The 72,089-nt window shown below is 42.8% G+C and overlaps 1 protein-coding gene across 3 annotated transcripts; it reads left to right on the top strand.

Annotated features, from left to right (window-relative positions):
- Positions 1-23,122: 23,122 nt before the first annotated feature.
- Positions 23,123-46,348, top strand: FOXF2 (forkhead box F2). Of its 3 annotated transcripts, none has more exons than XR_006202205.1 (4): positions 23,123-24,697; positions 28,273-28,538; positions 44,178-44,292; positions 46,174-46,348. XR_006202205.1 is itself a non-coding variant. In XM_042937250.1 (2 exons), exons 1-2 carry the CDS (start codon positions 23,512-23,514, stop codon positions 28,437-28,439), a joined length of 1,353 nt encoding a protein of 450 aa, XP_042793184.1. In that variant the 5' UTR covers positions 23,123-23,511; the 3' UTR covers positions 28,440-29,148. The 3 variants fall into 3 exon arrangements, 1 of the variants encoding a protein (XP_042793184.1); XR_006202204.1 differs by having other exon boundaries at positions 46,090-46,348; XM_042937250.1 differs by lacking the exons at positions 44,178-44,292; positions 46,174-46,348 and having other exon boundaries at positions 28,273-29,148.
- The last annotated feature ends 25,741 nt before the right edge of the window (positions 46,349-72,089 follow it).

Raw genomic sequence — 72,089 nt, 5'->3', positions numbered from 1 at the left:
AAATATATTTTAAATGACAAACACTATCAAGTTGTATAGGAGAAGAAAGGGGAATTTATGCTCACTTCACAATAAACCAGTGTGTATATTCTAAGTGGTTTACATGTAATTACAGGGAGTTTCGTGATCAATACCCTGTAGATATCAATAAGACTCACTTTTATAAACTCCAACTCATCATTCCAACTCTCTCCATCCATTTGCCAGCGGGCATCTACAGTTGGAAAGCCAAGCTTGATGGTAGAAAATCTGATGACTTCAGCTCCCTGTGTGTTTTCATTATTGTTGGTTCTAAGAGAGTTTCTCCACTCATGGGTAAGTTATTAGTTTTCAGTCCTAGTTTCTTTGAAACTTTTTCAACCTCATATCCTCCACTTATCTTTCAACTTATATTTTCTTCACTCATTCAACTAAAATTTCCAAAATGTGAGAGGTTCTAGGTTGGGGACAAATAGCAAGTGAGAAATAGAGGTCATCAGGCTTTGTCAGAGACCTAAGAAACTAGCTCTTGTTCTGTCACTGTCTTAGATTAGGAATACACAGCCTCTTCTAAAAACTGCTTTGCCCCACAGCCAAATTGGAAGACATGCATATGCACCAGATTTTGTGTGAAATATCCTAATAATCCTTAGGGCATAGCGGAGGAAATTACTTGCACCATGAAAAAAGTGGCCTCACTGAAGACAGAGGAAAGGCCAGGGAACATTTTATAGTAAGGTTTATAACAGAACGTTTGAGTGGTGAAGGGCTATTTGTGCAGCCTCAGGGTGTACTGCTAATAAAAGTGTTGGCTAAGCTGCTGTTCTTAAGTTCCATAGACCTATGATGTCAGAATTCATTATGCACACAAGGACTATTTACAGCCTCATAAACTTGTAGACAAGGAAATTGTTGGTGAAAAAATGGTTTCCAAAGCTAAAGTGTAGTCATTCATTCATCAGCTCCCTGAGGACCACCAAATCTATCTCCAAAGACGTCTCCTGCTTAAAGTAAAATCTTGTGTCCGGAGTAGTAAAAGCCTTCCTGCTCTGGTTTCATTTTGAATATTTATGCAATATCTGACCAACAGTTGGGTCAGGATGTGTGTCTCTAGGGGAAAGATGCCCATCCATGTCCCAGTGTCTACAGCCAGCAGACACACAACATGGCTAAAGTGAGAAATGGGGGAGGGAGGAAAGATGAAGGGAAGAGTGGAAGGGGACCAGAGACAGAACCCTCATATCTTAGGTCCTACTGGCATGAGGAATGCAGATAGCCCCACATCAAAGTGAACTCTAACCCTAACCCTAACCCTAACCCTAACCCTAACCCTAACTGAGAACAAACTGAGGGTTGATGGGGGGTGGAGGGTGGGGGGGTGGGTGATGGTATTGAGGAGGGCACCTGTTGGGATGAGCACTGGGTGTTGTATGGAAACCAATTTGACAATAAATATCATATTAAAAAAAAACTTGGCTTAGACTGACAATACAAGTTACAGAACCCAAAACTCTGCCTGGCACATAGTAGGCACTCAAAAACTATTTCCTGAATGAATCATAAGCAAGATAGATACCTTCCCTTTTCTCCAGTCTATGGTAATAAATCTCAACACCACTCTTCCAGAAGAAATTTTGTATGCTTTCCTCAGCCCAGTGCAGAAACAATGTGCAGGAGCACTGAAACATTTTCCCTAGACCATCAAAAATATTTCCATTTGCTAAATGAGTATCTTACCACTGAATATTTTCCCCCTTTGTTTGAGAAGCTGATTACTTCATATTCAGCATCCATTTCTAGTTTACTATTATCATTCAATTTATTTATTAAAAACAAAAATAGTTCATCCATTTTTCCCACTCCCTACCCACCTCCCACTCCTGGCAACCACCAATCTTTTCTCTGTATCTATGAGCTTAGTATTTTTTGTTTATTTGTTTTTTTTTTAGATTTCACACATGAGAGATGATATGATATTTGTCTTTCTTTGTGTAGCTTACTTCACTTAGCATATACCCTCTAGGTCCATCCATGTTGTCACAAATGGTAGGATTTTTCTCATTATGTATGTTTGAATAATAGTCCAGTGTATATCTATACTGCAATTTCTTTATCCATTCATTTATGATGGATATTTATGTTGTTTCAATATCTTGGCTATTGCAAACAATGCTGCAATGAACAAGGGTGTGCATATATCTTTTTGAATTAGTGCTTTCATTTTCTTCAGATAGATACCCAGAAGTAGAATTGCTAGATCATATTGTAATTCTATTTTTAATTTTTTCAGGAACCTCTATACTGTTTCCCATAGTGGCTGCACCGATTTAAATTCTTACCAATAGTGCACAGAGGTTCCCTTTTCTCTACATCCTCACTAACACTTGTTATTTCTAATCATTTTGATAATAGCCATTCTAACATTGTGAGGTGATGTCTCATTGTGGTGTTAATTTGCATTTCCCCAATGATTAGTGATGTAAAGCATATTTTCATGTAACTCTTGGCCATCTGTATGCTTTATTTAGAAAAATATCTATTCAGGTCTGCCCATTTAAAAACTTTTTATTGAAGTATAGTTGACACACAATGTTACATTAGTTTCTGGTACACAACATAGTGGTTTGACAAATTGATACATTATGCTATGTTCACCACAAGTGTAGCTACCATCTGTCACCATACTGTGCTATTACAACACCATTGACTATTGACGATAGGCCCTATGCTGTACTATCTGCCCATTTTTTATTTCATATTGTTTGGGTTTAGGGTTTTAGGTTTTGGTTGGGGTTTTGGGGTTTTGCCTTGTTTTGTTTTGGTGTTGAGTTGTATGAGTCATTTATATATTTTGGATATTAGCCCCATATCAGACATGATTTGCTAATGTTTCCTACCTTCAGTAGGTTGTCTTTTCATTTTGTCAATGGTTTCCTTTGCTATGAAGAAGATTTTTAGTTTGATTTACTCCTACTTACTTACTTTTGCTTCTCTTGCTTTTATTTTATTTTATTTTATTTTATTTTATTTTATTTTAATTTTATTTATTTATTTTTTTTTAACTTACAACCAAGTTAGTTAGCATACAGTGCAGCAGTGATTTCAGGAGTAGATTCCTTAATGCCCCTTACCCATTTAGCCCATCCCCCTTCCCACAACCTCTCTAGTAACCCTCTGTTTGTTTTCCATATTTATGAGTCTCTTATGTTTTGTCCCCCTCCTTGTTTTTATATTATTTTTGCTTCCCTTCCCTTGTGTTCATCTGTTCTGTGTCTTAAAGTCCTCATATGAGTGAAGTCATATGATATTTGTGTTTCTCTAACTAATTTTGCTTAGTGTAATACCCTCTAGTTCCATCCACATAGTTGCAAATGGCAAGATTTCATTCTTTTTGATTGCTGAGTAATACTCCATTGTATATATATATATACCACATCTTTATCCATTCATCCATTGATGGACATTTGCTTTTGGTGTCAGATTCAAAAATCCATTGCCAAGACCTATGTCAAGGAGTTTACTGCCTATGTTTTCTTATTGGAGTTTCATGGTTTCAAATCTTATGTTCAAGTCTTTAATACATTTTTGAGTTAATTTTTGTGTATGCTATATCTTAGTAGCACAGTTTCATTCTTTTCCTGTGGCTATCCAATTTTCCTAGCACCATTTATTGAGGACACTGTCCTTTCCACATGGTATATTCTTAGCTCCTTGTCATAAATTAATGACCCCATGTGATTGGGTTTAAGTCTGGGCTTTCTATTCTGCTCCACTGATCTATGTGTCTGCTTTTATGCCAATACCATACTATTCTAATTACCACAGCTTTGTAATATACTTTGAAATCATGGAGCCTGCATCCAGCTTTGTTCTTCCTTTTTTAAATTTTTTTAATGTTTATTTATTTTAGAGAGAGAGAGAGAGAGAGAGAGAGAGAGAGAGAGAGAGAGAGAGGGGGAGAGAGGCAGAGAGAGAGCCAGAAACAGAATTCGAAGCAGGCTCCAGGTTCTGAGCTGTCAGCACAGAATCTGGTGTGGGTTTCAAACACACAAAGCATGAGATCATGACCTGAGCTGAAATCGGATGCTTAACTGACTGAACCACCCAGGTGCCCCTCCAGCTTTGTTCTTCTTTCTCAAGACTGCTTTGACTATCTGGGGTCTTCAAAATTCTATACAAATTTTTTGTTGTATTTCTGTAAAAATGCCATTGGTATTTTGATAGATATTGCATTGATTCTATAGATTGCTTTGTGTAGATGGACATTTTAACAATATTAACTCTTCCAATCCATGAACATAGAATATCTATCCATTTATTTCTGGCTTCTTCAGTCTTTATCTTTAATGCCTTGTAGTTTTTAATATACAGGTCTTTCATCTCCTTGGTTAAATTTATTATAGGTATTTTATTCTTTTTGATGTAATTGTAAATGGGATTGATTTCTTAATTTCTATTTCTAAAAATTCATTACTAAATAAATGCAGCAGACATTTGCATATTGATTTTGCATCCTGCAACTGTACTGAATATGTTTATTAGCTCTAATAGTTTTTGATGGGGTCTTCATGGTTTTCTGTATATATATGATATATGTATATATAATATCATATTATCTGGAAATAGTGATAGTTTGACTTCTTCCTTTGCAATTTGGGTGACTTTTATTTCTTTTACTTCTCTGATTATTGTGGCTAGGACTTCCAATATTACATTGAACAAAAGTGGCAAGAATGGGTATTATCTTCTTTTTCCTGATCTTAGAGGAAAAGCTTTCAGCTTTTAGTCATTGAGTATGATGTTAGCTGTGAGTTTGTCATGTATGACTTTTACTATGTTGAGGTAACATTCCTTCTATACCTGCTTTGTTGAGAGTTTTTATTCTAAATGGGTGTTGAATTTGTCAAGTGCTTTTTCTGCATCTGTTGAGATGATCTTGTTATTTGTATTCTTCATTTGTTAGTGTGGTGTATCACACTGACTGATTGGCAAAAGTTGAACCATCCTTACATCCCTGGAATAAATCCCACTTGATCATAATGTATGACCTTTTCTTTCTCATGATATATGATCCTGTTGATGAATTGTTGAATGTGGTTTGCTAATATTTTGTTGAGAATTTTTGCATCCAAGTCTATCAGGAATATTGGCCTGTAATATTTTTTTGTGGCATCCTTGTCTGCTTTTGGTATCAGGGCAATGCTGGTCTCATAAAATGAATTTGGAAAAGTTCCCTCCTTTTCTATTTTTTGGAAGAGTTTCTGAAAGATTGGTGTTAATTCTTCTTTGACTGTTGGGTAAAATTCTTCAGTGAAGTTGTCTGGCCCTAGACTTTTGTCTGGGGAGAGGTTTTTGATTGCCAATTCAGTCTCCTTACTTGTAATAGTCTATTTGGATATTCTATTACATCTTTAATCAGTCTTGGTAGGTTGTACATTTCTGGTAATTTATCCATTTCTCCCAGGTTGTCCAATCTGTTGGCATATAATTGCTCATTGTAGTCTCTTGTGATCCTTTTATTTCTGTAGTATTAATTGTAACATCTCCTCTTTCATTTCCAATTTTACTTATTTGAGTCCTCTCTCTTTTCTTCTTTGTGAGCCTAAACAAAGGTTTCTCTTAGTTTATCATTTCAAAGAACCAGCTCTTACTTTCATCTTTTCTACTGTGTTTTAATCTCTATTCACTTATTTCTGCTCTCATCTTTATTTCTTTCCTTCTAACTTTGGGTTTTGTTCATTCTTTTTCTATATCCTTGAGGTATAAAGTTAGGTTGTTTTTGAGACTTTTTTGTTTCTTGAGGTAGGCATTTATCACTATGAACTTCCCTCTCAGAACTGCTTTTGCTGCATCCCATAAGTTTTGTTATGTTACATTTGTTTCAAGTTATTTTTTTATTTCTCATTTGATTTCTTCTTTGACCCATTGACTGTTCAGTAGCATGTTATTTAATCTCCACATATTTGTGAATTTTTTAGTTTTATTTATGTAACTAATTTCTAGTTTATACCATTGCAGTTTGAAAAGATACTTAATATTTCAATCCTCTTAAATTTATTAAGACCTGTTTCATGGTCTAACATATGACTTATCTTGGAAAATATTCTATGTGCACTCAAAAAGAATGTGAATTCTGCTGCTTTTGGATGGAATATTCTATAAATACCTGTTAAGTCCATCTCATCTAATGTGTCATTTAAGTCTGATATTTCCATATTAATTTTCTGTCTGGATCCATTTATGTAAAAGGATACTAAAATCCTCAATATGGGGGCACCTGGATGGCTGAGTCGTTTAAGCATCCAACTCTCGATCTTGACTCAGGTCATGATCTCATCGTTCATGAGTTTGAGCCCAGCATCAGGCTGTGCACTGTCAGTGTGGAGCCTGCTTGGGATTCTTTTTCTACCTCTCTCAGTGTCCCTCCCCTGTTCAGGCGCTCTTTCTCTCTCTCTCTCTCTCTCTTTCTCTCAAAATAAATAAATAAATAAATAAATAAATAAATAAATAAACTTTATTTTAAAAAGAGGGTAATAACAAAATAAGTCACATTGCAGGTACTAGACACTTGTTATTTGCTGGCTGCCCCTTTGGGATAGTCCCTATTGTGTATAGTCTTATTGGGAGGTTGCGTGACAATCCATCATCAGGGGAGGAGCTAGAACCTCTCTTATCCCCAGCAACCCAGGGACAGTCATCTGAGTCAGACTCCTCCAATCATTGTCTGTCTCTCAGGACTCTGCATCCTGAGTTAGTGAAGAATTATTAGTTTATAAATTACAAACACTTTAGCTATTTCCTGGTATGGGGTGTGTGTCTGTGTCTGTGTGTGCATGTGTGCATGCAAATGGAGTGGAAAGAGGGAGAAGGGCAGGGAAAGAGAGAGTATGTGGGTATAACATCAATGTTTTTGTAAATCTCATCAGAAATGTGTATATCTTATTGTTTTCAGAGAAGCATCTTTTGGTTCTGTAAAATATCTCAATATTGTAGAGGGTAGTTATCCATTTCATTGGTTTCTGCTGTTATCTTTATGATCTTCTTCCTTCTTGAATGCAGAAGATATTTTCCATGCACCTGCCCAAATTCACGTCTTGTGAGTTTCCTATATGATGTGTCCTGTGTCCCAAGGTGCAACCCAGAAACTCACCTTCCCAAACTCCCTTAGCTAGGCTTCATACTTGAGAATTAGACCCTACCAATCAGACTCACTCATGTGAGACTTGCATTTAAGAAAGAGCAACATGAGAAACCAGGTGCCACACACGGAATGAAGAAACTCCTTTCTAGCCAGAGTGACCTCGGGGGCATTAATTAGTCAAGAAGACCCTACAGTCCCATGGTAGGTATTATTGGTGCCCAGTGGTGGTAGTAAGTACACAAGGGTCTTTCCATGTCTGTTTTATGGTGGGGTCCAATTTTGTTCTGGTAATGCAGCATCCAAAACTGACTCTTCAGCCCTTCCAAATCAGACTCTAAATACCCTCAGTAAGTATATTTTCTGCTGAATCTAGCCAGTGTGGACTCTGGTGTTTCTATATAACAATTCAGACTATGCATTTTTTCTTTGGATTGTCCTACAACTCTTACTCTAGCTTCTTGAGTTGAATCATTAGCTTCTTTGCTCTCAATCTTTCTTAATTTCTTTTTTTAATGCTATATATGAGAAACATATTACTGAGTCTTTACCTTTTGTGTTAACTTTTAAAAGTTTATTTATTTTGAGAAAGAGTATGTGAGAAACATGCACCTGCACAAGAAGGAGACAGGCAGATAGAGACAAAAAGAGAAATTCCCAAGCAGGTTTCACAGTGTCAGACACAGGGCAGGGTGGGGATGGGGCCCTTGAACACTGTGATCATGGCCTGGGCCAAAATCAAGAGTGCAATGCTTAACTGACTGAGCCACCCATGCACCTCTAGATCTTTATTAATTTCTGATCATTGGTTTCAAAGCTATAAATGTCCCTTTAGGTAATGCTTTAGCTGCACATAGAGCGCTTTCTCTGTTATCAGCTCTCAGTACTTCATGATTTTTCATAAGCCTTTTAGCTCAATCGTTATTTTATACTCTTAAAAATATATTCCCAAGCTTGTTTTTTTTTACCTGTCTTTTTTATGTCCTTCTTATAAACACCTAAATTTATTGCTTCAGAGTGAGCAAATATGGTTCATAAGATGCTAGTTCTTTGTAATTTATGAAGACTTTCTTTGTGGCCTAGAACGTGGTCAATTTTTGTGAATGTTCCTTCTGTGCTCAAAAAAAATTTTCTACTTTGTATTCATTACCAGTGGTTTCCAAATAGAGCTCAGCTGACAGGCCACACTAGACTCATATGAATCACTGTTTAAAAATAGAGTGCCATAGACCTCAGTCTAAAATACAACAAATCTCTAAGATAAGACCCTTGAATCTGTGTGTCAAGCAGCATCTCAGGTAACTCTAAAATGGTAACTTTAGGAAGCACTTTCTTTTGTTCCTACCCACAATGCCCCCACATTCAGACAGGATCAGAGATAAAATTTCAGACAAATAGAATCCTATAATTTTAAAGAGATTCCATATCCTTTCATGCTACATTTTCCCCGCACTCAAAATCATCTATTTTAGATTATTCTTCCTTATACTTAGCCTAAGTATTTCATGCATGCCTTCTATTCTGTCTGCATTTCCCCCTCTTTCCTTACTAAAGAACCAGATTTCACTTCTTAATCCATGACATAGGTGAGACCCATGAAATCATGTAACTTAGGGGAAACACAGTTCCAGGGAGATAGCCTAAGTAGTCCAAATTCACCCCATGATACTTGTTTATGATTGCTTTACATGATTTGTGTGTGAATGACACTCTGCTGGAGACTATAAGTGATCCAGAGATCAGAGATCCAGAAAGCATGGGCTGTAAACTAGCCCTAAAAAATGAAGAGGGGAGCACTTCATCTTACTGTTGGAGGAGAAGATTTTTTCCCATACATATCCTTTTGAATGCCAACAGTGAAGCCCACAGCACCAGCTGATGTTATCTTACAACTAGAACATAAACAAGTTCTAGGATGAAGTGGATTCTGTGGCCAGCAGAGTAGAAAAACAGTTCACTGACTCTTAACCCAACCAGCTCCAAAACCTGCCCTACACCAAGATTTCCAGTTACATGAGATAATTCAATTAGTGTATTGGTAAGGATTTCTGTTCCTTGCAGCCTGAACCATCCTCACTGATAACACTCTTGGTTCCCTTTCACTGTAGATTAAAAACTCAACCAACCACCTTTGATTTTCAATGGACCTTTTGCCGAAAGACCACAAATAAATCCTTCTTCGGCTTTTTTTATTTTTATACCAAATGCTCCCAACACTGTCATCTTTCCACCACGAAAGTCACACTTCATTCCTTAATCAGAGGCATGCATGACTTACGATCATTTGAATAGTGCTGAGTTCAGTAAGAATTTCCTCTAATCTGTCATTTACCTACACTAGTCCAGAAGTCAGGCTTCAGTGCCTACAGAGTTTAGGATTCATGTGACTCTATGACTAACATGAAAACAATCAGCATATCTAGAAACATATATCACTAAACCAGGAGTGCCTCATGGAAAAATGAGGAAAGTCAGGTGGCTGTTAAATTACACTAAGTCATTATATAAGAAAAGGGAATGAAAAAAATTAAGGACAAGTATATGTAATATAGGCCAGGAAAAAATTTTTAAGGGGTGTTAACTGTACTGCCCAACTTGAGACGTCTGAAGTCCAGACATCAATCAAATCTTGACCTTGAAACAATTCCCTAGTCAGAAAGGGATCAGGAATACATTAAAATGAATTCAAGACACTCAAAATTACATATTGTTCTCACATTACTATGGATTTACACATAATCCATGATATTAGAAAATGAAAAGCCAAAAAAAAGCAACACACACACACACACACACACAAATTCTCATATTTACCTGCTATATGCATCTACATTATTTTCCTTTCTGTTAAATCTCCATGCTCATAAAATGCACACCAATTCATCTGCATTTTTTGTAACTGATTTACAAATGGAAAGGACTTCAAGCTCTTATCTTTTCTGAGAATGCTCCAACTGCAGAAGTGTTCATAGGTAGAATCCAAAAAACAAAAGACATTTATTATATTCTATATTTTTGCTGAGCTCAGCCAGGCTGATTCCCTCAGCCTGATGCCAACATACACCCTCTATCTACACAAAGCAACCAACCCCAGATGTGTGATATTTAAACCTGCCTTTTCAAATGGAAAGTACTCCCTAAGAGAATCTGTCACTCTCTACCTTCTTTATTTTACCCCTTTCTGTCACCAGAGCAGATCTTCAAAGGCATTCTGCCCCCTTATTCAGAAAAGCAAAAGACCTGTCCAAAAGACCTGCATAGTCCCTGCCTCTCCCAGGCTCCATCTCCAAATCCTATCTGCCCTGTTGGCCTATTTAACTTTCCACACCCATTTTCTTCCAAGACATGGGTCCGGGAAATTTCGTTTATATTTTGATGTCTTCAAACATCATTTCCATTCCATGGGGGAAGAAAAAAAAAAAAAAAACTTCATGAGCCTCCTCTTTTGCTTAATGAAAAGTTGACAAATGAAAACTCACAGCTTTTCAAATTCTTAACATTTTAACTCCAGAGACTTAGAGAGTAAATTAGGTGAATATCTGAGTCATCAAGTAGGTCAGTCTTTTTTAAAGCCAAGAACTGGTCACAGCAGAGTCTCTCATTAGGATTGTGTGATGGAACACTCCACTAGCATCCCCATGGCCTAGCTAACAACCCACAAGAGCCAAACAAAAGGGTCATTTGTTTTTTCCAAAAAATATATTATCCTTCCAATTGGGAAAATAAAATTCTGAATCTATCCTAGATCCATGCTGATAGGGAAAGTCATGTGGATCCTTACAATTAAACGGACAGCAAAATTACATATAAAAACACTTTGGCCACCAACTGGGACATGAAAACTTAGGTACTAAAAACGGTAATGAAAAGAAGGAAGAAGAACTAGGATAAAGAAAAACTATTTTGTTCCTGATCGTTTTAAGAGTAAGATTTTATGTGAATGATTTGTTTAAATGGCTATTAAAGTGCTAAGGTGTTTATATATGTAAAATATGCATATTGGAGGAAGTCAGCTGGTAGCTTCACTCTCCTGAGGGAAAATCCAAAGTTCATTACCAATCTTCGGTCTACCGCAGAGAAGTCTGCAAGCCCCAGGGGCTTGGAATTCTAAAAAGGCCATTCAAGCCTCAGGTGGACTCCGCGTTTCTCCATTTCCCTGTCCTTCCGCTTTTCTTTCCTTAAAAATTTTCTTATAGGATTTGCATTTGATGAGGTTCAAGAGGTCACTTCCCCTCTTACCCTCCCCCTCCTGGTCCGGCGAAGTAGCCGCGTCCAGAAAACGAACGCCGTCCTAGCCAAAGTGCCTGAGAGAGGCGGCTCTGCCTGAGGTTTTGCCCCTGGTGTCCCGCTGCGGGGGACGTTTTCGACCTTGGAGGAGCCAGTCTGCCCTTTGTACTCAGGCCCTCTCTCCTGGAGAGGACCACGCCGATCTCAAGCAAAGGCCGACAGCCGAGGAATGGCCATTTATTGTCTGCCTTTTCCAAGCAGTATTTGGAGCCCGGTCCTGGACGGAGACGAACCTGGCCAAGGATCATACAGGGGAAACGTCGAAGGCACTAAAATGAAAATGCTCTCTCCGCTTTCCACCCCCAGCTTCTGAGGCTGTCGCCCTCTGTCTGTGCCCTGCGTTTCCGTTGCACTCCCACTTTGGGGTCGCAGTAGCGCACCGCTGCCCAAGGCACCCAGCACCCCAAGCAATCTGACCGCACTGAGCGAACCGAGTGATGGGGCCGAGGCACGGAGAAGTAGCCCTATACCAAGTCGGACTTCAGCCGCAAGTCCCCTTCCCGAAGAGATGGACCCGCCCCAGCGCGCTTTAGCCGTCGCTCTTAGAAGCCTCTCGGCTGCCGCGCGCCGCTGCTCCGGGCGTGAGCCTTCGGCCCAAGGGTCCTACCGGGGCCTTTTTGTACTTACTTCCAGCTTCTTTTCTAACGCTTAATTGTTAATCGAATCTCAAAACTAAAACAAAGCCCAAGAGTTTGGTTGGGGCTGGAACATGCGCAGGGGCCCAATTCTGCCTTTGCCCCTAGGACCACAACCGGAAGTCACCGGGAGAAAGCTCTGCCGCGGCGCTAGCCGAAATCCGTCCAAGGTCAGAGGAATCCGCACAGCCAGTTTTGAGGCCAATGCGTGTTGAGCGCTCCCGACGTGCCGCACGCTGTTGTACAGCTCGGTTTGTATTATTTCGTTTAATCCTCCTAGCAACTCCATGGGGGAAGCTATTATTATCATCCCAACTACAGAAATGACAAAAGTGAAGTCCGGAAAAATAAAGTTAACTTGCTCAAGGTCAGGTAACTGGTATGTGCAAGGTGTATTGGGGCGGTGGGGGTGGGGCGAGGCGTACACAGAAAATAATTAAGTGGACTAAAAGCATTTACTACCTTAGTATTTCAAATTGCAGGTAACGTTTTCAGACTCAGAGCTTTGAGAGCCCAGTGAGGTGGAGTAGGGGTGTTGAGCAGTGGCCCTTTTGTACGCCGGCATACAGGAGGGTAGGGACCCACCCTGCTGCCCGGGCTCTGTGGTTACGGTGAACGGCGAGGGTTCTTCGCCTGCCACCACACCACACAAGCCCGTCCAGAGTCTGCGCCTCTTGCAAACGGGAAATGGAGGGGAAAGGAGGAAAATTCCGCTTAAAACAAGCAAACTCCGTGGGCGCTGTACTGGCGGCCCACGTCCGCGAGGAAACTGCAAGGCGCCCTTGGCAGCTCAAGCTGCAACGAGCCGGCAAGTTTTTGTTCCGCGTTTTCACGCTTTTCTCACGGGATCTCGAAAACCAAAGAGTCTTCGAGTGCAAATCAGCTGTAGATGGCTCGTCCCCCAAGGAGCCAAAAAAGTCACACAGACTTGGGCCGCTCAAAAACCTAACATTATTAAGCGGGAGCTTCCGCGAGGTAGTCACTCCAGTGAGCTCCTCTGACAGAGCTCAGCTACACACACACACACACACACACACACACACACACACACACACACACACACACCGCACCCTGGCCACAGTACCCTGTTCGGGCCACCGGGCATGGACCCACCGCACTGAGAGGGCGCGCGTCTGAGCCCGGGTGCTGCGAAAGAGTCGGATTCCTCCAGGGGCCGCGTGATCCCGTCTAAGAGAAACGTTCCCCCACTCCCAGGGAGTATTAGCCGTTCACTGTGGAGCCATGCAGCGCCACCCTCAGCCTGAACACACTCGGAGAGCAGAGACCCCAGCCCTCAGAGGCGGACTTACTTAAACTTGTAGACAATGGACCCACCATCATTTCCTTATTAGGGACAAAACCAAGGAGCATATAAGCGATTGCTCAGGGAAGGAAATTCCTCAAGTACGCCTAAAATTTAAAGAAGTACCTTAAGACTAAACGGCGCTTTTGTTGGATTGGGCCAAAAATATCAGTGTAAATGTGTATATGTCAAAATGTTAGTACTTTTACAATTTTTATTTCATCTTTGTAATCATCACAGAAGGACGTATTGTTTTTAAATTTTTATTATTTCCATTTTACAAAAAAAGAGTAGGAATTGAAGCTCAGACTTATTCAAGGTCATCAGGAGCAGGTGCAATTGTCAAACAAAATCTAAAGACACCTATGAGCATCATGTCACTATTCATCTGCTCTGAGGATGAGGGAAATGCTAAGAACAAAGGTAACATATATTATTTGAGGGAGCAGAAAAAATCAGACAAGTCAATAACAAATATTTCTGAAATATTTGTACAGAGTCCTGGTGTGGACTGAGGGTTGGGGATACAGACCAACCAGTGCCTCCTGGGCCATCCCCCAGGATCCCTTTCCCCCTCCACCCTAGCCCAAAATCTTCTCACAAGCACTTCCAAATAGTATGAAAAATTATTTCCTGGTCTGGGTAAATGATTTGGAAACTACTATATGGATAGTATACTATACGGATAAACATATACACACATACATAGGGATAGATATATTCAAAGGCCACATGTGATCTTGTGATAAATTCTGTATGTGTGATCTGGTATGCATATATGGAAGCAATGTGGGGTTAACTCCCCTTTTCACAGCTTACTGCTAAAGTACTCACCCAACCCCAGTGAAGGTGGGGGAGGGAAAGTTTGTATACTTCTTGGCAGTTTTAGCAGCCAGGAGAAACTCTAGATATTTGGGGCTGGAAGTCACTTGGGAGGAGGGGGGAGAAAGATGGAAAGTTCTGTTTGTAAGATACACATCCAGAACAATGTTCCAGCCTATTTCCAATTTCCCCAAGGAAGTGTGCTTGTCTGCACCAAAATATAATTTTAGGTATGAAAGAGCTAGAACTGGTGGGTGTGTTAAGGAGTAATAAGGTGCACTTTTAAAACATGATGTCTGGATTTGCCCTAAAATATTTCAGCAAAATGAAAATAGAAAAGAAAAATGGAGCAAGTGTGGCAAAATCTTCATAATTGTTATATCTAGGTGATGGGTATTGAAGAGAGAGCTCATTGTATACCCTCTCTACTTCTGTGTACTATGAGCCTTTTCATTTTAAATAAAAGTGTAAAAAGAAAAATAAAATCTCAATTTTTTCATGTAAATAAGTGTGCTTTATTGTATATAAATCTAATTTTTAGAATTTTAAAAATAAAAGTCAGTTGCAGTAGAAAAAAACAGTTCCTTATGATCATGTTGCAGAGGAAGACCGGTGGTTGACATCTTCGGCTCAGGTCCGAAATCTATCTAGTTCCCTTGGCTTTCTGGAATCCCAGTTCACTCCTACCTGTTGATCGCCTGTCTTTTGTATTCAGCCTTCCCCAACAGGACCTCCAAAGTTCCCCTTATCTCGTAGACTTTCACCAGCATAAATTTAGGAAGCTGCCTGGCTTTCTTCAGCCAAAAGGAATGAGAAATAATAAAAGCAAAAAGTCGTATTACTGTCAGTGTAGACCCAGAAGAGGAGAAAGAGTTCTTGGAACCTCTTCACGGATGAGAACGCTAAGGCAGAAGAAAGTGCCTTCTCCAGGATACCTTGCTGAACAGCCGACTGGAACTGGCTTCACCAAACGTTCGGTGGTCTGTCTCTTTTCTACCAGATGTCAGGAAAATGCCAGGAGCTCCGGGTATGTAACTTACAAATGAAGACCCAGCCTTCTGCCCCTTGCTTCAAGAAACCAAAACAGCTGCACTGAATCCTGAATTTCTTCAGCATGGCGTAAGCATGATTGCCACGGAGAGAGCGCACTTCGACAGAGCAGTGCCAAGTACGTAACTTATTTTCTTCTTTAAATGTTAACGGCATGCGGGGGTAGGAAAGGTGCCCTAAGATGGTCAACCCAGTACTAGGCAGACGATAATTTTTGAAGGAACCTAGGGTTTGGGACAAGCGGCTGCGGGGAGCCCGGACCTCAGTGGCTGCGTCAGAAACCTTGGGCAGGTGAGGGAGAGGGAGCTGCGCCTTTGGAGGAGCGCAGGGCAGCCTCTCCGACCACGATTCCCGAGAGCCTGGCGCCACCCAGCGGAAATGAAAAGAACTCCCGCTTTTCCTCCAATTGCACCCAAGAAAAGGGGAGGCGCAGCCCGCAACACCGCAAAATCCAAGGATTTTTGGAGGGAGGGGAGGTGACACTCATTTGACGACTCCACAAATCCATGCCCAGCCTTCCCAGTTCACTCCTCCCCACCAGCAAGGGCACTCTGACCAGGCCCCAAAGCATGTCCCCTTGATCCCCAAGACGAAAAACGCTTTCTCCTAAAATGCAAACTACGGCCACGGAAAAGCTTTTAGTGTTGATGTTCAATGCAGAGTAGGGATATGCGTTTGCCGTGCCGGCCGCGCGACGGCAAGCACAGGGGAGAGTCAAAGCAGAGGATGGAGGGGAGGGCGACGAGGGCCGCGTAAATCATTTGGAGAGATTTTTGGCCTGAGTCCCTGTTTCCGAAAGGTTGCGGGATGGTTTGACGTTGATTATATAGCTGCTTTCTTTTCAAGTGCGCGCCCCTCCCCACCGCAGCCCGCCTGGTGTGCGAGGATTGTGTTTGAAAGGGAGGAAGCATTCTTGAAGTGGTGGGTGATGGATTGTCTAAACCCTTCTGGGACGTTTTGGGCGGGGGTTTTTCCAGGCAGCTCATCAATAAAGACCCCCCTGGAGAGGGGAGGGGGCAGCTGGAAAACAGCCCCCACCTCCCGGCCTGGAGGAACCAGGCCTGGAAAAGAATATTTGCGGCCAAGGGGAAGGGTATGAGGGAATGAGAGAGGGCAAATGGGCCCCGGGCAGGTGGAGACTCCTTGCCAGGATCCTTCAGCCACGGAACCCTTTTGGGCTTCACCGCAAGGATGCCGCAGGGTGACTCATTGGGGGTAGGAAGGGGTGACAGCCGAAAGGCTGGTGGGCTCTCAACACCATGGTGTCAAGAGAGCAGGAAGTGGAGGTTCCAGAGCCAACATCAGTCCGTCTTGATGCACTAGGAGCCTTCTGTTTCTATAGATTTCTTTTCGAAGCCCCAAACAAAATCTGTCCATCTCTCACAAATTGGAGGAGGGAAATTTAGGGTGGGGGGTAAGGATGATCCGGCTCAAGCCATCCCTTGGCTTTCATGGGATCAACACCTAGAACCAAGCCAAGGAAATGAGGTAGCCTCTGACGCTGAAAAGCCCCCTTCCTTCTCATGGGCAACAGCCTTCAGAGATGCCCCACGCAGGGTCGTGTAGGCCGCAGACATGGACTACTGAATGCCGATAGGGAAACGGGAGACTGCTAGCTCCCTGGGAAGACTGGAAATCTCAAAAGCAAGGCCAGCTTAGAGAGGCAGCTTTGGGGCTTCATCTAGGATAGGAGGCCTCAGCTTTCTCAGAGAGCCACGGTCTCCGGTGTTTTCCCGGTCTCTTCTTCTGTCCTAGCACTGGCCCGCGCTCGCTTCCCCCCGGTGCTGGCCTCGCGGGGCCTTTCGTCCTCTGCGCCCCAGGGTCCACCAACGAGCTGTCCTCCTTCCACGACCAAGGGTCAGGCCGCATCCCAAAACAGGGATCCACTGACAGACCGGGGTCTGGGGGCAGGGAGGAGAGTAATGGGGGATGGATGACAAGAAGGGCTCCCGAAAGGCAGCTCCTCCAAGGCGGCGTCTGGGCGCCTGAGGTCCCGAGTCAGGCTCTGGGCGCCGAGCACGTTTTATTTATTCCCACAGAGGATGCTGGAGGACAAAAGAAATATTTGGACGTCAGCGCTGATTTATATTTTTGGAAGAGCTACGTTTCCTTTTCTGAAGAGAAGCAAGCGCGCCCCATATCCTGAGCTCAGCAGGGAGGACAGGAGGGGAGTTTTGATGCTCCAGGAAGTTCATCCATCGCGGCGCGGCGCGCAGGGCCCGGCGCCCGCGGAGTTCGCTGCCCTTGGAGATATTTATTTATTTGGGGGGAGGGGAGGGCAAAGGGAGACGAGACAAGTCAAACACGTGAAGAAAAACTGACCACGGCTGAGTTGGGACCTCCAGGGCGCCTCCCGACCTGCCGCCCCACAGCGGGCCGGCGAAGCTCCTACGTCGGGGGGCGTTGAAGACAAATCCTTGCAACCTCCGGACGCGTTTGGCTGATGAATTCCGCAGCCCACCGCGAGCGTCCTCCCTCGTTCACTGCCTGAGGCTAACCTCTCCGGACCCAAGGGCGCCTCCCAGGTGGTCCTGTCCCTCCGGCTGGTTGTGCGCTGAGCGCGTGGGGCCCAGCCACCTTCTTCCTGAGCCTGGTTAGACAGGCAGAAGCAGTGGGCGAGGGGTGCCTCAAAAGCGTGGTGCCACAGAGTAGGGGGCGCGCGGGCCCCGCGGCTGGAGGCACAGCAAGGTGGGCGCAGAAGTAATGCCGAGCTCAAAATATCCTGAGAGGCCCTGGCCTCACTGGTTTGTTTCATCAACGGGGACTTCCCTCACAGCAGCACAAGTGGATGCAAAATTTCCGTGCTGAGGGGCACCAGCACCCACACTTGCTTCTGCCTTTTTTCCTCCCAAGACTGGGAATGTGTGGGACAGGCTTCTCTAATTTTCCTTGGCTGCTGGGAGTCCTCTCATTCCTGCCCGTCGGAGGGGCGCACCGACTGTGTCTTTCCCAGCACTGCCCCTTTTCTCTTGTTGCTGCAGGCATCAGAGCTGCCTTTTAGGAGGAATGGCAATGCCTACGATGGAAACCTTCTTCTCAAGCCCCACCCATAAACGCAGTAGGCGGTGGAAGAAGCCTAAGGGTGGTCCACTGGTCCGCTTGAGCTCTCAAGGTGCCCTGCCTGGTACCAATGCGCTGGCACCTGGGTCAGGGCCTGAGGGCAGATGGGTCCTGTTCCTGGAAGTATACCAAAGTTGTGTCTCCCAACTGAAGGGCTCTAGGGCCTTGAAATCTGAGAAGCGTGGAGACAGGAAGAGGCGCAGTCGCCATATGGGCCTCTGGAAGATTGGACCCCTTTTTACTTCCTCCTCAAGCACCTCAGACTAGGCCAAGCCAGGTATCAAATCAGGTCTACCTCCAGGCCCAGGAGATGGGGGCTTTCCGCGGATCTCTCAGGAAGGTGGCTATTAAAAGCCCTGCCCGGGACAGGCGTTTGGAGAGCGGAAGAATCTATCCAAATAAACATTTGGAATTGGGTGGCTGGTGTTCATTCAAGCCCGGAGGTCTGGGGGTTTCTGGACCGAGGAAGAAGAGCAGACACTGAGAAGGGTGTAAAATTCCCACCATTAACCCTCCTCACCAAGTTCCCTCTCCTGGTCGCCTTCTCCTGGCCTCCTGGCCTCCTGGCCAGATTTTCTATTATAAATTAAAATTTCTAGGGGGGCCTCTGCGTCGTGCAGGCTCGTGGTCTTCCTTGGTTTCCTCAAACAAGCTGACACTCCCTGCGCCTCAGCATTGAGTTCCCACCGTCCCCATCTAGAAAGGCTTCGCAGGAGCTAGAGAATCCTCTACACATATTAACTTTGTACCAAAACACAGGGTGAATACAGTGGTCAGTTACAGACCGATTTGGGAAGAGGCTTTGCTCAGGCCGGGCTGACGGAAGGAAGGGAGAGGCAAGCAGAGCTAGAGTGTCCCGAGGAGGAGAGGTCTTGGATGGCGGTAAACAGTGTCGGTGCGGATGCGTCTCTCCGGTGGGTAACTGGTTTAGTCTAAGCCATTTCATGTAAAACCCACGAAGCAGAGGAAGTATGCTAAGAACATAAAATTTAAACCGCAATAATGAAGAGATTTCCTAGAATGAAACGCCGATTACAAAACAAAATCGGAGAAACCCAAGCTTCCCGAAGTTTACATTCCCCAGCGCAGGAGCAGGGGCGGGGCCTTGGGGTTTGGAGCGGGAAAGGAACCCGCAGCCCAGGCAGACACAGTCAACCAAAGAGGGTCAGAGCACCGAGGATGGACAGAGGGCGGTTGCACTCGACGCCCTGTATTTCTGGTTAAGCAAGGAGCAGCCTGGGCTCATCTATATTCATTTTAACGAACCATAATAACTTTCCTTCCAGTAAGAAAAAATAAATCTAGATTTTTATTGTTTATAAGGCAATGAAAGTAAGGAAGAGCTCACCACCATAAGAAAGGACTTCGGAGAGAGGGAACTGTCCTAAGCAAGGCTATGTTGCAGAGACAACTTTCCTCTTAAACTGTCTGCTAAACAGAAATTCAGATATTCTTGCCAGGGATAAAGAATTTGACATGACTTGTTACTGCATGCATTCTTACCCAGGAGATCTGTATAAATCAGTAATTAAAACAAAGTTGAGAGGTTTCACTGCAATGTGTGGAAGCAGCACTGGATTGGGATCCCAGACCGCCCCCCCCACCACTATAGGCCAGCTTTGTTATTTCCCCAGGTGTGACTTGGAGTGAGTCATCTGATCTTGCTGAACCCCAGCCTCCTTATGGCTAAGGGGAGATAACTGTACTTAGGTCAGGTGGTGGTGACGTGATGTGAGTGGAAAAGCTTCTACCTGTGAAGTCTATAAGGAACAAATTCGAGGGTTAGTATTTCTTGATTTGGGGGTCCCTGTCAGGGGAAGTTTCCATAGGCAAAAGTGGGGTCTCCAAGAAAGAATTTCAGAGAAAAGCCTCTTCCTGCTCAGATAACTAAGGTCACCAACCTCCATATTTTTTGTGGAGTGCAGAGCAGTATTTAGATCCCCGGAGAGAGAAAAAGGCTTCAAGACAGCTGAGCTGCTCCTGGCTGGAACTGTAACTACAATGCCTACAGACTTTCTAAGACCTGTCTAGCTTCCTGTAACACTCAGCAAAGTATAAGAGGTGTTTCTTGCAAGTTTGAAGAGTTTAGGTAAAATGGATACCATTGTCACTTGGATTGGATAGGAAAGGGAGCCTTTAAAAATCCCTGCTATTTTAGCCTGCTTGGATTTTAGGGTAGGTGGTTTTTATTCTTCAGTCTCTGCGTCCTAAAACCTTTTAGGGTCTGAGATCCAATGTACATAGAATTCCTAGGTGTGGACAGTCAGAGAGGGTTCAGCAACAGTGATATTGACTTGCTTGCTGAATTTTCCCAAAATCTATTGTCCACCATCCCCACCTACAAATAAGATGATTGCCTTCCTTTTCCTTATGTTTCCATCTGGGCCAGTTCTCTTCCCACTAAACACACACACACACACACACACACACACACACACACACTGAAGGCTATGTCACTGGGATTCTTTTTAGATACTATGTGTCCTCCTCACTCCAGTTTCTGTTGTATTTGATTATTTTTCAGACATTTAAAGCATTGATGTAGTGAGCCTACCATGTATACTTACTTACATTTAAATTATTCCATGTAAAATGACAAAAGGGGGTACGAGAAAAAATACCATGAATAAATGGGTATCCATTCCCAAAATATGCTCCCAAGTCATTCAGAAAGAAATTCTTAGAAGTAGAAACAACTGCAAAACCCCTACCCCAACTCAATCAAAACATCCCATCCGGAAAAGACTGACTTGTTTCTTTTTTCTATTGGAAATGAGCGGTAAACTGAGTTCATTTTAGCCGTGTTTTCTTAGCTGACTCTCGGCTACAATCAAGCCATTTTCGGACACATTCCCATGTAGGTACCAGGGGTGCTCTGGAGGAAGCTGTCGACGCCTGTTCAGCTAATTTAGGTTTTCTTTGTCTAATTACTGTGGAGCTTAGGGAAAAGGAGCCCGGCTCAGGGCAGTAAACTGACACTCGGTCTCTGTGTGTGGTATCCAGGCAGGGTTTGATGGAAAAAGCCTGCTTCCACTCAACTTCAGGTCACTGTCTGGGGCCAGCCCCAGCCCAGCCCCCAGCTTCCCCCCTCCCACTCCTCCCTCTCCTCAGCTTCTACAGCCCCACCAGCACACTCAGTCAGGAGCAGATTCTCTATTCAGTATCTCCAGGGGCACAGATAGCTAGTGCCACCCCACTGCCTCGGTTCTGTTCCAAGGCTTTTGGCAGCTGGCCTTTCTCTAGATCCCGGACCAATCTCAGATTCTCTTTTCCTACCCCCCCCCCCCCCCTCAGGCTCCCCAGCACACATACTTGCACCTTAGTCCCTTTGGAGTAGACACAGAGAGGTGCCCAGCCCAGCCTCCCATTTTGTCCTCTGGTCTGCACCACCTCCCTTCTGGGCCTCCCCCATCAGTCCTTGTGTGGCCAGGCCAGCTCCCAGGCCTCCGGCTCTCCTCCTCCCACTTCCAGCCCCTGTCCCTGGTCAGACTACATTTCCTTGCACGTGTAATCCAATAACTAACTGTCGGGTCTCATTGGAAGTGATTCCTCCCGAGGGCACATCCTCTCTCCCAGCCTGACTCTTACTTAGAGAAGAATTGGCCACACTGGGGTGGAGTGTTCTCCTATATAAGGTAGTTTCAAGATGGCACAGTTTTTTGGTGGACAGCATTGAGACTAAGGATTGTAAATCTAGTGACAGTTACCCCTTCAGGACTGAATATAAATACAGCTATCTCACTTATCTCACTCAGTGTCAGCCTTCTTTCTGCATTTTTTCTTTCTTTCCTTTTTTTTCTTTTCTTTCGAAACATCAGATGGAAAAAGGAAAGGAAGTGGAAACGAACGCAAACATGAATCCTATTCGACTGGATTTCCAGAGTCTCTAAACTTTGGTTTTTTCTCTATCTATACCCTTCTGCTTAAAGTTCCGAAACTGTTCCAGGATTGCTCCTTCGCAGCAACGGGGAGCGGCGGGGAGGCACGGGGGGCGGGGAGGGAGTCTCTGCGGCGCCCCAGCTTGTCGCCCTCTGCTAAGCAACTGTTGGCGGAGCTTACAGACCCTGTCAGAAAGAGAGAGGATAGAACTTTACCTTTGGGCGTGTGACACCCTGGCGTGTGGCTGAGGGCTGCAATGTCTAAATGAAGTTGACAGATGGTGTCAGTGCGGGCACAGGGGGAAGGCAGCTAAGGAGGCTCCCGGCGGGCGGCGAGGGCAGCACCAGCACCAGCGGCCGCACCATTCGGCCCAGGATGAGACAGGAGGAGGATGAGGAGGAGGAGGAGAAGGAGGAAGGAGGAGGGGGAGGAGAAAAGGGGGAGGCGGGAGGGATATGAGGAGGGGGATGAAGACCGGGTGGGGGTGAATGGAGGGAGAGGAGGGCGGAGGAGAGAGCAGAGGGAAAGGAGGAGGAGAACGGAGAGGAGAAGAATGGGTGGGTCCGCTCTGAGGGGTTGGCTGGTTTTGGGGATGAGAGGCAGGGGTGCTGTAAGGGGCAACGAGAAAGAAGATTTCATAAAGTTATAGGTGGTCGAGTTTTGCTGGGGATGGGGGTCGTCCTAGCAAAATGTGAATGAGTCTGTAGTCCCTCTTTTTGAAAGAGGGTGGGTAGGTGAGAGGGAAAGTGGCCGAGAGAAGAATTAAAAGGCCGAGGAGAACCCTGGAGAGAGGGGAGCAAGATAAGAGCTGGAGACTGCAGCCAGGTTGGGAGGGGGGAGGAGTGAGCGTTGAGGCCGAGCGCTCCCTCCCCGAGGCGGCGCGGAGAGTGGAGGGGGCAGGGCGGGGTGGGGGTGGAGGGACGGAGAGAGGGAGGGAGGGCGGCCGGGGGGAGGGCGCGGGAGGGAGGAAGTCTGAGAGACAGAGCGAGGAGCGCTCCTGAAGGGAGACGTCGGGCTCGTCCCCGGGGTCCCTGCCGCGGTCCCAGCTCGCGGGCGCAGCTGCCCTGCGCCGGGCCGCTTTGGTTCCTCGGGACCGGAGGCCGTTGCGCAAGACAAGGGCCCGAGGCTCCGGGGAGGGATGCGCCGGGCGTTGCCTCCGGCCCGCCGCCGCCGCCGCCGCCAGAAGCCCCAGCGGAGCTGAGGGAGGCAACGCCGAAGCTCTGGCTCGCAGTGGCCACCGCTGCAGCCCGAGCGGCGGTCTAGGGCGCTCGCCGGGCTTCTGGGCCGACCCCGTTCCGGCGCCTCCACTCCCGGCCCCGGGCCCGCCCCCGCGGCCCGGCCTGGCTCACGGGTCCCAGATGACCACCGAGGGCGGGCCGCCGCCGCCCCCGCCGCGCCCGCCGCCGGCCCCGCTCCGCCGCGCGTGCAGCCCGGCCCCCGGCGCGCTCCAGGCCGCCTTGATGAGCCCGCCGCCCGCCACCGCCGCCCTGGAGACCACCTCGTCGTCTTCGTCGTCGTCCTCCGCCTCCTGTGCCTCCTCCTCCTCCGCCTCCAACTCGGCCAGCGCCTCCTCGGCAGCCTGCAAGAGCGCGGGCGGCGGCGGCGGCGGCGGCGCGAGCGCGGGAAGCGGGGGCGCCAAGAAGGCGAGCTCGGGGCTGCGGCGGCCAGAGAAGCCTCCCTACTCGTACATCGCGCTCATCGTCATGGCCATACAGAGCTCGCCCAGCAAGCGCCTGACACTCAGCGAGATCTACCAGTTCCTGCAGGCGCGCTTTCCCTTCTTCCGCGGCGCCTACCAGGGCTGGAAGAACTCCGTGCGCCACAATCTCTCTCTCAACGAGTGTTTCATCAAGCTGCCCAAGGGCCTCGGGCGACCCGGCAAGGGTCACTACTGGACCATCGACCCAGCCAGTGAGTTCATGTTCGAGGAAGGCTCGTTCCGCCGCCGGCCGCGCGGCTTCAGGCGGAAATGCCAGGCGCTCAAGCCCATGTACCACCGCGTAGTGAGCGGCTTGGGCTTTGGGGCCTCACTGTTGCCGCAGGGCTTCGACTTCCAGGCGCCCCCATCGGCGCCGCTCGGTTGCCACGGGCAGGGTGGCTACGGCGGCCTCGACATGATGCCCGCGGGCTATGACGCAAGCACAGGCGCCCCGAGCCACGCGCACCCGCACCACCACCATCACCACCACGTCCCGCATATGTCGCCCAACCCGGGCTCCACCTACATGGCCAGTTGCCCTGTGCCCGCCGGGCCTGGGGGCGTCGGCGCGGCTGGGGGTGGCGGCGGAGGGGACTACGGCCCGGACAGCAGCAGCAGCCCAGTGCCCTCGTCCCCAGCAATGGCAAGCGCCATCGAGTGCCACTCTCCCTACACGAGCCCTGCGGCGCACTGGAGCTCGCCCGGCGCCTCGCCTTACCTCAAGCAGCCGCCCTCCCTGACTCCCAGCAGCAACCCCGCGGCCTCTGCAGGCCTGCATTCGAGCATGTCCTCCTACTCGCTGGAGCAGAGCTACCTGCACCAGAACGCCCGCGAGGACCTCTCAGGTAACGCAGTGAGCCGGTAGCGGCCCGCTGGAGGCGTCGCCTCTATCTAAGCTTTCGGGCTCCCAGGCTACTGCAACTTCCAGGGAGTCGCCGAAACCTAGGGGTCTGAAGGCACTGGGAGGAGCGGGTGCTGAGGGGAACGGGAACCTTATCCATCAGGGGGAGAGATTGAGGTCATACTGCCTTCTCTCATAGCTTTGGCCAAGAGCTGGGACTCCAGAATTTGCACTGCCAAGAGGATGGTGCAAAGTCGCCTGCCTCCCTAGCGTCTCTGGGTGACCCTATGGACTGCAGGTCTCAAGTCTCAGGACCGACTTAGCTTAGAGAGAAAGAATGTTCTTGGGGGAGCCTGGCCAAAGAGCTGTATCTGCTTCCCTTTGTGTGTGACTGTGTTTAGTTTGTTTTGCTGTGCTTTCCTCCCAAAGTAAACGTCAGAAAGGGAGATGTTCTGTATCTTGAGGGTGTGGGTGGGGAGGGGTTGCAACTGGGCAGGAGTCGAGAGGAGGGGAAATGAGGGAAGGGCAGAGAAGAAAGCGGGGGGGGGGGGGGGGGGGGGGGGGGGGGAGGGCAGGATCTTTCACAGAAGGGAGGTGTTTCTAGTGGGGAGGGGCAACAGCCTGTTGAGGAGCCCCTTACCTCCCAACACAGAGCACCAACCTTGGTGAGGCCAGTCTTTCCTAGGTCAGAAGGATCTGAGGCCCACATTGTGCCCCCCTCCCCAAGAAATATTTGCCTCTTGGACTTCACTTGTGTTGCTGGTGTAAATTATGTTGGTTGAAGATTATGAAAATTTATTGACTTGCCAAAGGCGATGAAAGGTAGGAGGGGGAGAGATGGGGTGGAGGAGGTAATTTGAATATTTAGCCATATTTACGGGGACAGTGGAGATAAACTCTCTCACATTAACTAACCCCTCTGAAGCATCCACAGCCTGCGGATTAAAATCAGGCTAATTTGCCCATCAAATGGTGCTCTAGCTCACACTTACCTTTCGCCCCATTTAAAAATATGTCACAGGATGATGCATACATATACATGTTTGTGAATCAGTGTACCACAAGAGCTTCAAGGGACACGGAAAGCCCAGAAATGGGCAAAAAGATGGTTCCCTGGACAGTGAAATTTCCCAAATAGGCCTTTTAAATGCGGGTCTCAGAGGTTAACTAAACAAAGACAGTCTCGGCAGGACCACACGGGAGAGGATTTTAGCCTGACTTAACCCACTGAGAGCAGAGTCTTGTTCAATTTTTATGGGAATTTCAACAAGTAACCAATACAGACGACCTTTCCCTCTCTCTCTTTTTTTAATCCCCTGGGACTGGCTGTCAATCACTGCTCACCCCAGGACGGCGCCCACTCCCCCACTCTCCTGCCCACTTCTCTCCCGCCCTGCCCGCTGCCCTCCTTGCTTTCCCTGTTCTCCCTCTCCACACAGGCTCTACTCACTTTAAACCCAGATTCTGAGGTTTCGCAGCTGCAGTGAGACTACACTAAAAATTAAAAACAAAAGAACTCAAAAGAAAGAGACTTAGGATTCTTCTTTGAGACCACCTTCGCCCCACCCAGTACATCGGGGCACACTCACAAGTCCCAGAAATTCGGGGATCCGGAAACAGGACACTTGGAGAACGAAAACGGCGAACCAAAGCACGCCGGCCTCCCGCAGCGACCTTCCCGGAGAGTCTTGCACGACCTTTGGGCAGAGCTTAGGGATGCTGGGGAGGCCATGGATTGGGCCAAAGCCTACCGGGACGCTTTGCTCCTTCCCTTGTCTTCTGGGTCCGGTCCCTTTCTTCTGTCGGCCCCCCCCCCCCCCGCCCTAGTTGGCAACCTCTAGTCGACAGGAGGTAGGGGCTCAGCAGGAGCAGGCTGGGCTCGAGGACGCCTGGTTAGGAGTGCGCCGCCCGCGGGGCCGCGGGCCACCGAGAGACTAGGGCCTAGCGAGGAGCCGGGAGGCCCAGCAGGGCCGAGACTGTGGGCCAAGAAGATCTCCCCCAGCAGACGCACACGCGCGCGCGCGCGCACACACACACACACACACACGGCACACCCACCGGGGACCGCGGTCCCACTCCAGACAGGGAGGCCAAGGTCCGCGTGCTCAGGGAGGCCCCGCAGTCCTCGTTAAGTACTGTGAGCCTTTCAAGATGGAGCTAGGGCTTTTATCCCTCACTGATCACATCAAAGAGCTGACGACGGCCTTCGGTCTTAAGGTATGACTTTAGCTCTGGGTCCCGCTATTTTGAGATCATAGAAGTGGCACCGAGAAGTGCTGTAACGTGATGGGTGAAGGCACCTGTGTGTAGAGAACAACAAGCACACACCGGAGCGCAAGGACCTATTGCTGCTTTACGAGAGCAGTGCGGCGCGCCGTTGGCGACAATAGATGTTACCGGGCAACAAACGTAGCCCAAGTCAGGGACCACTTAGCCTGGTGGCTCCGTAAACCCTGGGATGCTGCCAGGCCAAGGCGGTGAGAGCAGGGCGCGAACGCTGCGGGCGGGCGAAAACGGTTTTAACGCACTTGAAAATCGAATCCGGCCCGGCACCAACGTGTGCTTTATGGTGCCATAAGGCACGGGTATCTAGGAAAGACGCGGGTTAAGTGGTCTAATCCAGCCCGGTGCGGAAACAGACCCGATCCGGGAGAAGTCTGGGCCCCGGCGCGCTGCGACACCGCGGGCCAGTGCGCCCCGGGGCCAGGAGGCGCCGAGAAAACAAAAGCAAAAGTCGGCAGTGGGTTGGCGCCCAACGGCCGGGCTCAGGGCCTCGGCAGAGGAGCGGCCCCAGTGGAGAGGACTGAGAGCCGTCTCGGTCCTCTGCCATCCCGGAACTCTGTCAGGGGCTGCCCGCGCTGCCGGACGTCTGGGTCTGCAGCTGAGCGCTTATGGAAGGACATTATCTGCTCCCTGGAGTCGGGCTTCTCTAGAGGAAGCCTGCGACTTTCAGGACCTACGATGACCTGCACTTTCCTTCCAGGCCCTTTGTCTTGCAAAGGGGTTGTTTTCTGTCACCTCCTTTTGGGACAAAGAATAATCCCTGCTGTGACCTGCTACTCTGACTGGGCCACTTAGTTGGGAAATAAGACAGGAGGCTTGAAACTAGAAGTGGGAGCGACAGTGGCGTTTCTGGGGCAGGGGGCTTGGCCTCTGCAGCTGGGGCTTTGGCAGCAATGTCCAGGAGCCCTGCGTTTAAGGACCCCATCAGAGAGCCTGGGCCAAATGGTTCCCGTGTTGGTGCCCCCCCCTGCGATTAAAGCTGTGGTGAGACTCCAGGAATAATAGGGGAATTCAGACACTCTACAACTCGGTTGAGAGGAAGACCGTGCTCTTTGCGGGTAACATCAAAACAAAACATAGTGATGGCAGAGTCCTCCTCGGACTCAGTTTGAAACTTTGAGAAACTTCTGGAGATTGGGTTTGCTCTACCAGTTTTGTTACAATAGACAAAAGGACACATCAACCCCTTTCTCACCCTGAATCAAAATAAGGCATGAGTTAAGTTAAAATTTAAAAAGTGATATGTCCCATCCTCAGACTGTTTGTGAAGAGTTTTTCTTTTCTTTCGTCTTTCAGTGGGACTGCCTCGATACCAGCATCACTCTACCCCAGTGTGCGACAGAAAAGATTTTGTCCTCAACTTTAATGGCATTTCTTCTTTCCATCCCTCTGCAAGCGGGCCATATTATCACCATCACCACCACCAGAGCGTCTGCCAGGATATTAAGCCCTGTGTCATGTGAATGGAGGGAAGGAGGCCATGCCAAGGCCGCTCTCGGCTCTCTTCCTCCACAGGGCAGAAGTAACTGAGGTGGACTCCCACAATATGCACGGCGCTAGCTGTAAGTAGCACACCAGTCACTTAGCCAGAATCCCCAGGCCAGCGCTGTTCACGGATACTTGTCTACCATTGGTAGAAGGACAGCCCCTGGTAAAGTAATGCCCCTCATATGAATATGTGCAGGCTCCCAGTGAGGGGGAGAGCCAACTGAGAACTCAACTTCTTAGCAGAGATGGTAAAAAGTTACCACATGAAAAACATAAACATGTAACTCTGGGATCTTCATTACCTTCTGTAATCAGGGTCTGAAAAACGCAAGTTGTGTGTGTGTGTTTTTCTTTGTCTATGAAAATTTTTGTGCTTTTCAAAAAGGCAGTGCTAAGCACAAGACTTCAAGAAAGCCTCATCTTGTTGCCTAGCCAAGTAAGAGAGTTCTGTTTCGCCAAACACTAAGTTTGGATACAGGTGCCAAAGAACATTATTAAGAAAGTATTTAGAAACAATGTGTCTAGTTTAAGAAAGTGGTTTTCAGTATTGTGACAATACAACGTTTTTTTACAAGGTTGTTTTCTACCACCGTATTTTAAAGATATTTTTATGATTTTCGTGTATACTCACACTTTGCTTGTATTTTAAAAGAAGGATATATTTGCACTTATGTATACTTTTACAGTTTGCCAAACTATTTTGATGTAAAATTTTTTTCAATAAAATATATATAACAAATAGCTGTTTTAGGGATCTATTTCCTCCACTGGTGTCCTGGGATCACCAGGTTCTCTCCTCTGCCAGCCGGCAATGCAACTCTACACTGTGGGTTTTTTTTTTTTTTTCCAAGTTGTATAATTGACGTGGTGTGGGGTCTGTGCCTTGAGTAACACAGGCCAGGTTCTGATTGTGGGTCTTCTCAGGAGAGAAAGAGAAGAAGGAACTTCTTCTGTTCTTTCCTTCCTTCACCCTAGCTCTTTCTGGCTAAACAAAAACCAGAAGGTAAAAGGAACTTAAGAGAAAACCAGGCAAGATAATGAAAAGCAAGAGTCTGATTTGAGGAAACCAAGTTTCATGCCCCTTTTGTTCTCTTTCCTGTGGCCAAGGAGAGTTTTGCCTTTTGCTCTTTGCTCTTCCCCACCAGCAGGCAGTGATGGGGCAGAGTGGAAAGTCACCATCTAGGGCTGGGCTGAGCCTGGGCTCCTGTGAGCTCAGTGGAGGCAAGAAAGGAGTGGTATCCAAAGAATAGGACCAGCTTCCCCTTTTCAAGTCACAGTTTTGTTGATTACATTTTATTGTGGGTGGTGGTCAGATCCTAAAGTATCCAGAGGCAGATGGCTGTGGAGAGGTAATGGGCGTTCTGTGAGTATTCGATCTTTTAATTTCTTTGGAGAGTAACAGAAGCAGGTACTCATCCTCAAAAAAAGGTGTTCTGTGACTGCTGTCTGTCCCCACTCCCAATTCAGAGCCTGGCCAACCCTGCTTACCAGAAGCACTCTCAACCCCCACACATCTCTCCCCTTCCTCCCTTGTCCCCTATGCTCCCCCCTTTCTTTTAACAAGGGATCTCCTTCAGGGATTCCTTCAGAGCCCCTTTCCCTTGCTCCATGTCCCAAGGTTCCCCAACCATGAATGCTAAAGGCAGGGCTGGTAAATCTCTGGATTAAAAAGAGAGAAAATAGGCCAACTAGGCAGCAGGACTTGCTTCTTGTCAGCCCACCCTCCTCTGACCAGTCCTTCAAAGTCATGGGCAGTTTCAGTAACAGTCAATCTGAGCCGTATCAGAGAGGTTCTCAACCCATGATCAAGCTGCGGATTTTCCTTCCCAACTTGGGTCTGGTGTTTTGCTCTTAGTTTTGTTTTTGCTTTTGCTTTCGAAAACTCACCTTTGTTTCTCATGCCCTAAAAGGTCTTTCTCCCAGTCACCAGGCACTTAATACTACTCAGTAGATATCTCACACAGAAGGTTTTTGTATTCCAAGCAAATTTAAGTCCAAAGACAGTCTCATTAGTAAAACATCTTGTTTTCAAAAGTCTTAACCGTCTTCCTAATCCTTAGGTTTCCTTTCTATATTTTCCAAAATTAATCAGTGATTTAAACATGTCTTTTGTGTCTCCATTATCATATTTGCAGTTAAATAGGGCTTTTTTTCCCTTTTTATACTGAACTACACAAGGGCCTGCTATAAATTATGAAGTCAGTTTCAGAGTTTGCTCCGACCACAGTGCTGTGTTTACATTCCTTCCAAGGCAGCCGGCATGGTCGTAATTTATATCCTAAACACTTGAACGTAACTTGTTTATACAGAGAATGACAAGACCTCAAAGACAAAAACGCTGAGTCTCTCCGGGGTGACTGCTTTGGAAAGGCTAGCGCGCCCCCTAGTGGCACAAGGAGACCCAGGCACGCAATTATTCATGGTTGTTTCAAGCTGTGGAAGAACTTGACCCATTTTGTGCTTTTCCACATCCCTATAGTGTGGAGATGTTGCTCCTATTTACAGATGTGTACTAGGTCATGGCTAGCAGGGTTACACTTCCGTTTTCTGATTTCGGTTCATTTCGCTTTTTTTTTTTTTTAAGTAAGCTCTACACCTAATGTGGGGCTTGAACTCATGACCCTGAGATCAAGAGTTGCATGCTGTATCCACTGAGCTAGCCAGCCTGCCCTCATTTCACTTCTTTTAAACCCGACATCACATGTAAAAACCTGGAATCAATGTTGCAAACACAGGCACAATGGCAATCTTCACTTGGAGGGGTTGATAGACACAGACTGCTGGGCCCACCCCCCAGGTTCTGACTCAGTCTGTCTGGGGAGGGGCTCAAAAGTTTATACTCCTAATAAGTTCCCAGGTGATACTTATGATGTTGGTCTAGAGACCACACTTAGAAAACCACAGGTCTAGGAAGGTAGTCTCACTTACAGATATTTTATAGGTTCAGATGGGTAGGTATTGAAGCTAGTCCATTAATTGTTAAGCAAAGATCTAAAAGGATTTTTTAAAAATAGTTTGTACACCCAAATACCTCTGTGATTGATTACTGGGGAAGTGCAAAGCCTAATTTTGAAAATAGAAACCTGCCCATTTTTATCCAAAGCACTGAGGCCTCTTATTATATTCTAGTAAACTTTGCAGAGAAAAGTCAGGTGGAAACACTAAAGTCTACCTGCTTCAGTAGAGCAGTAAGTTTAGGTACTTACACACACCAGGATGTTGAAATTCTCCAAATGGAAGGAGGTGGTGATTGGAGCAAGTAGGAAAGGAAATCCTTTATTAGTTATAAAATCTTTTAAGGAACACAGAAAAGGCAAAGAAAGGAAGCTGTGATTTCCATATATAGAAGTAGTGATTCCTAGATACAGATGGGTCAGGCAGAACCATAGGTGGGCAGAGAGAAGAGAGAGACAGAAGGAGAGAGACAGACAGATGGAGGGAGAGGGAGGGAGAAAATAGGGGGGTAAGAAATGGGGTGGGGGAAGAAGGAGAGAGAAGGGGGAAAGAACGAGAGGGAGGGATAGAGGAAGGGAAGGAGATAGACAGAAAGGAGAGAGAGAGAGATCTGGAAAGGAGGAGTCTCTGAAAAATATTTCATGAATCCCTGTCCCAAAGCTAGCAAAGCAGCTTTGAAGCTAGACTGCCATCCTCAGAGGCAACTATTATCTCTCCAAGTGTGCAATGCCAAGACATTGACTGAAAGGCCCATGTACTTGTTTTGCTTGGCTTCTGCCTGGATTCTGAGGAAGTAAGTGAATTCTCTAGTTGTGCACGCTCAAGTTTTCTGAACTGCTGCAGCAACTTCTAGAGAATTTAGGGTAATAATCTTGATTTACATTTTAGAAAGTAGAAATCTGATTTCAGGGAAAATTTTTCAGGTGCATAGTATATATATGCCACTGTATGGAATTAAATGGAATCAGCACCTCCTTCCTAAAGGAAAAACTGTCTTCTGGATTCATATATACCTAATTACTGTTCATAATGGGGATTAATTCAAAACAGGCACCAACTTATTTAGAATGGAAATATATTTTAATATATTTTATCAGAACGGAAATATATTTTACCAAACCTGCCTCTATGAAACACTATCTGAGCAAGGAAAAACACCACAGATGTAGACATTGGGCCAGAAAGGGCCACGGCACATGGGTGTCAAGATCATTTGGGAAAAAATGAAAGTCCTGGAAGTGCTTTTGGAGTTCAGGGTGCCCTGAGTCCACAGAAATCCAACTGATAAATATTCAGCTCTCCAGTTCCTGGGGGACTTGTCCAGCCCAGTGTCGATTCACCAGTCCACTTGGCATAGTGTGTGCAGGAAAGAGAGAGAGAAGGTCTGAGAGCAGTGTGGAGGCTATGTCCTCAACAACATCCCCCCCATCCCCCAAATAGAACACATCTTATTTTCCCAGCTTGCGAGTTGCTGTCTTACAGATAGAAAGAGACCCAGGGAGCCTCGGCCAGAGCCAGTCGGTGGCTTGGGCCCCCAGACTGTACCATGCCACCTCCAAGAACTGGCAGAGCACCTCCAGCATCACAAACTGCTTTGAATTAGATAAGGTTTGGCCCCAGAGTGTGGGTAGAGGAAAACCTCCTCCCCCTCCCTCTCCTGGTGATCACTGGGGTTGCTTTTCATGTGTCACTACCTGAACGCAATCCCTCATCTACAGGGAAAATAATTAATCCCCCATCACTGGATGCTCTGGCTGTTGTCATTTGGACTTTATCTAGGACATTTCATTCCCATTTCCTAAGCACTTCTCCACGGTGCCCCTCTCATGGCCCATGAGGCTGTCTTTGTCATCTTTGCTTTGTTTTTTATTATAGAGGAGATGGAGGCAAGGCCCAGGAACAGCATCTGGCAGTGGGTAATGAGGCAGCTGGTGTGCATCCCCTTCTCTGGGGGGCAATTCAGTGTGCAGAGCCTCATGCTCTGCTCTATCTACATGAACTCATGTCATCCAGGCTCCCCTTAATCTGTTCACCTCAGCACTAAGCAGACTGAGGCATCAGTAAATCATGAGTGGATGAGCCACAGGATGATGTACGCCAATGGCTAGTCTTCAAGATGAAGGAGAGAAGCTGCTATTAGGAAAGAATCACTTTAATGGATTGAAACACTAGTTACTAGGTAACTAGGCCAGTACTTAGTGTCTGAATAGGGATTCCCAAGATATCAAATCAGCTGACATGCTCCCATGTTGGGAGTTCAGCAATTACTTGAGGAAGCATTTGTACACTCCACAGTGGGTCACAGCCCAAGTGCCTGGTAGAGGGACACAGAGAGCTTTGAAAACCACTCATGGCCATTCCATCACCCACCCAGCCAGCTGAGTTGGCTCCTAGGGAGGGGGACCTGAGCCGCAGTGTTCTTAAAATTTCCCCATGGTGCTTTTACTCTTCTGGCCAAGATTGACAACCACAATTGAAGATTACCTTGTTTACATATTACAGAAATCCTTTGCGGAAGGTGTTATCAACACAATCTTGTTGGTTTGCAGATGAGAAAAGGCCAGCCCAGCCATTTAGCTGGTGTCTACACTGGCTCCTCTGTCTATAAAGCGTGTGTCCTACAGCTTTGGCAAATCAGATGCCCCAACTTGTCCCACACAGTCACATAGAATCTCTGGGTGGGACTGAAGTGTCAGGAGCCTTGAAAACTCCCCAGGTGAAGCCCTACTCTATCTTCCTGCACACTGGGCTGAATGGCAGGTCTGGCCTCAGACTCTTCCTTTGTGTTCAGGGAAGACCTACAGGGAAGGAAAGCACAGGCCAGCACAGCCATGAGGCGTAACTTCACAGTAATCACTTACTAAGGTTCTTTTCCAGAAGAAAAGTTGAGTTGGGGGAAGGCAATGAGTTGGGAAGGAGACACGTGAAAGGACAAGCAAGGAATGTTAGAGCCCTCACCCCTCTCTCAGGGCTACTGGAACTGGCCAACTGGGGCTGTGCAGAATCACAGCATCACTCAGCATGTCACTGCAATTAGGACATCTAGGTGATAAAACAGGGTTTCACCTGCTCAGGGCTTCCTACAGGGCAGTTGTCAATATTGTAATTGGATGGTGATAGTGAAGGTAATGATGTGCAGTCCCTAGCCCCTGTGCACTAAGACTAGTAGTCCAGCCATAGTGTCAGATAGGAGATACCCCTCTCTGTGACTGGGGACAAGGTCAAGTGCATCAGAGCCATTGCTTAAAGAAAACACACATGGGCAGACATGCACACAAACACAGGGGACACAGACACACAGACACATGAACACAGACACACAATCTTCTATTCAGTTGTGATTTAACTCCAAGTAAGGAAAGGTTGACATTTTATCACACCTGCCATCTTTCCAAGTCTCCGAGTTGACTACAACTATGTAATATTCACCTTCTGAGGTTTCTTTTTGCTAATGTCAGGACTTTCTCCTCCTTTAATTCCAGAAGTGTAAAGAACAGGCTATGTTAAATTAAATGGTGACTTTTGTTTTCAAAGACCAAACTGAGCCTCACCCCAGTCATAAACAAGGTTCGAACCAGGCATAGTACAATGTTGTCCAAGGAGCAGCAGCTTCCCGGAGCAGCAGCACAACAACATATAGTTATTTATGGCATGGTGCTTGAAGGGTGCTTTAGTTTTTCCTCCAAGTGGTGAGGTCCCAGTGGGCTCTGATTCTGTCAGCCTCTGAACACTGGATGTATCCTTACAATGATAAGAACTGGTGTGGTGAGCAAGAGAGATACCCTCTTCCTTTTGGATGGTACCTTCTTTACAGGCAAGTCTCAAGTCTCCAGAGGAACCAGACAGGTGACCAGCAGGAAGTCCTCAACTAGATGTGAATCAATCAATGAATGTCTGAGCCAGGAACACATGAAAGACGGCACACCAGCTTTGGGTCTTCACTAGCAGAGATATAGACAAATGAATGCCCATGAACAGTCCACTCCAAGCTGTAGGGGCAAAACCCTGTTCTTTATCATGACCTGAAAACATCTCCCACAGAGAGTACATACGCTAAAGAAAATGTCTTTCCAAACAGCATACCCTGTTCACTGAGCATAGGGGTATATGAAGAGCAGAGATGTCAGCGGCAGGCAGAGCTGAGTTCTCCAAAATCTTAACCCTGCCACTTACTGTATTACTTCAGTTTGTGGTGGCTCAGTTTCCTAAACTGGGCAAGGTGGGTACTGATACCAACCTTAAATATTGATGGGATGATTAAAAGGCTACAAAGCAGTTAGTTCCTGGCATAATGTAGGTGGTGAAGATATAGTTCCTCAGTCTTCTACAACCATAGGAGCAGGGCATGGGAAAGCTGCAAAAGGCCTGATGTCACTTTATGTATAAACCGTGTCCCAACTAAGTCCTAAATGGAGAAGAAATGTTGCTGTTATCAGTGTATGCAGACGGAGGAATTGAGCACAGGACAGTTTTAAGTATTATAAGTATAATTTTACTAAGGCTACCATAACAAAATACCAAAAATTGGGTGAATTAAGAAATAGGAGGTCGTTGTTTCTTTCTCTCAGTCTCAGAAGCCAAAAGTCCAAAATCAAGGTGTGAGCAGGGTTGGGTTCTTCTGAAGCCTCTCTCCTTGGCTTGTAGATGACCATCTCTGCCCTGTGTCTTCATGTCATCTTCCTTGTGTGTCTGTCTCTGTACCCAAAACTCCCTTTTATAAGTACACCAGTCATTTTGGATTGGCACCCACCCTAATGACCTCACTTTAACTTGACTACCTCTGTAAAGACCCTATCTCCAAATAAGGTCACTAGGAGTTAGGACTCTAACATGTCTTTTTTTGGGGAACACAATTTTCAGCCCATAATAAATATAAACCAAGCTCACAGCTGAACACAAATACACTTGACTTATTAAGGTTCCAAAACCAGGGCCTTCTCCACTGCCCAAGACAACTTAGAATAAGCAAGCTCTCTGAAGAATGCTCATGATAGCTGGGCCACTGAAGCAGGCCTTCTCTCCATCTACTGCCTTGAGTGTTGAGTGGCCCGGAAGCTAGATTTTGTTTCCTTCAGCTAGAAAATACTCGATAGCCAGCATGTAAGAGAGCCTTAGCCCCTGGCTAGTCTGCATTTTCTTGGGCAAAGCCTCCAAAGTGCTCAGAAATGGGCCCTACAAAGATCATACCTCCCAAAAGAGAAAGAAGATCAGGAAAAAAGATTTTTTCCCTTTTTTAACTGGAGAAGAGGTAGTATTATGAACACAGTATTATGATCATTCAGTGTTAGGAGAAGCAGCTCTGCTGGGTTACTGGATACTCAGATTCTCTGCTGACCAGCATGTATAATCTATCAATCTTTAAAGTAGTCTTACAGGGTTTGCATTACTAAACCCATTTCCTAGATGAGCAAACTCATTCACCAGCACAGAGCTAGTAACTAGGAGGGCTGAAACCCCAACTGAACCCATCTGCCTGCACACATCTGAATTGGGCATTAGGGAAAGGAAGGAATTACAGCTGCAGTTGAGGAGGCTTTGCTTAAGGAAAGGCATGTCCAGTATTCCAGGGTGTCCACAATGCCGACCATAGCAATGCATGAGATGTCAGGGTATTTGTCCAAGAAGCTCATAAGTTGCACAAGGCACAGCCCACACTATAGCAGACATCCCCATCCTCATCCCACATGAAGGAACAGACCCCTGATGAGGCCAGGCAAAGGCAGTGGGGCTTCCAGGACTCCTACCCTTTTTCCTAAGGGCCCAGGTGAGAACCATCTGCACAGCCCCCATACCTCACACCATTGGTGGTTGCATGGTTCTCTGGGATCCCACAGTGAGCAGCCTGATCTGCCCTCAGACCAACTTCCCACCCTGGGTATAAGCTGGTTCTGCCCAAGAAAAAGCAGCACTCTTAGTCCTGTTAAGAGGTGAGTTGGAAGGTGTGTGCCAGTCTGAAAAGGGACTTCAGGAAAGCATGGAGAAGAGGAAAGCCAGCTCTCAACATCTAGGATGACTCTGATCCAGACTGACTCTGACATAAGGATCCAAACTCTATTCCCACGAGATCATTGCCACCAACCTGTCCTCCAGTGAACTAAAAGTCCCCTGCAGGCTTGGGGGACACAAGATCTGTCCTCAGGGGGAGCCTGGGGAGCAGGAGGGAAGCTCAGCACTTGCTGGGATTGCAGTTTCCCCATCCTCCCCTCTCCTGATGGCTCTTTGTTTCTCAGACCATAGCGGAGGCTGAGTCACTGAGGGATTTTAATTTGGAAAACAAGATTACAAAAGAAAGAAAGAAACCATGATTCTATTAACAATTATATGCAGAACAAGACCAAAGTTACAACTTTCATTTTTTTCCCTCCAAATTTGGTGCTGACTTTAGATGAGGCTTTCCAGAATTTCAAAGCAGGCTCTATTCTCATGGAACAAGAGTCAACTACAAGAGAAACAGAAGGTTTGGTTCTAGGACTTTTATTTCCTTTAACATCAAGGCCCTGATGAAAATGTGAAACCTGATTTAACTGTTGGGGACAGGAGAGAGCTTGAAGACGCTTTTTAAAAGGAACCAGGGCACAGGGATATTGTAAGAAAAAGGTATAGAAAGCCTGAAAGCAAATGTAGGGAGAAAAGAACTGATAGGCATGTTCAAATTCTCAAGGCCACCCCAGCTTGTTATTTTGGACCCTGGAGGAAGGGTGGGAGATTGGGACCCTCATCCAACTGACTTGAAGACCACCCTGCATTCTTGCCTTTGCAGTTTTTAAAAGCAGCCCCTGCATCTCAGGGCAGAAGCCCAGCGCGGGGTGGGCGGCAAGCTTTGTTGTCCTGTCTTCCTGCCAGTCCTCTTCCTAGCCGAGCCCCAGAGCTGCCTCTGTCACTGCCTTGTTTGATATTTTCAAATCCGGCCTGAGGCAGATGATGGGGCCACAGGAGGAGAATCCTTCAGGGTGTCTTGTTTGGTTTGGAAATATTTAAATGTCTGCTGCATTTCCTCGGAGAGGGGAAACGTCAGGGCCTGTGGGAGAGCCCTGCACTCTGGCCGCAGCCCTGCAGGGACCCCAGCTCCTCTGCCCCTGACCTGGGACTGAATCCCGGGGGCCCCCTCCCTCCACTCCCATTCGGAGCACCATGAGAAACTCAAGACAGTCCAGACATTCCCCACAACCTGTTTACAGTCAAGTGACTCAGTCCGTCACTCTTCTAAAGCCAATGTAGCAATTGTCCATGATTACAGAAACGTTCTCGGCTCCTGGAAAAATCGCCAACACATTATTAACCTCCGCAATGAGACACATGTTTTCCATAGATTTAACTGCTAGTGGCCACCACAGACGAACATAGCCTTTTAGAATGAAAAGCGTGTAATTAAGACATAATCTATTCTGCTTTGTAATATATGAAGCAGTAAATGGCTACAAAGATTGATTGAATTCTTCAGCTTCCCTTTGGCACGTAAGCACCTTCAAAGCTCTTGGCACCCTGTGTGCTCTAAAGGCAGCAGTGATTGTCACTACTTCACAGCCTATGGGGAGTGTGGACTTAACAGCAAAATGCCTGCCTCTTACTAGGATTCTGGGACCATAATAGTGCTCGATCTGTGATTTACACTAACGCCCATCTTTGGAACACAGCTAGATTGACAGAAGAACGTGGGAAAGCAGGATATGATACTGATTAACTGATATGGAGTGGGCTTTGCTCAGTCAAAATATTGATGGAGGCAAGGACTTGTGGTAAAAGGAGATTTGATTGTATAAACACACAGCTCACCATTGAAGCTTCCTGCACCAGGCGCATTGCCTGCCTTTCAGGGATAAAAAGCACAGCATGGTTTTTTTCATGTTGTCAGGAGTTTTCTGAGGTCTGTCTTTGACAGGTTAAAAAACTGAACACTTTTTACTTTGTACCACTCCACATGAGGGAAAATCCAATCACTTTATGTTGCTCTGTGCAGAGTCAACATGGCCTGAGGCTGATCGTCCAAGTATATGGATCTGCCCCTCATGGGCAATTTAGAGTCTGCACGCAGGTTCTTGTCAGAGAATCAAACCTTAATCTCTGCTGTTCAAGTCTTATCAAAAGCTAGTTTTTAAGAAATAACATTCATGAGAGATTACCCAAAGATATGCAGTCCATCTTTTCTACATTCCATCCTAAGTGCACCAGCCCAGCAGAGAACCGAGGATTTAGGAAAGAACTTCTGACTCACGTAGAGTTGCCCTTGTGAGTGGCACTTGGGTGTTAGGCTGAAGCCCACGATGAGGGACGTTAGAACAAACAGCTATTTCATTTTCTCTAATGTATTTACTGGGAAAGTTGTTAAGGGCACTTTCTGTTCCTTCTGGGCATCCTGTAAACACCCATTTGCTTCTAATCTATGAACTTCAAATCACATAAGTGATCACATCTCATTCTTAGCTCTGGTCACAGAAAACTTTCTGAACTCGACCCCCACTCTCTCACCACCCCCCCCCCTCCCGCCAATGACTCTAGAACTCTCCTTGGTATGCCTCTTTCATGCTGGCCCTACGTGCCTTCCCTCGCCCCCGACTTCCTCTCTTCTGTTAAATATATCTCTGCAAGCCGCCTAAACCTTTCTCTCTTTTTCTCCCTCCGTATCTTGGAATGCATTTGCTTCACTTTTTAGTGTTTTTATTTGTTATTTTATGTTCTAAATTTTATTTTATTCTTTAATGACCAAACGCACATCATAGACATTCAATAGGCCACTAGCTAGAAACAGAAAACTAAACCTCCCTCTTTTCACTGCCCCTGCATGGCAGAGGTCTTCCATCTCTGTGTGTCTCAGAGATAGTCTACACATATACAAGCATATATATGTGAATGAACTTAACGTCCTCATAATAATTTCAATATGTACTGAAACTAAGTAAGAATTTTTCCAACTTCCAGTTGGTTATTTCCTTTATATTCTTATGCACTTACTGATAAGACCTTAGAGGTCTTGCTGAAAAAAGCTGCGAATCTCCTTAAACACACACACATGCACTCACAAATCACTTTTTTAGTGTGTAGAAATGAGTAAAAGTTTTTCTGCCTGAACTGTTACCCAAGCAAGATTCAAAATCTAGAAAGAGAAGAGAGGAGCAGGAAGCCAAGGAATTCCAACCGCTGGTGTAACCTACTGCAGGTGAAGGCAGATCACAAAAGTGCTTCCACCTCTAAAAGTTTAGTGAGGTTTCCAGAACTAACAGAGGAAGTACAAGGACATTTGCAGCCTGCTGTGTCCCCTTGGGATGCTGGCTCCCATCCTCAGGGACCAGACCAGAATAGTGCAGCAATCTGTGTAGCCGCTTGTGTCCATGTGGTCCAAGGGGAATGCGCTATGGGAGGGAAACCTCAAGTCATCGGTTTTGGAACTTCAAACACGATCTTGTGGCTTTGGGTTTTCTTACAAGAATCAGAAAAGTAAATACACTTTGTTTATATGTAGATGCAGAAACCCTCAAACTGCATTATAAAATGGCAATCTCAGGAGGGTGTGGGGGGTGTAACAACAAGCCCCCTCTCTGTGCCCAGCAGCTGCTGGGAGGAGCTCTGAGTCATCACAGTTACCATTCAGGTGAGCCGGGACAACATTCCTCACTCTACCCTCTTAGAAAATAACAAACAAATCTACCAAGGACTGAGGAGAGAAAAGCTCTCCAGGGTGGACCAAGTAGCCAAGGTCCCAGGCAAGTTGACTGCCTCCAAGTGGAGACAAGATGCTGTTGTTCTAACTGTTGTGCTTTAGAGAAAACAGACGTTCCTGTGCAGTTGCTGACTGGGGTGTGTGTAAGGGGCAGTATGAAAAGAGCCAACCTGGGTGGCTCAGTTGGTTGAGTGACCAACTTTGGCTCAGGTCATGATCTCATGGTTCGTGAGTTTGAGCCCCACATAGGGCTCTCTGCTGTCAGCACAGAGCCCACTTTGGATCCCCTGTCCCCCGCTCTCTGCCCCTTCCCCACCCTTTCCTGCTCTCCTCTCAAAATAAATAAACTTAAAAAAAAGAGCCCAAGTACCTATAATATAGCAGTCAGTTTATATTTATTACCTCGTTTAGTCCCCAGTTAGCTTTATGAAACAGACCTCCTGTTATTTTAATAAAAGGACATGAGGTTAACACTGATGAAGTGACCCATCTGAGGTCATACAACAAGATATTAGAGGGACAGAAGAGGAAACCTGGCTCTGTGCTTTGGTTTTGAAAGTTGCCCATTGCCTTTTGGCATCCAGCAAAGGGACACACTTTTCCCAACTTAGAAGTCTCTTCTGAGATCTTTGAAGACAAAACTTTGAACCCTTCTGGCAAAATCCAAAGATTTCAGAAGGTCTACAGCAGTGGTACAATTTGGGGACCCAGGGGACAGTTGACCATCTTTGAAGATAGTTTTCATTGTCACAGTGCGGGGGAGGGTATTTGCTAATGTTGTCTAGTGAGTAGAGGCCAGGGATGCTTCAAAACATCCTGTGTACTCAGGACTTCACCACAACAAGGAATCGTTTGCCTCAACATATCATACAGATTGACAGAAGCTGAGAAACACTGGTCTATTGGTATAAAAAAGTCAATCAAACCTTAAAACTGATTCAACACTTTTTAAGAAGTGTTACAGATCTTTGTTGTTGTTGTTGTTGTTTATTTATTTATTTGGAGAGAGAAAGCGAGGTGCAGAGATTGGAAGAGAGAGAATACCAAACAGGGTCTGCGCTGTCAGTGCAGAGCCTCTGTGGGAGCTTAATCTCACGAACCATGAGATCATGACCTGAGCTGAAATCAAGGGTCAGAGGCTCAACCGACTGAGTGACCCAGGCACCCCGGAAGAGTTATAGATCTTTAAGGAGAGCATGCTTTTTTGAAGCCACATTGTATCCTCCTAATTAAATGTTCTGTGTGTTTGGGTTATTGATGTTAGTTCCTATCACTGAAGATCTCATTGCCCAAACAAGTGTCTTCTCAATAAAATTACCTAAAGAAACATTCCTTGTTTTGCTACAAATTTATACAATACATGAATGTGAGGCTTCACATGAATATGGATGCCAACAGGAAAGGATCCACGCTATATAGCAGGAGAAAGGATGGGATACTTCAGCAAAACCACAGGGCACTTTTTAAAAGTATAATTGACATGCAATTTTTTATTACTTTCAAGTGTACAACATAATGATTTTATATTTACATTACCTTATGAAATGATCACCATTATAAGTCTAGTTACCATCTGTCACTGTAAAAAAGTTTTACAGTATTATTGACTATATTCCCTATGCTATACTTTACATCCCCATATCTTTTATACATCCTCATATATTTTATAGCTGGAAGATTATATAGCTTAATCCCCTTCACTTATTTTGCCCATCTTCCACCCCCGACTCTAGCAACCACCACTTTGTTTTTTGTATTTGAGTCTGTTTCTGTTTGGGGATTTTTGTTCATTCATTTTGCTTTTTAGATTCCACATATAAGTGAAATCATATGGTATTTGTCTTTCTCTGTCAGACTTATTTCACCTTTATGCAAAATTTCATTATTTTTTATGGCTAAGTAATATTCCTCTGTGTGTGTGTGTATGTGTGTGCATGTGTTTAGCACATCTTCTTTATCCCTTAATCTATAGATGAACACTTAAGTTGCTTCCATATCTTGGCTATTGTAAATAATGCTGCAATGAACATAGAGGTGCATATGTCTTTTCAAATTAATGTTTTCACTTTCTTTGGATAAATACCCAGTAGTGCAATTTCTGGATCATATGGTAGTTCTATTTTTAATTTTTTAAGGAAACTCCATACCATTTTCCATAGTGGCTGCACCAGTTTACATTCCCACCAACAGTGTCTGAGGGTTCCCTTTTCACCACATCCTTACCAGCGTTTGTTATTTTTGTCTTTTTGATAATAGCCATTCTGACAGGTGTGAGGTGATATCTCATTATGGTTTTCATTTGGGCCTCTCTCATTTGAGTTTTTAAATAATGAGTCATATGAGTTTTCAACAGATTTTTAATGTTAATCCTTTATCAGATATATTATTTGCAAATATATTCTATCCTTCAGTAGGTTGCCTTTTTGTTTTCTTCATAATTTCCTTCATTGTTCAGAAGCTTTTTAGTCAGAGCACTTCTTGTGCATGAAGCATAGTGACTTTGAACATATAAAAACCTCAAATAATAGCAATTTTTAGGGACTCTTCATGAAATGATTCTCCCAGAGTTCCCTGAGTTTATCATGGATTTTAACATCATTTCGATGGCAGCTAGTTTATCGTCATTTCACATGATTTCACATCTATCTCAGACACAGATGCAGCTCTGGCAAAACAAACCCACAGAGGACTCGAACGGAGTCCAGCATAGTGACGGCTCATCCTCCCCCAGATGAAAAAGGAGATGTTTGTAACGTGGCTGCTTCCCCGCCTCTTCACTCCAGGGCATTCCTACATCTGGCAATACTAGAAACCACAAGTCAAACACAGAATAACTCAACTAGCTAACAAAGAGATGATCAAGAAAGCCTTTGGCAATCTAAATTGCTATCATTTCGTTTCTCTTCCTACTTTTCCGTTTTAAAGTTTTTACCAATTCTGGAAGCACCATTTGACTAAGAAGAATGTACACAGATTAATTCTTAAACCGATAACCTAAGTTCCTCAAAAGCTATTGTTTTTCATTCATTGCTGTAACAAAAAAATGAAACATTATTAACATTTGAAAAAAGAAAACAAATAATCTATAATCCCACATTTCCAGAAATGTAAACAATAGACACAGAGGGAGTGAGGAGGGCAGAAATGGATCCACAAACTGCAGCAGGCATGACCTTTGAAAAGCCATACTCAGCTGGAGCCATTTGTGGAGAGACAAGGTATGTTGGTTTTCCACAAACCCAGATTATTATGTAAAATATCTCAAATTTTAAATATTGACTCGTATGTTTTAAGCACTGTGCCAGTTAAGCAAAACACATCTGCAGGTTAAAATTCAAGTAACAGGTTACCAGTTTGAAACCTTTGGTACATAATTTTGCATCTAAACAAAAGGTGAACAGAAGAAACTCCATGTGAGTTTATATATTTTTGCAATTGTAATAATTAGAACACATTTGAAAGAATATTCTCCATAATATTTAAGGGACATAGGCCTCTGAACTTGAGAAAATATTGAAATATTAATGAAGCAAAAGAAGGATGTTGGTGAAAGTCCTTATTTTTATCAGTAAAACATGTCTTGGTCCACCACATTTGCACGCATATAAATTAGAACTCATCTTTACTGAGAGAAATCTACCAGTAATATAAGTGTGTATCAATTGAGGATGAAACTGGGCAGATTCTTGGACAAGCAATGAAGTCACTATAACACCCTAGGGCCAGGGTTCCTGGTGCCAACACATGTGGAAGGAATATTTCTGAAGGATTATTCAATTATTAAAAATATGTAATAGTTCGTTTTCAATGCTGAATCCAAATGAATTAATTTGTAGTCCACATCATAAGTGGATGTAACTGTGGAGTATTGCACACGCACTTCTGTAAAGAGATTTCCATCTTTACAGTAAGGGGAAAAAGATTGGCCACTTCAAGCACCCACAATAGAGGGTATCCACCATAACCTGGAAATATGAGTTTATTTATTCATAAGTTGAGTACACTCAAGTGCTAATGTTTATTTACTGATTACTCTTTCAGCATCCTAGACCCCGGGAATATAAAGATAAACAAAATTGTCGTAGTCCTTGCCCTCATAAAGCACATGGCCTGGTAGAGGAGACGTATAACAAATACAAGTATCTAAATGCCCATAGAATTGTAAAGAAGTAGTAATGCCCATGTGTTCTGCCTTGTGTAAGCAATCTGAAAATCAATGGGGGAAAAATGACAACCAACTATTGGGGCTGTGATTTGTACCTGATCCACAACCCAGAATTCTTGCTTGAAGCTATTAAAGGCATAACAGTTCTTTAGGGGGGAAACCTTGAAAGTATGAAGGTGAAAAGTGTTATTTGAATTACTTAGATGCTGTCATTAAAATTATACCATTATACCTTTGAAACAAGTAATTCACTACCATGTGAGACAGAACTAGGATACCCTAATCAGACGCTATCAGGGATGATTATTATTCATAGCAATAACTTGTACATTGAGGGTGAGGAGGCAGAGTCACTCTTGCTGCTGGCTCTGGTAAACCCAAATGTAGACTGGCATTTTACTGCTATTCCCTGAAGGAGACCATCCCCCACCCCTAGACTCACTCTAAGATGAGGAAACCTTGATCCACCCCCCAGACGATTTATTAAGTATTTGTTCTTCTGAGGCAATTTCCTCTTGAGCTTATGACCCACCATCACCAAAAATGATTTGCTATTGAAGACATACAGACAACCAACCCTTGACTATAAAACAGGAGTTTCACCAAATAAAGATTTATTTTTGTTTCCTGCTGTGCAGGCTTTGAGTAAGGATTGCCCATGAGGTGTTACAGAGTGTGAGACCAGCAAAGTGCCCTAAGGCTAACTCCAGGCGTGAGAAGGACTAAAATTCAAAGTTCTTTCTACAATTCCCTTCCATCTATTTTATGAATGGAGGTGAGAATCAGGCTGTGTGGTTTTCACAGGCAACAGTGAACTTAAATAAGAATCTAGCTATGCTTCCTCCCTCAGCTGTTTGATTGCCAATCACAATACGGTTCTAGCAAGGCGGCCAGAAAACATGCAAATTACCACTTTTTGGTGCTCCTTCTCAAGACCCACAGCCCAGCTGGTGGAATAAGAAGACTGAGTATAAAACACTGACAGTTGCCTTCAGTGATTCACATGCACATATCTACAGTGTGTAAGTTCTTTCCATGAAGCTGCATGGAAGCTGTGTTTGCAGTGGGAAAACCAAAGACTCGACTGTCCTTATTCCCTCATCAGTACAATGTTTGTAAAACATGCTTTGTGAAGATTAAATAAGATCATTCAAGTCAAATGTTTCAAATATATCCTGGCACATAGTAAATGCTAAATTAAGTTTAGCAATGATTGTGGTTTCCTGCTCACCTTTCACTGGCCACTCATTTAACATTTCTGGGCCTCTCCTCCTCAAAAGCAGAAATTGGGCAAGGTGATATCTTGCCAAGTAAGATAGATATCTTGGGTAGATATCCACCCAAGGTGATATCTAAATTTCTTCCTGGCTTTAAAACTCAGTATCAGAGGGGCACCTGGGTGGCTCAGTTGGTTAAGCGTCCGACTTCGGCTCAGGTCATGATCTCGTGGTTTGTGAGCTCCAGCCCCGTGTAGGGCTCTGTGCTGACAGCTCAGAGCCTGGAGCCTGCTTCGGATCCTGTGTCTCCCTTTCTCTCTGCCCTTCCCCCACTCACACTGTCTCTCTCTTCTTCAAAAATAAATAAACATTAAAAAAATAAAAAAACCCTCAATATCAGATACTGAGAACAAACTGAGGGTTGATGGGGGGTGGGGGAGAGGGGAAAGTGGGTGATGGGCATTGAGGAGGGCACTTGTTGGGATGAGCCCTGGGTGTTGTATGGAAACTAATTTGGCAATAAGTTATATTTAAAAAAATAAAACTCAATATCAGAAAACAAGAGCCTATTTCAATGGCTTTAAGAACAGAAATTTCTTTAAATCCCAAGAAAGTATCTCAAGTTCCAGAATAAAATGGGGGAGTATGGCTCAAACAACCTCATGCAAATGCCAAGATTTGTTAAAATCCCAGGCTTATGTGGAGTCATAAAAGACCTTGGCCCATACCGGTGATAAAAAGTGTCTACCAGGCAAGAAAAAAATGAACAATTCACAAGTTGTCACATTTATATAGATAATAATTTTTGTCTCCATAGTAGCTACTATTCTCTAACATTTATATGTGCTAGATCCAATAGTAGGTGTTTCATATACATATTCATTCATCTTTCCATTGGTCCCATCAGGTAGATTTTATAGGTAAGGAAACAAGCTTCAGAATGGGCAAGTAACTTGCCTCAGGACACAGAGCTATTATCTCCATTCTCAGTGGTGCAGCCTGGAATTGCACCCAAGTCTATGAGACTTTGAAGCCCACTCTCTTTTCACCATGTTATAGTGCCTCACATATTTGTTGAATGTTTTTACAGGAGGAACTTTCATTAATGTGCATGAAACAACAATAATCCGGCCACTTTCATCAGTTGGCCTCAGGGAGTGCATGTGGGTGAGGGGATGCTCAGGAATGGCATGGCCTACACGTTCTCATTGGCCAGGTCAGAGAGGCAGCCAGGATCTGCAGGGACACGCAGTTTTGGGGGTTCATTGCCATAAACAGGAAGGCCGTTGATGCTGACTATACAGTGAAGAAAAGCCACTCTCAAATTTCTACCCCATGTGGCTTCTCATGGTTGGAAAAAACCAAGCCTGCCAATATCATCCACCACCAAAGAGAAAGGAGCCCTGAGGCCTTGGAAGATGGACCACCCGTGAGAAGTCTAATCAGGATCAGGCTTCCCAGCACTGAGGAGGACGGGGTGCATCGCGATGAGAAAGTCACCACCGTGAAATGCCTTCCAAACCTCCCCTCTATGCAAAGCCCAAGTCAACCACTAGAGCAGGGAGAGGGCTGTCTGAAGGCATTCTACCCAGGTCTTACCTCGGCTGCGCTCAGGAAACCTCATCCAAGGCACAAAGGATGGTGCCTTCACTCAAAATCCAGCTTTCCTTCTCAAACACTCAGCTTCCAGCTCTGCACCACCATTACTCATTCTCCCAGTCCAGAGTCATCATTTGGCTTTTCTAAAAACACCTAAATGATCATTACAGAGCGCCAAGTCTAGCTGATACTGCTTCCACCCAGGGGCGGATGTTAGCTGCTGGTTTTTATAGATGAGCTAAGTGAGGCTCAGAGAAGTTGATGATCTGTGCATGGCCACAGAGCAAGTCTGTGGTAGAATTAGGCTTCCAGGCCATGTCCTGCTGCTGTGTCATCAAGGGAGAACAGATACAAACACATGAAAAGCTAAATGATAAAAAAAAAATTTTTTTAAGAAAAAAAAAAGAAAATCCAAAAGCAAAGCTATGCTGGAGGCTTGACCTAGTGCTTCTCTGAAATGTCTGTAAGGCTAAGTAAGAATCCAGTACCAGATGGGATTTGGGGACTGGAGTTGCAGCAGGGCCATTTGAAGGGTTTGCTTTTCAGAAAAGGGATCGTCATCTTGTTCATTGTTCTTTCTTATCCCTGTCAGCCCTAAGGACAGCCTTCTAGGGCTTCTTCCAATATCACCTACCCTGTCTATTCCCCACAATGGTCTCTGATGTTCAAGGATCCAGCACCTCTGCCTTCTTTGGGGGCCTCCACAGTTTCACTCTCCATATCCTTGTGCTGTCTACATCATTATTGTCACTTCTCACTCTTTGCTCACCAGTCACCTCTCTTTCCTCATGTTCATCTCCACCTCCATCCTTGCATGGATAGTTCCTCTTGGATATTTCCTTCACCAGACCCAAGTGTCCATGTGGCAGTTAAGTTTCATTTTCTATGTGTCGTGCATCACACAGGTTAGCATGTGAATGCTCCCTATTTATTTCTCCCATGTCACTTTGGTCTCAGCTAGCCTGGTTAGCAAGTTGATTGCAGAGAACATATCTTACATTTTAAAGATGCTCCCCTACAGCACTAGGTGCCTAGTAACTACTCAGGCCATTATGTCAAACTGCTTTAAGCCAATTTCTACCAAATTCTCTCCCCACACAACACTTATGAGCAAGTCTCTTTGAATTTGCTATAAGCTTGGTGAGGTTCCCACTGTCTTCCCTTTAGGACACTGAGTAAACACTCTATATGGAAGGTGTACTTTGAGACCAAGATGATAGCACCCTGACTGCAGGTCAGCCCACTTTCTGGTGTGATCAAGAAACAGAACCCTCCATAAGTGTGGGGGCATGGGGACACAGAGCCACCCAGAGGCTACAACAAAGGTGCTCCCTCGAAGTGTCAACCTCTGGGTTCACCTTATACTCATAGTCCTTTGCTTCATGTCTTATAGTTCTTCCAGTTAACACATATCTTGATCACCACTCATTTACCCAGGATTATTAATTTTAACTTATTTTTTCTAAATAATAAGCTCTTGAGTACAGATTCAAATGTTATCATTTGAAGGGCTTGCCTGCTTCTAGAGTAAGGGTTGGCAAACTTTTTCTGTAAAAGGCCCAATAGTAAGTATTTCAGCTTTGCAAGACGTATGGTCTCTGTCACAACTACCCAACTCTGACACTGGAAAAGAAAAGCAGCCTTACATGATATGTAAATGAATGACATGGCTGTGTTCCAATAAAACATTAATTACAAAAATGAGTTGTAGTTCACCCACCTCTGCCCTGGAGTGTAGATTCTTGATTGGGATCCTTCAAGTGTGGACTACTGATTAGGACACTTCAATGTTAACTAACAGTCCATCGGACATAGTTTTCAGGTATACATACCCACATATCACAACATAAATAGTGAAGTATATGGAGGATATAACAGATAGTATCACAACAATAGTCACCATATTTAGGCTATCAAAAGATAATATCTGGTGATTATTTGCCATATGCTAGGGAAGGCACTTGACAGTATTTATTGTTTCAGGCCACACAAGAATCATCTGAAATAAGCACTACTATTATTACTCCTATTTTACGGATGAGAAAGCTGAGCACAACTGATGAACCCAGTGTTGTAATAGGGGTCATATCAGACAGATAGACTCCAGACCCCACACTCAGTCTACTTCAAAATGGAAGATTAAAGACAAGGGTCTGATTCTCTGCTTCACCATACAGCAGCTGCATGACTCTGGGCACAGCACACTAACCCTCAGCTTCCTTATCTTCAAAATGGGGATGATCATTGCCCTTTTGGGGGAGATTATGAGTGTAGTATTTAAATGTGTGAAAATGACCATCACAGAGCCAGGAGGCTGGTGCAAAGTACAAGCTAATTGAAATGAAATTAAGAGCTTTATGAAGATATAATTCACCTACCACACAAAGTATGCAACTCAATGGCTTTTAGTATATCACAGTGGTGTGCAACCATCACCATAATCAATCTTGGAGCACTGTTATCACCTCAAATAGAAACCTTGTATCTATTAGCAGTGACTCCTCATTCCACCCAAAAACTCCCACTCCCGCCCTAGGCAGTCACTAGTCTAGTTTCTGTCTCTATGTATTTGTCTATTCTGGACCATTTCATGTAAGTGGAATCATACGATATAAAGAATTTTGTGTCTGCCTTCTCTTAGCATAATATTTTCAAGATTTGTCTATGTTTCAATGTGTATCGTCAATTCATTCCTTTATTGCTGAATAATATTTCATTATGTGGATGTACTATACTTATTTATTCATTCATCAGTTGTTGGACATTTGGGTTATTTGCTAATATGAATAATGCTGCTATGATTATTCACATACAGGATTTTTTGTCAGCACACATTTTATTTCTCTTGGGTATATCTTAGGACTGGAATTTCTGGGTCATGTGGTTAGTCTATGGTTAACATTTTAGGGAACGGCCAAAAGGTTTTCAAAAGAGGCCGCACCATGTTACAATCTTACCAGAAGTGCATGAGGTTCCAATTTTTCCACATCCTTGTTAACACTTGTATCTGCATATTGGTTATAGCCATCCTATGAGGTGTGAAATAGTATCTCATTGTGCTTTTTTTTTTAATATAGCATTTTATTAGAAACTCAGGTTAGGAGTGTAACAGCTAATGATGAGAATGTTTTCTTAAAATAATTGATCAAAATGCATGAAGGAACAAGAATGCTCAGTCTAATACATTTTCCTCTGTACATATTTATGTGCCATGTTTAGCTTCAAAGTTGTGTTCTTTGAATAATTTTTTTTGTGTGAAGAGTATATTTAGTATTTTTTTCATTGTGCTTTTGACCTGAATTTCCCTAATGGCTGATGATGTTGAACATCTTTTCATGTGCTTATTGGATATTGGTATATCTTCTTTAGCAAGCGCCAGTTCAGGTCCTTTGTCAATTTCGAATTGGGTACTCTTATTATTAAGTTATTTTTTTATATATTTTGGCTATAAGATCCTTATCAAATACATGGTTTGAAAATAGTTTCTCCTAATCGTGGGTTGTCTATCCACTTTCTTGAAGTTATCATTTGCAGCACAAAAGTTTTAAATTTTAATTAAGGCTAATTTATATATTTTACCATTTCTCACTTGTGCTTTTGGTGTCATGTCTAAAATGGGTTTGCCTAACCCAAAGATGAAAGTCTTCTAAAGATTTTATCATTTTAGCTCTTATATTTAGTTCTTTGATCCATTTTGACTTTATTTTTGTATATGGTGTGAAGTAAGGGGTTTAACCTCAATCTTTTGCACCATTCAGTGAAAAGGCTATTCTTTCCCTCATCAAATTGTCTTGGCGCCTTTGTTGAAAATCAATTGCCACAAATGTAAGAGTTGATTTCTGGATTCTCAGCTCTGTTCCATTGATCTACATGGTTGTCCTTATACTATTACAACACTGCCTTGATTATTATAGCTTTCTACTAAGTTTTGAAATCAGGAAATGTGAATCCTGCAACTTTGTTCTTGTTTTTCAAGACCATTTAACCATCCTAAGTCAGGCCTTGCATTTCCATATGAATTTTAGGATCAGCTTGTCAATTTCTGTAACAAAGCTGGCTGGTATTTTGATAAGGATTGCATTTAATCTGTAGTTCAACTTGGAGAGTATTGCCACCTTAACAATATTCAGTCTTTCAACCATGAACGTGGAGTGTCTTTCCAGATTTAGATCTTTTTCAATTTCTTTCAACAATATATTATAGTTTTCAGATACAAATCTTGCATTTCATTTGTTAAATTTATTTCTAAGTATTGTATTGCTTGGGATGCTCTTGTAAATTAAACTTTTATTAATCTCATTTTCAGATTAATTGCTAGTTTGTGGCAATACAATTGACTTTTGCATATTGTACTCTACAACATTGTCTGAATTCTATTTTTTTTTAAAAGGCCAAAGGAAAAAAGTTGCCATATCAGGAGGCTAAAAGCAATTTAATTTTTATAGATGAAGAAAGAAGGGCTACCGGAAAGAATCCTCCCAAACTGAGGTACCCCTGATGCAGCAGGACAATTAGGAAATTCATTCATTCATTTATTTATTAAACAGTACCTACTATGAGCCAGTCTGCCTGGGTTTAATTTCCAGCTCTGTCACTGGGCAGGTACTGTAGAACCTGCCCATGATTCAGTTCCCTCATCTATAAAATGGGTAGAATAGCACTTGCTTCATAAGTTGCGTGTGTGTGCGCGCGCATGTGTATGTGGTGTGTGTGTGTGTGTGTGTGTGTGTGTGTGTGGACTAAGTAAAGCCCTTAAATCGTGCCTGGCTGTCCAACGTCTGACATACTTCCTGTGGTAGATTGCAGCCCCTCTCATTCTCCTACCTTCTGAATTTGGGCTGGCTCTGAGACCTGCTTTGATGACAGATTGTAACACAAGTGATGTTGTGCAAGTTTCAAAACCTAGGTCATTGGGCGCCCTGCACTTCCACCGTTACCCTCTTGGAACGTGCTTTGTAGGTTTTAGCTATTATTTTTATTATGGCCAGACACTGGACACCAAAGTCAACAAAGATAAAATTCCTGCACTCATGGAGCTTACATTTTAATGGCAGAGAGGGGTGGGCAGGAGGGGAAACAGAGAAAGAAATAAAGCAATAAATATGTCACGTGGCAATGAATACTATGCAGAAAAAGAAAGTGCAGGAAGAGGAAGAGACAAGGGGATACATACGAGGAAGGAGTCCAGACATTTCAGGTGGAAGCAGGTTGGGCTTCTTAGGCAAAGTGACTGAGAGCAGGGAAGTGGGAAGGATGAGGGAGCCAGCCCAGGAGCAGGACATTCCAGAGGAAGCAGCAGTCAGTGCAAAACCCTGAACAAGGACATGCTTGCCTTAGGTGAAGGGTGAGGGTTTATGTATTCTAGGAAAGGATGTAGGACCAGGGGACTGGTGGGGTGAGGGAGTGAGGCAAAGAGGGAGGCTTACTTAAGTCATGTTGGTTTTGAGGGGCAGGGAAACTACTTTACCTTTTAAATACACCAAGCAGAGTTTCTTTTTAGGAAAGTGCATCAGTCATCATGACAGGTAACAAGCTGCAGCAAATGAAATGGTTTATAGCAATAATATATTATGTTTCATAATTCTGGAGGTTGTCTGGGCTCTTAGGAGGCTGCACTCACCTGGTATCTTGGCCAGGGCAGGTCTATTGGCCTCACTCCTTGGCCTAGGGCCTTATGCTAAACCTCTTCTCCACCTGGGTTCTCATGACTTGCTTTGTCTAAGTCATGTTGTCCTCTATGGTGGCAGGAACATTCCAAGAGGGTAACGGTGGAAGTGCAGGGCGCCCAATGACTTAGGTTTTGAAACTTGCACAACATCACTTGTGTTACAATCTATCATCAAAGCAGGTCTCAGAGCCAGCCCAAATTCAGGAGGTAGGAGAATGAGAGGGGCTGCAATCTACCACAGGAGGTATGTCAGATGTTGGACAGTTATTTGTTGGAAGTGGTGGAACTACTGTTTGAGAGATCTTTAAGAACAGCCTTTTGGGGGTAGATTAAATGTACCAGTATGATCACACCTGTCAGAATGGCTAAAATTAACTCAGGAAGCAACAGATGTTGGCGAGGATGCAGAGAAAGGGGAACCCTCTTACATTGTTGGTGGGAATGCAAACTGGTGCACTCTAGAAAACAGTATGGAAGTTCCTCAAAAAGTTAAAAATAGAGCTACTCTCTACAACCCAGCAATTGCACTACTAGGTATTTTCTCAAAGGTTACAAAAATACTGATTTGAAGGGGTACATACACCTGGATGTTTATAGCAGCATTATCTACAATAGCCAAACTGTGAAGAGAGCCCAAATGTCATCAACTAATAAATGGATAAAGAAGATGTGGATGAATCACTTAATTCTACTCCTGAAACCAATATTTCACTTTATGTTAACTAACTAGAATTTAAATAAAAATTTAAAAAAAATAATAAGATGGAACAAAACTAAAAAAATAAAATGTACCAGTGTGATCTGAATTCATGTCATCTTTTTCACCTAGGGATCAATCATTGCCATGTGTTTTCTTATTGCAGATTCTACCCAGGCCCTTTTTTTCCAGCCTTTCATGGATCAAAAAGGCACTCTGGCTGGGGTTCCTTGAAGAACTGCTATTTTCCTAAATCCACTCTTTACTTTTGAGGTTTCGACATCTAGCATTTTGCTATTTTTCCCCTGAGCTTGGTGCCCTAAGCTGTGACACGGAAGTAATTCTGAATGTTTGAGTTGGAAGTCTGGAGACATCCTCACTGCTAAGACAGACATCGGGGCTGTGTGATTTCTGGAAAGGTGGCTGCTTCCTAGCAGACAAGACTCACTGGTACTTGATTGACCTGCTTTAGCACAGCCTAGAGGGAGGAAAACAGACCTAGTGTCTTGACTGCCATCTAGTGGTTGTGCCCACAGGTGGCGGGATTAAATTTAGATTGGTCTAACCCAAACTAGAATATGGAAATGGAGTTTAGAATTTTAATTTAGTTTTAATTTAAAGGTGGTAAAGAGGGGCGCCTGGGTGGCTAAGTCTGTTGAGTGTCCAACTACTGATTTTGGCTCAGGTCATGATCTCACCATTCATGAAATTGAGCCACTCTATAGGCTTGAGATTCTCTGTCCCTCTCTCTCTGCCCCTCCCTTGTACTCTCTCTTTCTTTCTCTCTCAAAATAAATAAGTAAACTTAAAAAAATAATTAAAAAAATAAAAAAAATAAAGATGGTAAAGAATAGTGGTTGAGAACCTGGGCCTTAGAGTGTGAATACTGGTTTGATTCCTGGTTCTGGTACTTACCAGCCACGTGACCTTGAGAATATAACTTAACCTCACTGTGCCTCAGCATCCTCATCTACAAAGTGGGTTGGTAGGACTACCTGCCTCATGGGTAGCTGTACAGATTAATAAATTAATACATTAAAGTACTTACGACATGCTATACAAGTATTGGCAATCATCATTAATGGTTTTGAAAGTCCAGAAAGAGCTTCTGGGTTAGAATACAAAATTTTGACTGTCATATTTCAGAAATCATCAATGAAGGTATAGTGCACAAGGAAGGCATTTCACTGCATAATAGCTGGAGTTAGGTCCACCAAATCCGGGGAGGCAAGGAGGAAACAAAGACCATGGAATCACATAGAAAGAATTTAAGCTGTATTTTCATGTTTGCAGTCTTCAAAAACCCTTTTATGTACATTATCATCATTAGTGAAGAAGAGGGAAAAGGGACTTTGACGAAGGTAGATCTGAGTTGAAGAGATGTTCTTTCCTGAGTGCCTTCCCTTCCTTATAAGATTGTTATGTGTGAGATAAAGTTTTGTCAATTGTAATAGATGTGAGAGTATATCGCCTTGTTAGAGATTCTGTGGCCATGGTCCCTTGCACTGCCTGGGGAAACCAGATAATGTGTAATCCTGAATCCTTGCAACTAAACAGAGTTGATATCTATTAGCCCATCTGATTCCCTCATTTTCCTTACCTGCTCAAATGTCTACTTTTTGTAAACATGAAAAAAACACTTAAAGTTTTAATTGTATATGAGTAATTGTTGTTATTGTTTTAGGGATTGTGTTTCTTCAAATGGTTTTAGGTATAATATTGGCTTTTCTCTTTGGCCAGAACACTAGTTCTACTACACAATTAAGGCAAAATAGAGTTCTTTAATATAAGAATAAGATAACTCCACTGTGTTTCCATTAGCCAGCTCCACTCTATAAAGCATTTTAATCTGAACTACATAGCTATCTTAGATTTAATTGTTTAATTTGATTCTACCTTTAAATGCCTGTGTAATAAATCTGTAGAAAAACTGTCTTGAAACCTTCATACCTATTGTTAAAAACGTTTGCTAGAGAGTACTACAATGAAGTGTTGTTCACTGTCCACTTGGCCAAGAACAAAATGCCCTTGTTTACATCAATCTCAGTACATAAGATTGACTGTTGTTTTTTGCATGGAACCGACCCAAAAATGGATTCGCTATTTGTGAACAGTAGGAAGAATGCGTCAGGCCCCCACCTGCACTACATAGCTCTTCCTCGCAAAACCCACTGGGAGATGATTCCCCACAACCCTTCAGCAAGGACCCTCTGGAAACTGTCATTGGGAGGGAGACAAGAGAATCTATCCATTTCTTTCTCACCTAAGTAATAACACTTCAGGAATTAAAGAATATGTTCCCAAATCTGGCTCTGCCTGTTGATCATGGACAATCACACTGCACTGCTATGACCCACTCTCTCAGGATAGTAATATCCTTGTCCACCAGATAGAATATTAAGTACACTTTATCATCAAAGACTTTGCACACACAATTTCATGTAATCATCACCTCATGTCTCTTAGCTTAAAACACATAAAGTTTAGGCAAATCTAAAGTTGCACAGTTAGTGAATGCAATGGGCAAAATTCCAAGCTCTTTATGCATTTAAGAAAAGTCTCTGAAGAAAACTTTAAGGAAAATTAGCTCAGACATTCTTTCCAGGTAAAGGGAGAGCTTGTTATGTAAAAAAAATTCCTTTTTCCATCATGTATCATAGTGAGTGTAGGAAGGTGCTTATACTCCTACTGACCATGCCTTTCTCAGCATGTCTTTACCAGAGCACAGAGTCTTGACCATGGACACACAGCATTTCAGGAGTGAGCTATGGAGAAGCTGAGAGCCAAGACCATTTACTTGAGTAAAAAATTCTAACTAACATGTTCACAGTCACACACAATTCACTGAAACATCTTTTATATGTGCTACATATATGTGTATATATATGATATAAATATATATGCACAGATAAAAGAAGACATTCTTTAAAATTATAGATTTTGACTTGGGGGCTTTAAAAAAGTGTGTTATAATACCCAGTACTTAGCACTCTATTCTTATGGACAAAACAGGAAGACTTTATGCCAGCATGTGTCTTATTTTTAAAGAATGTGTCACTTATACCATCTCCAAGTACTCAAATATAAACAACCAGATAGCGCATGTGGAAAGCAAATGGCTGTGCCTTGAGCATATACACAGGAAGATGGGCCCAGCCAAGCACATTGGTAGAGTACTTGTTCTGGACTAGAAGTCCCCCATGTGAGGAGGGTTCATGAATCTTAAAGTGAACAGCTGGTTGACTCTACACTTGACCACTGCACAAAACATTCTTTCAGAAATGCTATTTCTCCCCCATAGAATCCTAGCAATGGGGGTGTGGGGGGGAACTAAAGTAAAGTAAAAATTCAGACCATGGCTTTTTTTGATACTATAGATGAAACACTATCTATGTCAATATTCTGTGATTCATATTTGGTACTTACTAAAATTTAAGAAATGGAAGTTTGGGATAAATGTCTGCATCTTAAATGTCAACCATACATACTGGGTTGGGACTTTGGAGTTGGCCAAGCATGAGTTCAGACTCCATCTCTGCTGCCTCCAGCTATGAGATCACATGCCTTAACCTTTCTGGACTTCCTTCCCTTTGGCAGAAAAAATTGAAACTGTTATTCCTATCTCACCATTACCTACAAAAATCAGTAAGATAACATTTTGAAGTTATTACTTTATACATATCATCTGCTTTCACAAACAAATCTAAACAACTCTATAGTATTTTCAAGAAACAAGAAAAATGTTAATGTAGTTTTACTTAAAATGACCATCTTGTAAAGAGGGCAATGGAAAGAGAACTGATTAAAAGAAATAATCTGCAAAGTGTCTGGAAAATACAAATGTCTGCAGTTATTCTATTAAGAAATACATATCACTGTTCTGAATAAGGAACTGTTAAGTAACTAATTCTTCCATGTTAGGTTAGGAAAAAAAAAAAAACAGCAGTGCTTAAAAGAATGATCTGAGGGATGCCTGGGTGGCTCTGTCGGTTAAGTGTTCGACTTCGGCTCAGGTCATGATCTCGCGGTTTGAGAGTTCAAGCCCAGTGTTGGGCTCTGTGCTGATAGCTCAGAGCCTGGAGCCTCCTTCAGATTCTGTCTCCCCCTCTTTCTGCCCCTCCCATGCTCATGCTTTGTCTCTCTCTGTCTCTCAATAATAAATTAATGTTAAAAATTTTTTTTTAAAAAAAGAATGTTCTAAGTGTTGGTGAGGATGTGGAGAAATTGGTACTCTCATGTATTGCTTGTGGGAATGTAAAATGGTGCGGCAGCTGTGGAAAAACTGCATGGTGATTACCCAAAAAGTTAAAAACAGAATTACCCATATGATCCACCAATTCCACCCAAGTCCACAGCAGCATCAGGCACAACAGCCAAAAGGTGGAAAGACCATGAAGTGTCCATGACAGAAGAAAGTATGTGGCATACACATACAGCCTTTAAAAAGAAAGAAATTTGGGGTGCCTGGGTAGCTCAGTCAGTAGGCGTCCAACTTCAGCTCAGGTCGTGATCTCGCGGTTGGTGAGCTCGAGCCCCGCATGGGCTCTGTGCTGACAGCTCAGAGCCTGGAGCCTGCTTTGGATTCTGTGTCTCCCTCTCTCTCTGCCCATCCCCTGCTTGCAGTCTGTCTCTCTCTCCCTCAAAATAAGTTAACATTAAAAAAATTTTTTTTTAAAAAAAGAAGGAAATTTGGACACATGCTGCAACATGGATGTATCTTGAAGACATTATGTCAAAGTGAAATAAGCCAGGCACAAAAAGCCACATTATTATACGATTTCACTTATAATTAGGTATCTAGGGTAGTCAAATTCATAGACACAGGAAGTAGAATGATGGTTACACAGAGTTAGGAGAAGGGAGTATGAAGAATTAGTGTTTAATGGGTAGAGTTTCAGTTTGGGAAGATGAAAAAGTTCTGGAGGTGATTAGAAGTGATGGTTGCACAACAATGTGGCTATAGTTAATATCACTGAACTGTACACTTAAAAATGGTTAAAATGGTAGTTTTATGTCAAATATATTTTACCACAATAAGAAAAAAAGAAAGAAAAGGAGTTTATCTGTGGAACAGGAAAGGGAATGAACCTCCTTCTCAGAGCCCAGCCATGAAAGGATCAGTATTTTTTGCTTCTGCCTTGGACATGAGGACAGCCCTCTCTGCTGTCAGCCAAATGGGCACTCAGGTGCAGTGGAAGTCTGCAGCTCTAGATACTGTGGCAACACCTTTGTCCCCTCTCCATCATTCCAGAAGTATTTTCATAAGGGAAGATAGACAAGGTTAGCCTCAAAAACAAAACAGCCCCAGATAAGGCATTGAGAAACTGGTAGGAACACACACTTTGCAAACAACTGGATTCAAGGTAATGTGTACAGTATAAACATTGGAAGAGTTTTAACTGCTCAAAATACAAGGTTAAAAGACAAAGGAAGCAGTCTTCTGACTTTATGGAAAAATAAGGGTGTTGTGGGATGGGGGAGGGTGACCTCTCTTTTTTCTCCAGCTTTAATGAGATATAATTAACATATAACATTGTGTAAGTTTAAGGTGTACAATATGTCGATTTGATACACTTATATACTGTGAAATTATTGCCGTAGTAGTGTTAGTTAATACCTTTATCACGTCAAATACTTACCATTTCTTTTTGTGGAGGGGAACATTTAAGATCTACTCCTTTAATAGCTTCCAAGTATATTACACAGAATTGTTAACTATAATGACCGCGCTGTACATTAGATCCCAAGAACTTAATCATCTTACTGGGATCTCTCTTCTTTAAGTGAGAACACTTTTTTTTTTTTTTTTTTTTTAGGGTTTTCATAGCTATAGGCAAAAGGGAAGTTTCCTTTTGTGGCACAACAGCGCCATCTCATGGACAAAGATTATATGACACAAAGTTTCTCTCAAGTAAACATTTCCTAAAAGTCTCTACCAGGAGATTTTTGCATTGATCCAAACAGTTCAACTCTCTACCTTAAAAGTCCAGTATTTTCAGAGGTGGTCCAGAAAGGATTATTTCAGTTTTCCAAGTCAAATATTTGAGGCAAAAATCAGGATCTCATGCTGTCTCCACTTTGCTCTTAAGATTAAAATCTTAGGGGGACCCTAAGCTCACCTCATCCACAGATACGGCTAGATAGCATTCACATCAGTGTAAATAACCCAGAAAACAACCCGAAGACTGGCAGAACAAACTCCACAACTAAATTTAGAAAAGAAGCCACATTGAAGAGGGTAGGAAGGGTGGAGCTAAACAGACCCACAGGAGGGAGAGACCCGCAGGCATGGAGAGGGGAGAGAAACAGATCATCACACTGGGGAGACTGCCCATGGAAGATGAATCTTCATAACATTTGCCTTGAAAATCAGAGGGGCCAAATTTCATGAGTTCTTAAAACCAGCAAGGCTTAAAATCTGGAATTTTAAAAATCAGTGCGCTTGGCTCTGGAAAAGCTAGGAGGGCTAGAAGAAACTGAGTCTCTGCCCTTAAAGAGACAGCACAACAGTCTATGGAGATATAACTTAGAAGCAGCAGTTTGAGAAACACTTGGGAGAGTTGTTTATTAATCTCAGAGCATGTTTCAGAGAAATAGAGATCTAAGATCTAAGATCTTAGAGATCTAAGATAGAGATCTAAGACAGAGATCCTGTCCCCCAGCCTAAACACATGGACACCTGTAAGAACAAGCTTGGTGCCAACCCTTGCTACCTAACTTGGTAACACCACTGCCCTCCCCCTGGGCTGTGCTTCAGTGGATCCAACCCTTCCAGACAGGCCTGCCTTAGTCTCTGTGCTGCAGGTCTGTTCCCCTAGAGGACCAGGGAACAAACCTTGCAGACACTGTGCATCCCACATTCATACACATTGCAGATCTTCCCTCTTCAATATGCTTTTAGCCAGAACCCATCCAAAACAGTGCCACAACCCTTGCAGTTTGCAAGCAGCCCCCACAGGATCCAACACCATTTCAAAGTGACTCCTACCTATAGACAGGGAAAGAACCACACACACCAGTCCAACTGTGGTTGTAACAGTGGGCTGGAGGCAGGTAACTAGTCTGACTGCATGCTCCACCCACCAGTGAAAACTTTACATGGCACACAAGGAAAGCACCTTGGTGTTGGGTACTATTGTATCTCTGGCAAATGTCTGGCCTGACTCAACTAAACCCCAGACTGGCCCATTAACACCACTGTAGCCAAATATTGCCCACAACTGGTAAAGAGAGTCACTGCAGATGACTGGACTGAAGGAAAAATCAACAGAGCCACAAGAGCAGAGCACACACACAACACACACAAGAGATATCCCTGAAGCTCCAGATTCCAGTGACCAGAAGATACTACACAGCAGGACACAACAGGACCTCTTCTTCATAAGTCTGCTACTCTCAAGAGCAAGAGACATTGCTGACTTTCCTAACACACAGAAACAGACACAGAGAGTTAGACAAATTAAGGAGACAGAGGAATATGTCCCAAATAAAAGGACAGGACAAAACCACAGCAATAAACTTAAGTGAAACTGAGATAAGTCACACATCTGATAGAAAATTTAAAGTAATGATCATAAAGATATTCATTGGACCTTAAGAAAAAAGTGGTGAACATCAATGAGACTCTTAACAAAGACATAAAGATGTACCAGAGATAAAGAACATAATAAATAAAATTAAAAATACACTAGATGGAATAAATAGAAGATTTGAGGAAGCAGAAAAATAACTCAGTGACTTGGAGGACAAGGTAATGGAAAGTAACAGGCTGAGCAGGTGAGAGGGAAAAAAGTATGCAAAATGAGAATAGATTTAGGGAACTCAGGGACATCATCATGCATAGTAACATTTGCATTATAGGAGTCCCAGAAGAAGGGGAGAAAGGGTATGGAAAATTTATTTGAAGAAATAACAGCTGAAAAAGTCTCAAATCTGGGGAAGGAAACAGGAAAGCAGATCCAGAAGACACAGAGATCCCCCAATAAAATCAACCCAAGGAGGTCCACAATGTGACACAAAGTAATTAAAATGGCAAAAAGTAGTGATAAAGAGAGAGTTTTAAAAGCAGCAAGAGAAAGGAAAACAGTTACATAAAAAGAAAACCCCATAAGGCGATCAGGGGATTTTTCAGCAGAAACTTTGCAGGCCAAAAGGGAGAGGTTAGATACATTCAAAGTGCTGAAAGGAAAAAATATGCAGCCAAGAATACTCCATCCAGCAAGGATATCATTCAAAATAGAAAAAGAGATACAGAGTTTCCCAGACAAATAAAAGTTAAGGGAATTCATGACCACTAAACCAGTCCTGTAAGAGATGTTAAAGGGACTTTTTGAGTAGAAAGGAAAGACCATAAGAGCAAGAAAAGGAGGAAGGATAAAAACATTAAAAATAAGTATGTCAGTAAAAGTCAGTCAAGTGACTCACAAAATAAAGGATGTAAAGTATAACATCATATACCTAAAACGTGGTGAGGAGAGAAGTAAAAAATGGGTGTAAACTTAAGCAACCATCAACTTAATATGCAGACTGCTAATGGCCAGCACAAATAAGAAAAACAGTAATAGATATGCAAAAAATAAAGAGAATCCAAGTATATCACTAAAGAGAGCCAACTAACCACGACAGAAGAGAACAAGGGATGAGAGGAACAGAGAAGAACTATAAAAACAACCATAAAACAAGTAACAAAATGGCTATAAATGCATACTCATCAACAATTACTTTGAATGTAAATGGACTAAATGCTCCAAATAAAAGACACAGGGTGATGGGGTAGATTAAAAAAAAAAAAAAAAAAAAAAAAAAAGACCCATCTATATGCTGCCTACAAGACTCATTTTAGACCTAAAGACACAAACAGATTGAAAGTAGGGGAAGGGGAAGCATTTGTCATGCAAATGGATGTCAAAAGAAAGCCAGGGTAGCCACTAGAGTTTAAAACAAAGACTGTAACAGGAGACAAAGGACACTGTATAATAACAAAGGGAAGAATCCAACAAGAAGATAAAAAGATTATAAAAATATATGCACCCAAATACATAAAACAGTTAATAACAAACATAAAGGAACTAACCAATAGTAATACAATAATAGTCGGGGTCTTTAATGCCTCACTTAGATCAATGGACAGATCATCCAAACAGAAAATCAACACACAAACAGTGGCTTTGAATGACATGTTGGACCTGAAGGACTGAACAGATATATTCAAGACATTCCAACCTAAAAGAGTAGAACACATTCTTTTCAAATGCACAAGGAACATTCTGTACAATAGATCACATATTAGGCCACAAAATAAATCTCAACAAATTCAAAAATATCAAAGTCATACCATGCATTTTTTGTAACCACAATGCTATGAAGCTAGAAATTAACCACAAGAAAAAAATCTGGAAAGAACACAAATATATAGACCTTAAATAATGAACTACTACACAATAAATGGCTCAACCAAGAAATCAAAGAGGGAATAAAAAAAAACATGGAGACTAACGAAAATGAAAATACAATAGTCCAAAATCTGTGAGATGCAACAAAAGCTGTTCCCAGAAGGAAGTTTATATCAATACAGGTCTACCTCAAAAAAGCAAGAAAAATCTCAAATAAACAACCAAAGCTACCTACCCTTATACCTAGAAAAGCTAGAAAAAGAACAGAAAACAAAACCCAAGGAATTAATAAAGATAAGAGCAAAAATAAACAAAAAAGATACTAAAAAAATAATAGAACAGATCAATGAAGTGAGATGGTTCTTTGAAAAGATCAGTAAAATCAATAAGCCTTTAGACACAATCATGAGAGAGAGAGAGAGAGAGAGAGAGAACCCAAATATACAAAATCAGAAATGAAAGAGGATAAATAACAACCAATACCACAGAAATACAAAGGATTGTAAGGGAGTATTATGAAAAATATATGCCAACAAATTGGACAACCTGGAAGAAATGAATAAATTCCTAGAAACATATAACCTACCAAAACTGAATTAGGAAGAAATAGAAAATTTGAATAGATGGATTACCAGCAATGAAATTGAATCAGTAATCAAAAAAACTCTCAATGAGCAAAAGTTCAGGACCAGACAGTTTCACAGGTGAATTCTACCAAACATTTAAATAAGAGTTAATACCTATTCTTCTCAAAGTATTCCAAAGACTAGAAGAGGAAGAAAACTACCAAATTCATTCTCTGAGACTAGCATTACCCTGATACCAAAACCAGATAAGGATATCTCTAAAAAAGAGAACTATAGGCCAATATCTCTGATGAACATAGATGCAAAAATCCTCAACAAAATACTAGCAAATGAAATTCAATAATACATTTAAAAAAATCATTCACTATGATCAAATAGGATTTATTCCCAGAATGCAAAGGTGGTTCAATATTCACAAATCAATCAACATGATACATCACATTAAGAAGACAAAGGATAAAAACCATATAAACATTTCAATAGATTCAGAAAAATCATTTGACAAAATACAACATCCATTCATGATAAAAACCCTCAATGAAGTAGGTTTAGAGGGAACATACCACAACATAATGAAGGCCCACAACAAACATCATACTCAATGGGAAAAAACTTGGAGATTTCCCCTACAATCAGGAGTAAGACAAGAATGTCATCCATTCACACATTCTCACTACTTCTTTTTAATGTTTATTTATTGAGAGAGTGAGAGAAAGAGCATGCCCAAGTGGGGCAGGGGCAGACAGAGATGGAGACAGAGAATCCCAAGCAGGCTCTGCTCTCTCAGTGCAGAACTTGAACTTGAACTCACAAATCATGAGATCATGACCTGAGCCAAAATCAAGAGTCAGACGCTTAACGTACTGAGCCACCAATGCACCCCCATTCTCACTAATTTTATTCAACATAGTACTGGAAACCCTAACCACAGAAATTATACAACAAAAAGAAATAAAAGGCATCCAAGTTGGTAAGAATAGTACCGTGCAGAAGACATGTTACTATATATAGATAAACCTAAAGACTCCACTAGAAAGCTACTAGAACTGATCTAAATGAATTCAATAAAGTCACAGATACAACATCAATGTACAGAAATCTGTTTTATTTACATACAATAGAAATGAAGCAGCAGGGAAAGAAATTAAGAAAACAATCCCATCTACAATGGCACTAAACACAATAAGATACCTAGGAATAAACTTAACTAAAGAAGTGAAAGACCTGTACTCTGAAAACTATAAAACACTGATGAAAGAAATTGAAGATGACAAAAGGAAATGAAAGGTATTCTATGCTAATGGATTGGAAGAAAAAATATTGTAAAAATGTCCACCCTACTCAAACCAATCTACAGATTTAATTCAATCCTTATCAAAATACCAAGAGGATTTTTCACAGAACTAGAACAAACAATCCTAAAATTTGTATGGAACCACAGAAGACTGCAAATAGCCAAAGCAGTCTTGAAAAAGAAAAAGGGGGGGTATCACAATTCCAGATTTCAAGTTATACTACAAAGCTGCAGGAATCAAACAGTATGGTACTGGCACAAAAACAAACATATAAATCAATGGAACAGAATAGAAAGCCCAGAAATAAATGCACAGTTGTATGATTAATTAATCTATGAAAAATAAGGCAAGATTATGCAGTGGGAAAAAGACAGTCTCTGTAACAAATGGTGTTGGGAAAATGACAGCTACATGTAAAAGAATGAAACTGGACTACTTTCTTATACCACACACAAAAATAAACTCAAAATTGATTAAGGATCTAAATGTGAGACCTGAAACTGTAAAAATCCTGGAAGAGAGGACAGGCAGTAATTTCTCTGACATCAGCCATAGAAACATTTTTCTAGATATGTCTCCTGAGACAAGGGAAATAAAGCAAAAATTAACTATTGAGACTACATAAAAATGAAAAGCTTCTGCAGCACATTGGAAACTATCAACAAAACTAAAAAACAACCTACTGAATGAGAGAAGATATTTACAAATGACATATCTGATAAAGGGTTAGTATCCAGAATATATACAGAAGTTAAACAACTACACACCAAAATACCCCAAATAATCCAATTAAAAATAGGCATAAAACATGAACAGACATTTCTCCAAAGAAGACATCTAGATGGCCAATAGACACATGAAAAGATATTAACATCACTAATTATATATGAAAAGAAAGTCAAAACAATGGGTGTTATCTGACACCTTTCAAATAACTAAAATAAAGAACACAAGACACAAGTGCTGGCAAGGATGTGGAGAAAAAGGAAACTGTATGCACTGTTGATAGGAATGCAAACTGCTGCAGCCACAGTGGAAAAGAGTAGGGAAGTTCCTCAAAAAATTAAAAATAGAACTACCATATGATCTAGTAATTGCATTACTGGATTTATACCCAAAGAATACAAAAACTCTAATTCAAGAGGATATATGCACCCTTATGTTTATTTTAGCATTAATTACAACAGCTAAATTATGGAAACAACCCAAGTGTCTATCCATAGATGAATGGGTAAAGAAGAAGTGATATATAGATAGATAGATATAGATATAGATGATATAGATATAGATATAGATATAGATATAGATATACATATACATATACATATACATATACATATACATATACATAGATATAGATAGATATATAAAGTTCAGCCATAAGAAAGAATGAAACCTTTTGCAATTTGCAACAACATGGATGGAGCTAGCAAGTATAATGTCAAGCTAAATAAGTTAGTCAGAGAAAGATAAATACCATATGATTTCACTCATATGTGGAATTTAAGAAACAAAATAACAAAGGGAAAAAAAGAGACAAACCAAAAAAAAGAAGAAAAAACAGACTCCTAATTTTAGAGAACAAACAAATAGTTACTAGAGGGGAGGTGGGTGGGGCATGGATGAGATAAGTGATGAGGGTTAAGAGTACACTAACCTTGGTGAGCATTGAGTAATACATGAAATTGTTGATTCACCATATTGTATACCTGAAACTAATTTAATACTCTCTTTTAACTATACTGTAATTAAAATAAAATAAAATAAAATAAAATAAAATAAAATAAAATAAATCTTTTTTTGGCATTGGCATTTCAAATGAGGGTCTGGTGCAAAATATTAGTTTCACACTGAAAACTCTCACTGAAGTATTCTCCACAGGAACAATCAATCCTGCTTATAGGAGAAGACAAAGTAACCTGTACCACAGCCAGCAAGATGCAACACAGTGAAGAAATATGCTCCTCCAGTCTTCATTACCCTTATAAGTCAAATTCTAGTTCTCTCATTTTCCAATTTAATTTTTTTTTTTAGGTTTCCAGTAGTCTCTTGTGTGTCCCCATACTGTTGCTGTCTGTACTTTATTTTTAAATAACTGAGAAAACTTATTTTGAAAGTGTGGAATATCCTCATTGCATTTGTCCAAATCAAGGCTTAAATGGGGGAGGTATTTTTGTAATAAAAACTGTATATATTTGAGGTGTACAACATAATGATTTGATATATATATATATATGTGTATATATATATACATATATATACACATATATATATATACATACATATATATATATACATATATATGTGTATATATGTATATATACACATATATATGTATATATATATACACATATATATGTGTATATATGTATATATACACATATATATGTGTATATATATGTGTATATATACATATATATATATCAAAGTGATTGCTATAGTCAAGCTAATTAACATATCTATTTCTTCATATGGTTATCTTTCTTGTGTATGGTGAGAGCTCTCTTAGCAGATTTTCAGGATTCAATACAGTATTATTAACAGTACTTATCATGCTGTATATTAGATCTCTATACATATTTACCCTACAAAACTGCAACTTCGTACTTTGACCAACACTTTCTCATTTACCCTACCTCCCCATCCCTGGTAACCATTGTTCTACTCTTTGCTTCTATAAGTTTGACTATTTTAGATTCCACATACAAGTGAGATTATGAAATAGTTGTTTTTCTGTGTCTGGCTTATTTCATTTATCATTTCATTCATGTTATCACAAACGGTAGGATTTCCTTTTATTTTAAGCTAAGCAATATTCCATTGGAATATTACAGTATATATAATGAATATTATATAAATTATTATATAAATGTATTTTATTAAGATAAACATTTTATTAAATATTTATTAAATAAATATTCATTTATTATACAAATATAATTTATATATATACATATATATATATGTATATATATATATATCACAGCATATTTTCTTTATCCATTCATCTGTTGGTGGACATGCAGGTTGTTTCCATGTCTTGGCTATTGTGAATAATGCTACAATAGACTTGGGATAGCAATCCTCTCTTCAAGGCCCTGATTTCATTTCCTTTGGATATATATTCAGAAGTGGGATTGCTGGATCATAAGGTAGTTCTATTTTAATTTTTTTGAAGAACTTCCTCACTGTTTTCCAGAATGGTTGCACCAATTCAGTCTTGGCATTCACATCCAACAAAGATTGTTGAACTCCTACTATATACAGCACACTGCAAGCTGCTAGAGATACAAATGTGGGCAAAAAACAGACCTGGATCCTGCCATTATGAAAAAAAAAGTGGAATAATTGCTCCATAATCTAAATCTTCTGCATAATAATTTTCTTTTTAAATTGAAAGACATGTCCCAAGTGGAAATGTAGTGTCCTCTAAAGGTCTGATCTTACAGGACCTCAGCTATTCAGGTTCTGGGTGGACAGGGCAAAATTTTCTAAGCTAATTGAGGATAGCTTATGTCTTTGATTACTTCAGTGTCTCTCATATTCTAACTGGTTTTGTATCTAGTCCTTCACTCCATGGGTTCTTGGACCTAGAGAAGTGAGTACAGGTTGGAAAGAACCTTATCATTTCTGCGCTTCTGGTGGCTGGAACAACAAAGCATCAGAGTTTCCTTTAGGACCATAAATCCTCCCTTTTGGGGGGATCATTCCCAACAACATACAAACATACTGTCATTTCCCTCATTAAAAAAAAAAAGTCAGCTCTTTCTTGACCCCAGTTTCCACATCACCTGTCACAATTCTCTGCTCATCTCTGCAGAATTCTCAGTGGAGCTATTTGTAATTTCTGTCCCCACTTCCTCTTCTGAAGTCCTCCACCACCCCCTGAGACAGCTCCTGTGAAGTTCCCTTGCCTTCCCAGTTCTCAACAACTTCCCCTTCTCAACAGCAACTGACACAACCATCAGTCATCCCTTCCTGAAACCCTTTCCTCACTGGTGTCCAGGACTTAGCCCTCTCTTGGTTTTCCTCTTACCTCACTGGGTCCTCCTCCAGGACCTTCTTTGCTTTTCATCTTCCTTACCAAGTGTTGGAGTGGAAAGCACCAGGGAGTAGGCTTTTCCCCTACCTCACCCAGGCCCATGTCTTTAAATACAATCTACAGGCTAACGGTGCCCAGACTTGTATGTGTTGCCCAGACAATCTCTCCTAAACACCAACAGCCTCCATGCACCTCTATTCATCTAATAGACAACCCAAAATGTAATTCACCCCAAACTAAACTTCTGGTCTCCCCCACAACTCCCACTCAGAATAAAGCAACTCTGCACATCCACTTGCCCAAGACAAATGCCTTGGAGTCAACTTCAACTGTTCTTTTTCTTCTCATATACCACATCTATTCCAGCAGAAAAAAATTTTGACTTTACCTTCAAAACAGATCCGAATACAACCACTTTTTACCACCACCACGCTGGCCTAAGAACCAGGATCTCTCACCTGGATTATCACCAAGGCCCTCCTCCTGGTCGCCAGTTTCTCCCCAGTCTATTCTCCATCCAGAGACCAAAGTCTTATCATCTCCCTGCTCCATCCCTCCAATGGCTTCCCCTTTCACCCAGAAAAATCCAGAGTCCTTGCTTCACTGACATGAGATGCCCCTGAAAACTTGTCCTCTGTTATCCCCACATCACCTCTCAAATCTTATTCCCCTCTGTTTTTCCTCCTTCTGCTCCCCCCTGCCACACCTGCTGTCCTGCTACTCCTCAGGCACACCTTGCCCCAGTGAGTGCCTGGCTTACTCCCCTACTACCTCCAGGCCCTTCCCTGACTACCTACTTCCCACCACTTCTCTGCTTGACCCTCTCCCACAGCAGGTATTCTGTGCCATGTTTTGACTTTAGTGGCCTTCTCTCCTGTTGGAATGCAATATGCTCCCTCAAGGCAGAGACTTTGGTTTGTCTTGTTCAGTGCTGTGTCCCGAGCACCTAAGATGGTGCCTGGTTGTGGTGGAAAATCAATCATCTCTGCTGATAAATTAATGGGCACACTGTCGAGTAATAGAAAATGCATGGCCTTCAGGGCCAAGTTATGTGTTTGAAACTTGAGTTTGACCTTAATGCCAAAAATGTCTAGGATACACTAGAAGCATGGTCCATAAAAAGGCAAATTAATATTTTTAAATTGGATTTCATCAAATTTAAAAACTTCTGCTGTCTATAAAAAGGCTTCTATAAGAATAAAAATACAAGCTGCAAACTGGGAGAAAATATTTGCAAATTATCTATCTGATAAAGGAATTGTATCTGGCATATATCAAAAATTCTCAAAACTCAATAATAATAAAGAACCCGATTTTTTTAATGGGCAAATATTGAAGCAGACACTTCACCAAAGAAGATATAGAAATGACAAATATGCAGTGAAAAGGAGTTCAACAGCATCATTTATTACAGAATTGCAAATGTGAACTACAATAAAGTAGTGGCACACACCTATTTGCTAAATAACTGGTCACATACAGTAATGGGGATGTGGCAACAGTAGAATATTCATGCACTGGAAACAGGGATAAAAATAGTGCAGTCACTTTGGAAAAGAGTACTTAAAAATGTAAACATAGATCTATCATATAATCCACATATTCCACTCTCAGCTTTTAATGCAAAAGAAATGAAAGCATATATCCACACAAACCTCATATGTGAATGTTCATAACAGCTTTATTTGTAAGAGCCCCAAACTGCAAGCAATATAAATGTCCATCAGTGGGTAGATAGATAAACAAAACATCATTTATTCATTCAATAGGATACTACTTGGCAACAAAAAGGAATAAACTATTGATACTACAGCATAAGTAAATCTCCAAATAATTACGAGTGAAAAAAAGCCAGACAAACAAAAAATACTGCTTTACGTACTGCTTGTTTCCATTAATATGAAATTTTAGACAATGCAAACTAATCAACAGTGAAAGAAAGCAGATCAGTGGTTTTCTGGTATTGGGAGGAGAGTGAGGTACTGGAAAGGAAGGATTACAGAGATCACAAGGGAACCCTAGGGGATGCTTGTTTGTCACCTAGATTGTGGTAATGGCTTCACAGGTACATGCATGGGTCAGAAATGTTCATTTATATGCTTTAAACATATGCAGTTTATTGTATGTTGACTATACCTCAATAAACCGGTTTAAAATAGTAATAATAAATTAATAAGAAAATGTGGGTGAAAAAATAAGTAAGAAAATTTTTAAATGTGTATCATACTGTCCTATATAGTAGTAAATCTAGCTCAAACACTTAACTCTGAGGTTTCTAGCAGCAAAAGCAAAGAAGAAAACATGATGTTCTAGACTTACAAGATAAGATCATGATAATTGCTTTAAAGTACCA

The sequence above is a fragment of the Panthera leo genome, chromosome B2 (genome assembly GCF_018350215.1).
Source record: "Panthera leo isolate Ple1 chromosome B2, P.leo_Ple1_pat1.1, whole genome shotgun sequence".
Classification (NCBI taxonomy): domain Eukaryota; kingdom Metazoa; phylum Chordata; class Mammalia; order Carnivora; family Felidae; genus Panthera; species Panthera leo.
This window is presented reverse-complemented; position numbering and strand designations above follow the sequence as displayed.

What these genes read in the sequence shown, in the direction of transcription:
- FOXF2 (XM_042937250.1), top strand. Translation starts at nt 23,512, where the DNA reads ATGACCACCGAGGGCGGGCCGCCGCCGCCCCCGCCGCGCCCGCCGCCG. An exon ending in CGCCCGCGAGGACCTCTCAG is followed by an intron (nt 24,698 to 28,272) that starts GTAACGCAGTGA and finishes TTCGTCTTTCAG; the next exon opens with TGGGACTGCCTCGATACCAG.